The 72,089-nt window shown below is 44.2% G+C and overlaps 1 protein-coding gene across 1 annotated transcript; it reads right to left on the reverse strand.

The window, feature by feature from the left end:
* Window positions 1-25,840: 25,840 nt before the first annotated feature.
* On the reverse strand, window positions 25,841-49,565 carry TFB2M (transcription factor B2, mitochondrial). The gene is made up of 9 exons (XM_073672801.1): window positions 49,408-49,565; window positions 45,740-46,131; window positions 36,406-36,494; window positions 34,107-34,260; window positions 31,497-31,645; window positions 31,062-31,151; window positions 30,663-30,725; window positions 26,967-27,118; window positions 25,841-26,142 (listed from the first exon to the last, which is right to left on the reverse strand). Exons 2-9 carry the CDS (start codon window positions 46,083-46,085, stop codon window positions 25,956-25,958), a joined length of 1,230 nt encoding a protein of 409 aa, XP_073528902.1. The 5' UTR covers window positions 46,086-46,131; window positions 49,408-49,565; the 3' UTR covers window positions 25,841-25,955.
* Window positions 49,566-72,089: the final 22,524 nt, after the last annotated feature.

Here is a 72,089-nt window from a genome sequence, read left to right on the forward strand (position 1 = left end):
TACATTTTCTGCCAAAATGGGAAAGAAAAAGGATGTGTCGGCTGCTGAGAAGCAACAAATTGTGGAGTGTTTAGGTCAAGGCATGACTACAATCAACATTGTGCGATGATCAGGATGAAGTGTCTTGGCAATCAAGAAGTATGTAGCTGATTCACAGTACACACGTGTGCGTGCTGATAAGGGCAAATTGAGGACTCTTTCCTACAGGCAATTACGTCAGGTTGAAAGAGCAGCGGCAAAAAAGCCTTGTCATAGCAGCAGACAAGTTTTTGAAGCTGCTTGTGCCTCCAACGTCCCCTGAACAACAAGATGCAGGGTCCTTCAGAGGTTTGCAGCTGTGCATACGCCATCCTGTCGACCTCCTCTATCCACTTCACACAAGCAGAAACGGCTCCAGTGGGCCAAACATTACATGAAGACTGATTTCAAAACTGTTTTGTTCACGGATGAGTGCCGTGCAGCGCTCGATGGTCCAGATGGATGGAGTGGAGGATGGCTGGTTGATGGACACCCCACGCAAACACGGCTACAGCGCCAACAAGGAGGAGGTGGAGTAATGTTTTGGGCTGGAATCATGGGGAGAGAGATTGTCGGCCCCTTTAGGATCCCTGAAGGCGCTAAAGATGAACTCCATAATGTATGTGGATTTTCTCAAACAGCACTTCCTGCCATGGTTCAAGAAGAAGAACCGTGTATTTCACAGCAAGATCATTTTTCTGCATGATAATGCACCATCTCATGCTGCACATAAAACATCTGCATCTCTGGCTGATATGGGCATAAAAGGGGACAAACTTATGGTGTGACCCCCATGCTCCCCTGACCTCTACCCCATTCAGAACCTTTGGAGCATCATTAAAAGGAGTGTCTATGATGGCGGGAGGCAGTTCACATCTAAGCAACAGCTCTGGGAGGGTATTCTGTCCTCATGCAAAACAATTGAAGCAGAAACCATCCAAAACCTGACAAATTCAATGGACGAGAGAGTTCAGAAGCTCCTTTCGAACAAGGGGTCCTATGTGAAAATGTAACATCACCTAGAATAAAGTTTTGAGTTGAAAACTGTTTGATTTCAGTTTCTAACAACCTGCTAATGCTTATAATTTCAAAAATGACCATTTTTTTGGTCTTTATTAAAATGAAAAGGTTGATCGAAAAGTTTGGGGGATCTAAGAGTGTGGCAACCCAGTAGTCATGATTACTTCGAATTCTGACAATATGAGGGTCATGCTGCAGGTAGTGCAGCAAGAAGGCACTTATGTGTCTTGCGCATCTCGGAGCCCCAAAATTATTTTCCGGGCTAGATGCAGCTAAAAATTATTATTAATTTTAAATCTGGTGAAGCTTTAGTATAGATGGCCTAATAGGATCAGTGCTGCACACTGCTACAAAGCCCAAATTATTTTCCAGTCAAGATACAGATAAACATGATTAGTAATTTTAAATCTGGTGGAGCTTATTATAGATGGCCTAATAGAATCAGTGCTGCACACTGCTACAAAGCCCAAATTATTTTCCAGCCAAGATACAGATAAACATGATTAGTAATTTGAAAGCTTAAAACGGTTGGTAGGGTGATTTTAACCAATCATCAAGCTTTTACTCTCCCCAGGATGACACAGGGGTAGAAAAGTCGTTTCGGATCCATGATTTGTTCATCTTTATGAACGTGAGTCTGTCTACATTATCAGTGGAGAGCCGCGTGCGCTTATCTGTCAGCACACCACCAGCAGCGCTGAACACACGTTCAGACAGAACGCTGGCTGCGGGGCATGACAAGATCTCCAAGGCGTAAGTGGCTAGCTCCGGCCATTTATCCAGATTGGAAGCCCAAAAAGAGCAAGGGTCCAGTGACACAGTCGTGGCTTCAATGTTTACTTGGAGATACTCCTGTACCATCGTCTCTAGGCGTTGACTATGTGTCAGACTTCTTGTCTCCTGTGGCCTTGCAAAGGATGGGCTAAAAAAGTGGTGAAATGATTCCACAAAATTGATGTTACCAGCAGATACTGTGGTTCTGTTACGGTTTGAGTGCTGAACACTTGACGGTCCCACGGTTGGCAAGTTGGAACTGTGAGATTCACTACGTGCACCACTGGTATTTTGTGGAAAAGCACATGTAAGATTCTGCAACAGTCTCTGCTGATACTCCTGCATGCGTGCATCCCTTTCTATGGCAGGAATAATTTCTGCAAATTTACTTTTGTACCGGGGATCTAACAGTGTGGCAACCCAGTAGTCAGGATTATTTCTAATTCTCTCAATTCGAGGGTCATGTTGCAGGTAGTGCAGCAAGAAGGCACTCATGTGTGTTGTGCATCCAGGAGCACCAAGTCCCTGTTGTGTTGGTGGCGAGGTAACAATCATGCTTCCTTCCTCTGTCCTCTCCCCCCAACCTCGCACAACAGAAATGTGATCAAGGTCTCCCTCATCTGATGAGTCTTCCATCAGTTCGTCCTCCACTTCTTCCTGGGCTCCTGCACCTTCCTCACTAGTTTGGCTGCTACCATGCGCCCTGGTAAAACCATCTCCCCCACCCTCACATGCCTGCCGCCTTGGTGCTGCCGACCGTCTGGACCTTGCAGATGTTAGCCCTTCCGCATACAACTCCTCCTCCTCTACTTCCTCCACCTCCTCTTGTGCCACCACCTGACTCCGAATTCTGTTTAACATGTGCTCCAGCATGTAAATCACCGGAATAGTCATGCTGATAATGGCATCGTCAGCACTAAACATCTTCGTCGCCATTTCAAAACTGTGCAGAAGGGTGCATAGGTCCCTGATCTGAGACCACTCCTCCAGCGTGATTTGCCCCACCTCTGGATCTCGTTGGCCCAGGCTATACGTCAGAACGTATTGCACCAGGGCTTGTCGGTGCTGCCACAGTCGCTGCAACATGTGCAGAGCTGAATTCCACCGGGTAGGCACATCGCATTTTAGCCGGTGAAGTGGCAGGCCCAACGACTTCTGTAGAGATGTAAGTCGCTGAGCTGCGGGATGCGAACGGTGAAAGTGAGCACACAGCGACCGTGCCCTCTGCAGAAGGCCATCTAGTCTGGGATAGTGGGCTAAAAATTGCTGGACAACCAGGTTCAACACGTGAGCCATACAAGGCACGTGTGTGACATTGCCCCGGCGAAGGGCCGCACCCAGGTTTGCAGCATTGTCGCACACGGCCTTCCCTGGTTTCAGGTCCAGTGGAGACAACCATTCATGAAATTGGTTCTCCAGAGCTGACCACAACTCCTCAGCTGTGTGACTCACATTTCCCAGACATTTCAATGTAAAAACCGCCTGATGACGTTGAGCCCTACTGTCAGCATAGTAAGGAGGTGTGCAGGATCCCTTCTGCGCAGTTAGAAAGCTTGTGGCATGACCAGACAGGCTTTGGGTGCAGGTGGAAGACCGAGAGGAGGTTGAGGAGGCAGAAGCATTGGAGGAACTTTGACATAAAGAGGATTGACGCACAACTCGTGGGGACGGCAAGACTTGGACAGCAGCCCCTTGTCCTGCTGTCACCATAGTTACCCAGTGCCCAGTCAGCGACATGTAACGCCCCTGTCCATGCCTACTCGTCCAAGTGTCTGTGGTGAAATGCACCCTGTCACACACAGAGTTTCTCAAAGAAGCGGTGATGTTGTGTACGACATGCTGGTGGAGCGCAGGCACACCTTTCTTTGAGAAGTAGTGCCGACTGGGCATCTGGTACTGGGGCACTGCGACGGACATAAGGTCTCGAAAATCCTCTGTGTCCACCAGGCGGAAAGGCAGCATTTCTGTAGCCAAGAACTTGCAGATGGTGAAATTCAACCTCTTAGCTTTCTCATGGCTAGGAGGAAATGGTCTTTTACTTCTCCACATCTGAGAGACCGAGGGCTGGCTATTGTGCTTAGACGGGGTTGATAAGGGTGTCCCCGGCAAACTGCCGGTCTGTGAGGAAGATGCAGGCGGACATGTTAGGTTGCCTTGATCCAAAGGTGGTGCTATCGATGTCGGACAGCGCTCAACACCAGCTGGTGTTACCACCTCCAAAGAAAATGATGACCTGCCAATCACGCTGGCTGTTGCGGGTAAAGAGGTGGCAGGTCTGCGCCCCAAAACAGGTGTGACTGCTGTCCGCCCAGTCACAGAGGATGAAGAGGCCGCGGATGCACAAGATATGGCAGACGGTGGTTGGCCCGGCCGGCTAGGCCGCATTGTAGCACACTGAGCTTCCCACTGCAACTTATGCTTCATGTCCATGTGCCGGTTCATGCATGAAGTACTCAAACTATGTATTTTTTGGCCTCTACTTAGCTTTTGCTGACAAATGTTACAGATAACACGAGTTGGGTCATCTTTATCGATCTGAAAAAATGCCCAGGCTATGCAAGGCTTAGCACCCATGCGACCTGAAGAGCCACCACGACTTGTGGTGAGAGGCAGAGTTGTGTTTGAGGATGCAGTTGTTGACGTGCTTCCAGTACTACGTCTCTGTCCAGGAAGGCGCAACCTGACCTCGTCGTCACTAGCATCTTCCTCCACCTCCTCTGCTGACCTCATCTCTTGGCTGACTGTGGGTTGACAGTAAGTGGGATCTCCAACCTCATCATCATCACCCTGTGCGTTATCACACCCGTCGTCCTCAGAGCCAACCTGTTCCTGCCCTGACAAAAAACTAAAGTTGTCGCTCCAATCAGGTATTTGAGTCTTATCATCGTCTTCCTCATTGTCTCCACCAACAGGAGTTACAGTTTGGGAATGAGGGTCTACATTATGGTCAGAACCTTCTGCGTCTGGTCCTGGATCCGACTCATAAAGATTCTGGGCATCAGTGCAGATCATTTCCTCGTCTGGATTCACAGAAGCGCTGGAGTCGACCTCTGATTCCCAGGCTATAGTATGAGTAAACAGCTCTGCAGACTCAACCATCTGTTCTACCTCATACTCAGACGGGCAGCTGGAGATTTGGGAGCTGTGAGGAAGCAAGTGCGATTGGGGTGACACCTTTGAGGACTGGAGTATTTGTGATGTTGAAGTTGATGTGGAGGAGAGCCCACTTAAAGGAGCACTTGATATCCGTTGAAGCACCTGCTGTTTTTGTGCCTCATCTGGAATTTGTAGCGATTGGCGTGGCCGTAAGAAAGGGATCTTATCACATTGTCCGCTAAAAGAAGTAGACATTTTAGTTTGGCTGGAAGATCGTCTTTCTTCTGCAGATGTTACTGTTGCTTTAACACCTACCCCACGGACACAACCTTTTTTCCCCTTCCCAACACGCCTATTCCCCTTTCCACCAGCAGCAGGCCTTTTTCCACTCATTTTGGTGGTTAACTAATTAACAACTCTGGAGTTGTTTGCACAAAAAAACAATGGATGGGAACCGAGCAGAGCTGAGTGGCCAAACTGTGGTATTAGGCCAAAACTATTGGCTGGGTTAGATGCAGAAAAAATTATATTCAATTTGCAACCTGATGGAGGTCAGTATAGATGGACTAATAGAGAAAGTCCCACACACTGCTAGAAGGCCAAATATTTTTTCAGAGCTAGATGCAGAAAAAAATATATTCAGTTTGAAACCTGATGGAGGTCTGTATAGATGGATTAATAGAACAAGTCCCACACACAGCTAGAAGCCCAATATTTTTTCAGAGGTAGATGCAGAAAAAAATATATTCAGTTTGCAACCTGATGGAGGTCAGTATAGATGGACTAATACAACAAGTCCCACACACAGCTAGAAGCCCAATATTTTTTCAGAGGTAGATGCAGAAAAAAATATATTCAGTTTGCAACCTGATGGAGGTCAGTATAGATGGACTAATACAACAAGTCCCACACACAGCTAGAAGCCCAATATTTTTTCAGAGGTAGATGCAGAAAAAAATATATTCAGTTTGCAACCTGATGGAGGTCAGTATAGATGGACTAATACAACAAGTCCCACACACAGCTAGAAGCCCAATATTTTTTCAGAGGTAGATGCAGAAAAAAATATATTCAGTTTGCAACCTGATGGAGGTCTGTATAGATGGATTAATAGAACAAGTCCCACACACAGCTAGAAGCCCAATATTTTTTCAGAGGTAGATGCAGAAAAAAATATATTTAGTTTGCAACCTGATGGAGGTCAGTATAGATGGACTAATACAACAAGTCCCACACACAGCTAGAAGCCCAATATTTTTTCAGAGGTAGATGAAGAAAAAAATATATTCAGTTTGCAACCTGATGGAGGTCTGTATAGATGGACTAATACAACAAGTCCCACACACAGCTAGAAGCCCAATATTTTTTGAGAGGTAGATGCAGAAAAAAATATATTCAGTTTGCAACCTGATGGAGGTCAGTATAGATGGACTAATACAACAAGTCCCACACACAGCTAGAAGCCCAATATTTTTTCAGAGGTAGATGCAGAAAAAAATATATTCAGTTTGCAACCTGATGGAGGTCTGTATAGATGGATTAATAGAACAAGTCCCACACACAGCTAGAAGCCCAATATTTTTTCAGAGGTAGATGAAGAAAAAAATATATGCAGTTTGCAACCTGATGGATGTCAGTATAGATGGACTAATACAACAAGTCCCACACACAGCTAGAAGCCCAATATTTTTTCAGAGCTAGATGCAGAAAAAAATTATATTCAATTTGCAACCTGATGGAGGTCAGTATAGATGGACTAATAGAATGATGCTATGCCCAAAAGATTTTACTTCACTAGGTGCAGTAAAAAAATTGGTATTCTATACACAGGTGGTATATCTTGCAACACAGATAGGCTACTCAACTGACTAACACACTCTGCAATAGGCCAAAAAGGATTAGCTTTGCTAGATTCAGCCAAATGCTGTGAAAAAAACTTGCACAGCACTGGCACAGACCTGCCTGGCAAAAACTGATAGGAACTGATGTAACCTAGTCCTGAAAAGGACTCCAATTACAATTAGTCTTTACTCCCACAATCTATCTATTTAAGAGCACAGACCTGCCTGATAAAAGTCGTAGGAAATGCTGTAACCTAGTCCTTAAAAGGACTGCAATCACAACTATTCCCTACTCCCAAGCTATCTGTAGATTTGTGCGAAAATTGGCTTGAAATTAACAAGGTATAGCGCACACAGCAACAGCGGTGCCGTCTAACACGCAGCTGCAGCAGTGAGAAAATGGTGGCGACGGGGAAAATGGCTTGGTCTTATAGGGCAAGGACATGTGACATACACTGCCAATGACACATGCCCTTGCTTGTGTGAAAAAAAGCACTTCGCTCCGTGTGTGCGCTGCTGATAGGCTGACAGATTGCACCTCCCCACTGTAAATGCGGGAAAGAGAAAAAAAAAATGGAGATCTTCATTGTTCCTGCAGAGATCCATCCCCTGCCCCTCCCCCCACCCCGCTGTACACTCAAACTGCGTATTAACATTAATTTTCATCATTACTGAGAAAAAATCCAGTTATGATTTTGGTGCACGAACAGTTATCGAACATAACCTCGAACAGCCGAATTTTTCTCAAATTGTTCGTGTTCGCCGAACGGCTCGAACACCGCCCAAAACAGCTCGAATTTGAGATTGGCGAACAGTTCGAGTAGAACAACGCTCATCTCTAGAGAGGACCATGTGGACACTATTTAGCATAAGAGGGACAATATGAGCATAATTTTTTGTGCAGGGAGCACAGTGAGGGGCAATTATTTATTTCAAGGCTCAGTGTAGGGCTTATTTAGGGCACAGCCTTGGTGTTTATATTTATTCAGGAGTATTATAATGATACTGTTATTTTTAATGGCACTATGTGGTGGTGTGTTGCAGAAAAGCAGAGAAGAGGGAAGTCTGCAGACACTAGTTGTTTATGGGAAAAGTTATCCTGGCATCAGGAGCAGATGAAGACGAAAAGAATGAGAAGAAATCCAATCAGAGAAGATGTCACTTATAAGGTACCTAGATGTAAGGGTGCATTTTCACAGGCGAAGTTCCGTCTTGAAACAACCGCCGATCAACTATATGAAGCCGATCGACAGTTGTTTATTATACGTTTCATGTGCGCAGAATGATCGGTAACATGATCATCCTGTGCTCATCAGAAGAATAGTATTGTCTTCTGCTTCACATGTTTATACAGGCTGATGTCCTGCACAGAATGATGATATTTAAGCAAAGGTAAAAATGATTTCACCCCAAACAGATGTTTTGCTCGTTCATCGAGCGCTTGACAGCCTGTTTAGAAAGGCCATTATTCAGTTTCCGATTATCAGCCACATGGTAATTGCACCTTTAAAGAGCAACTAAACTTTTGGGAGATTTTTTGTTTTAGGCCTATTTATTTTGAGCAGATCGGTGGGGGATGCAGTCCTGAGACCCCACCAATCGCTCCACAGACCAATTTGAAATGCGCATCTCAGAAGAGAGAAGAGCATACACAACACAGAGCTCATTTAGTAGAAAGTCAAAGTCCTGTCTCCTGACCTACACACTTCTAAGAGGTCTGTCATAAACTTGGTGGGGGACCCAACCTCCCCCCCCCCACACACACAATTAATAGGCCTAAAATTTATAAGATATCTCCAAAAATGTAAATTTCTTTTTAAATGCTTAATAGCGCTGCTGCCTGCCTCTAATCAGTACTGTAGTTCCTGTATGGTCCGCAGTGTGATGATGGCTGGTAACCACTCCCAGTATCTTCTTACCATTGTTAAGGAGATACTAGGAGTTGCAGGTTCATGCTATACAATTGTATATAATGGGGACTGTCCTGACATCATAGTTGATTGCTGTACTAAGCTTGGTACTGAATTTGTGCACTGATGGTGATTCTGGTGATGTATTCATGTTCTGATGGTGCTTCAGGTAATGTATTGGTGTACAGATGGTGGTTCTTATATTGAATTCAAATACCAAAATCAAAAGAGGACTAACAATAGCCCGGAGGGAGGTACACTCAATTATTAACCAAATGGGGAAAACCCCATATAATATCCCTCATTATAAGGCTATAAAATTAAACTTTTATTTAATTATTCCATTAAAATGCAGAAAGGGTATTAAAAGGTTGTCCCTAATCTACCAAAATGTTTTGTATATATGATCATTTATATACTTGTTCTGGTGTCATCATTTGTGGTAGATCAGGACAATAGTTATAGTAGCACACGTCCCCCCAACATGTTTCACCGATTTAGAAGCGTCATCAGGGAATGGGATACTGGCCTGAATGGCTACATGTCAGACACACCATTTATATATAACCTCTGTATGTATCTATTAGCCAATAGGAATGCGTATTTCAAAATGCAGGATATGACCACATATATCTCAGCACCAATACGCATCGCCAAGAGATCAGCCCAATCTTAGTATAGGAAAGTTTAATATAAGAAGCATTGTGATACGCTGTCATGATATACATTTTACCTTTTTGCAGCAATAGCAATGATTGTCCAATTGTAGTCTCGTTCACAACAATTCTCCAAACACATTCACACATGTCATTAATGATGTCACATAGACGTAGTGTAATTCTATTGTTCCCTTTGTCAGCCAATTGCAGCAAAGCCAATGGGATGTCCTCAGTATATCACAAGAGCATCTGTCCAATATTGGTGGTCGTTTCTAATAGCCAATCGGAGGTGGCTGCATCATCATGGTCATCACATCGTCGTAGCCAGAGCTGACTGGCTATACTTACAGCGGCATCACAGTGAGAGCTGCTCACTGATTGGACGCAACTATCCTGCGTCTGTGCTATTTTCCAATCAAACATAGCAGCATTACCGCACCCCTCCCTACTGTGTGACAATATTCAAATAACTAGAAACGCAATCATAACACAATAACAAATTTAATTAACAGTAAGCAAATCTCTCTGGGCTGATTTTGTATTAGTGCTTATCAATTGATCACAAGCACTCTCAATTTTCCATACTAAGGCTATAGCTACTATGCTCAGTGCTAAAAATTTAAATTAAAAACCATTAAAGCCAAATACCCACTATATGCAATGAATCTTTCTTCCTATATAGAAACTCCCTACTTTTAGGCTATGAATGAATTACAACGATAACCTATAATATTTATCAATGTCCCATCTACAAAAAAGCACTATATGAAAATCCCTCATTCAGACCGTCTGGACTCACGGTTGTTAAGCGATATATACACCTAGCTTCCTCTTTTAGTAAAAGTTGATCGAGATTACCCTTCCTTTGTTTAAGGGCATATTTCTGAATACCCCAAAATTGTATGGCAAGAGGGTCTGAACTATGATGGAATCTCATATGTCGTGATACAGGGGTATATTAGCAATTTCTTAGGTTGCAAAAACACGTCTCCTAAATTGTTGGATTGTTTTTCCTACATATAGTAGTGAACAAGGACATGTTGCTGCATATATGATACCCGAAGTAGTGCAATTTATGAAGTATCTAATAGTGAAGGTTTTTCCTGGTTGTTTAGGACTTGCAAATTCTTTGATTTTAGAAACATACTTGCAAGCCTCATAATGACCACATTTAAAGCATCCTGAGATTTTGTTAGTTAATCAGTTATCCTTAGGTTCTACCAGAGATGAAAAATGACTGGGAACCAGCAAATTTCTCAAATTTGGACCCCTACAATATGTGATATTAGGATATTCGGTAATTTTATCCTTTAGGTCCTTGTCCTCTCTTATGATATGCCAGTGTTTAGCCATTATCCTTCTAACTTCAACTGCACTTTGGTCAAACGTGCCAATACATCTTATCTTCTGTTCATCATTATTTTCTAGATAGGGTTTCTTAGTCTGTAAAAGCTGGTCTCTCTCGGTATGACTCACACATTGAAACACTTTTTTAAGGGGTTTAGTAGGATAACCCCTCTCTTTAAGATGTTTATAAAGATTGGAACATTCCTCCAAAAATACCTCATCTCTCTCTTGAGCAATTTAGCCTTGCTCTCAGATATTACCCGATTGGGATACCCCTTTTCAAGGGGGGCGGATGAAAGCTATCCCAATGGAGCAAACTATTAGTTTCTTTCCTATAAGTTTTAGTTTGGATATCTCCAGCCGCATCAATCCATACAGTGAGATCCAAGAAGTTGATAGATCTTGCATTTATCTCACTAGTAAATCTCAAACCTAATTAGTTGTTGTTCAGTATGTGGATATACTTTCTGCATTTTAATGGAATAATTAACTAAAAGTTAAATTTTATAGCCTCATAGTGATGGATATTATATGGGGTTTTCCCCATTTGGTTAATAATATATTGAAATCATGCACTGATGGTGGTTCTGAAGCGGTATTCATTTACTGCTGCTGGTTCTGGTGCTGTATTCATGTACTGATGGTGGTTCTAGTGCTGTATTCCTTTGCTGATGGTGGTTCTTGTCATGTACTGATGTTGGTTCTGGTAATTTAGCAATGAACTTTTGTGGTTCTGGTGATATAGTCATGTACTGACGGTGTTTCTGGGGATGTGGCCATGTAGATGTAGTGATCTTTAATTACTACATCTACATGTAACAGAGTGAAAATACAGTCATCTGAATGAAGCGATATATATCAGCCAATCAAGTGTTTGACTAAAGCTCCATATATTTTAGACAGCTGTCCGATCTCACCTGATTCTCCCATATACAGGTGCTGAGCGATCTTATGTTCTCTATGAGAGAGCTTTTGCCAGACATCGCTGGTGGCAGCATATCTGTTAGAGAACAAAAGGATCAACAATACAAAATCGGACACACAAGATTCTTACCTCCCTTGATAATCATTAGTCAAAGGTATTCATACACATTACTGTCAGTTGAACCCGTTGATTTCAAATGGTTTGGCCAATTTTAAAGGGGCGGCCCAGACCTTTTTTCAATCCCAGCTCTGTTACTGTTACTGTTACATGGCCGTCCAGTGGGTGTGGATGAGTAGAGGGTGTGGCCTCACTCCATACAAGTGTAAGGAGCGAGGCCGCGCCGGCTGTGGCCGGGAGTTTGCATAACGCATTCATAACCTTCGGTCCCGGCTCAGAAACCAGCGAATACCCTCAGCGCACAGTGCATGCGCTGGGGGGATTCATAAGTCTGCAGTCACACATAGTGACTGCAGACTTATTGATTTGGACTGGACAACCCCTTTAAAGAGAGAAGTTCAAAAGAATGAATGTGTGCACAGCAAGTTGTTTTTACACTGTATGACATATATTCATTCTTTTTAGCTCTTTTTTTGGCATTTTTCACAAACGATTTACAGAGAATAATCACCACAAAAAGATCATGTGCGCATATCCTTAGTCTGACTTACCAGGGGACGTAACCACTTAAAGTGCATAGGGCAGCATGAATGCCAAATATGGCCCTGTGTAAAGGGAGCATGTGGGGACATTATACTGAGTAGGGGGACTTTGTGGGGACATCATACTATGTAGTGGAGCTGTATGTCATACTGTGCGGGGTGACTGTGTGGAGATGTCATACTATGTAGGTGGCTTTGTGGGGACATCATACTGTGGGGACTCTGTGGTGACATACTGTGTGGGGGGCTTTTGGGGTAACAATACTGTGTGGTGGCTTTGTGGGGACATCATACTGTGTGAGGGTATTTCTGGGGTCATCTCTGTGTGTGGAGCTGTTGATCAAGGTACTACAGCTGAATAACAGGTGCGGTGTGATTTCTAAACTTTATAAAAAGCAGTAAATTAAATGGTTTTGATTAGCTGGTAAAACATTACAATAAGCCCTATTGTAACATATATTAACTAATTACTTAACAATATCCTCAAATATAAGCAATGTGGCACTTCCTACCAATATAACACAGCACGCTTAGACTAAATCAAAGCCAGAGTATAGAAGAGTTCCATGAAATAAAATACACTGCTCAAAAAAAAATAAAGGGAACACTCAAATAACACATCCTAGATCTGAATGAATGAAATATTCTCATTGAATACTTGGTTCTGTACAAAGTTGAATGTGCTGACAACAAAATCGCACAAAAATCATCAATGGAAATCAAATTTATTAACCAATGGAGGCCTGGATTTGGAGTCACCCCCAAAATTAAAGTGGAAAAACACACTATAGGCTGATCCTACTTTGATGTAATGTCCTTAAAACAAGTCAAAATGAGGTTCAGTATTGTGTGTGTGGCCTCCACGTGCCTGTATGACCTCCCTACAACGCCTGGGCATGCTCCTGATGAGGTTGCGGATGGTGTCCTGTGGGATCTCCTCCCAGACCTGGGCTAAAGCATCCGCCAACTCCTGGACAGTCTGTGGTGCAACGTGACGTTGGTGGATGGAGCGAGACATGATGTCCCAGATGTGCTCAATCGGATTCAGGTCTGGGGAACAGGCGGGCCAGTCCATAGCTTCAATACCTTCATCTTGCAGGAACTGCTGACACACTCCAGCCACATGAGGTCTGGCATTGTCCTGCATTAGGAGGAACCCAGGGCCAACCGCAACAGCATATGGTCTCACAAGGGGCCTGAGGATCTCATCTCGGTACCTAATGGCAGTCAGGCTACCTCTGGCGAGCACATGGAGGGCTGTGCAGCCCTCCAAAGAAATGCCACCCCACACCATTACTGACCCACTGCCAAACCAGTCATGCTGAAGGATGTTGCAGGCAGCAGATCGCTCTCCACGGCGTCTCCAGACTCTGTCATGTCTGTCACATGTGCTCAGTGTGAACCTGCTTTCATCTTTGATGAGCACAGGGAGCCAGTGGCGACTTTGCCAATCCTGGTGTTCTGTGGCAAATGCCAAGCATCCTGCACGGTGTTGGGCTGTGAGCACAACCCCCATCTGTGGACGTTGGGCCCTCATACCACCCTCATGGAGTCGGTGTCTAACCATTTGTGCAGACACATGCACATTTGTGGCCTGCTAGAGGTCATTTTGCAGGGTTCTGGCAGTGCTCCTCCTGTTCCTCCTTGCACAAAGGCGGAGTAGCTGTCCTGCTGCTGGGTTGTTGCCCTCCTACCGCCCCTTCCACGTCTCCTGGTGTACTGGCCTGTCTCCTGGTAGCGCCTCCAGCCTCTGGACACTACGCTGACAGACACAGCAAACCTTTTTGCCACAGCTCGCATTGATGTGCCATCCTGGATGAACTGCACTACCTGAGCAACTTCTGTGGGTTGTAGAGTCCGTCTCATGCTACCACGAGTGTGAAAGCACAACCAACATTCAAAAGTGACCAAAACATCAGCCAGAAAGCATTGGTACTGAGATGTGAGATGTGGTCTGTGGTCCCCACCTGCAGAACCACTCCTTTATTGAGTGTGTCAATAATTTCCATCTATTGTCTATTCCATTTGCACAACAGCATGTGAAATTGATTGTTAATCAGTGTTGCTTCCTAAGGCTGCGTGCCCACGATGCGTTTTTCATGCGTTTCCGCTGTGGAATTTCCGCAGCGGAAACGCATCAAAAACACTTGGTAATCCGCACCCCATGGTCCCCAATGGCATTCCGCAATGTCAATGCACATGCTGCGGATTTTTCCGCAGCGTGTCTGCAGCGCTCATAAATCCGCAGCATGTTCATTAATTTTGCGGAAGCACAGCGGAATTGCCGCCATTGACTTGCATTGAGACGCATATAATCTGTGTCTGTACATTTGTACACGCGGATTATATGCGTTTCAATGTGCGTATGGTACCCAGTTCTGGAGGTGAGAAGACTCTCCTCCAGACCTGGGTACCATTTTACCTGTAAAAAAAAAAGAATAAAATAATAAATAAAGTTTATATTCACCTGTCCGGCGGCCCCTGCAGCGCTTCTCCTTCCAGGACCTGAGATGACGTCGCGGTCATGTGACCGCAGGCTGTCTCGCGATAGCCCGGCAACCAGGAAGAAGCCAGGACGAGCGAGACAGCACACGCGGCGGGGCATCGGAGGTAAGTATAGCTTTATTTTTTTATTTTTATGGTCACACTATATAAATCCATGCCGGTTGCATGGATTTATATAGTGTGACCTAGTTGTCAAGCACTTTCCAAGTGATGCTAATCGCCTGGAAAGCGCTTGTCAATCTGCATGCGGAAACGCATGTGAATCCGCATGTATTCTGCAGGAAAAACAATCCGCATGCGTTTTTTCTGCCAGTGAGATGCAGAAATGCTGCAGAAATTTTCTGCTTCATTTCTGCATCGTGGGCACATAGCCTAAGTTGACAGTTTGATTTCACATAAGTTTAATTTACTTGGAGTTATATTCTGTTGTTTAAGTGTTCCCTTTATTTTCTTGAGCAGTGTATAATGTTTATTGAGATCAATTAAAATACATGATTAAAAATGCATAATGTCCAACAAGGGACGCCGGTGTGGCCAAAAAATTGTATTCCTAAGGCTATGTGCCCACGTTGCAGAAATGAAGCTGCTTCATTTCTGCAAGTCCTCTCCCGGGAAAACGCATGCGGAATTCCGCACGCGATTATTGCGCGTTTTTCGTGCGTTTATCGCGCTTTTTTCGTGCGTTTATCGCGCGTTTTCCATATGCGGAATTGCCTTGCGTTTTTTTAATGCATTGCACAAGGCAATTCCGCTTGCGGAAATGCAAAATTAATGGACATGCTGCGGATTTTTGAGCGCAGCATAAACGCTGCGGAAAAATCCGCAGCATGTGCATAGAACTTGCGGAATCCCCTTGGGAACCATGGGGAGCGGATTACCTAGCGTTTCACATGCGTTTACGCTGCGGAAATTCCGCAGCATATACGCATGAAAAACGCTACGTGGTCACGCAGCCTAAGAATTACAAGCACATTATATGCAACAACTCTACCCGAAGATATAGGTCAATATAATGGGATAAATACAGTACTATGTTTTTTTCTAGTCAGAAAATAGAATATGTATATGATGCACCTGAAGAATATGTGATATGACACGCCCCCGGAAGGTGCTGGCGGCGAAACGTGCGTCGGGGGGATGGGATGTAGTGTGTGACTGCATTCATCTCCCAGGAAGTGTACTTCTTATAGATATACAGGTACTATCATTCATTGAGACTCTATATGGTACTGGCACATTACTTAATATAACATAAATTAGAAATAATGATGTATATGCCTTGCTATTTTTATATACTGCTTGATAGACTGGTCAATTAGAGTTATTATTACTTGCTTGCTGCCTTGGTGTCATATTCGACACTAAACTTTCCTTTATTCCCTATATCCGATCACTCACTCGCTCTTGTCACCAGCATCTTAAAAATATCTCCAGAATCCGACCTTTTCTCACCTTTGAAACTGCTAAAATTCTTACTGTCGCTCTTACTCACTCTCGTCTGGACTACTGCACCTCTCTTCTGATTGGTCTCCCTCTTACCAAACTTTCTCCTCTCCAATCCGTCCTGAATGCGGCAGCCAGGGTCGTATTTCTGTCCAGCCACTTCACCGATGACTCTATCTTGTGCCAGTCATTACACTGGTTACCCATTCGCTACAGGGTCCAATATAAACTCATCGCTCTCACCCACAAAACTCTCCACATTTCTGCACCGCCTTTTATCTCCTCTTTCATCTCTGTCTATCGAACTACACGTGCCCTCTGTTCTACAAATGACCTAAGACTAACATCCCCCATAATCCGAACCTCGAACCTCCGTCTCCAAGACTTCTCTCGTGTTGCACCAATTCTCTGGAATGCACTGCCCCAGATGATCTAACTGATGCCTAGCTACCACGTTTTCAAGCGTGCTTTAAAAACCCATCTCTTTAAACAAGCCGATCACCTCAACTATTCAGTAAACTAACTTTCCCCTGTTCCCTCCATCTAAATATTATTCAGAATCTGCTCCCTACAATCAGTAAGTTCTGAACACAGATGTATGTTACACCACATGTCTCCTCAGAGTGGGAAATTCCTCACTGCTCATTTATAGAATTCAAGCAATGGGAGGTCTGCAGTATATACATCACATAAAAGATGCTGGGGCTGGAGCATATACACTACCGTTCAAAAGTTTGGGGTCACCCAGACAATTTTGTGTTTTCCATGAAAACTCATACTTTTATTTATCAAATGAGTTGCAAAATGAATAGAAAATATAGTCCAGACATTGACAAGGTTAGAAATAATGATTTTTATTTGAAAGAATAATTTTCTCCTTCAAACTTTGCTTTCGTCAAAGAATGCTCCCTTTGCAGCAATTCCAGCATTGCAGACCTTTGGCATTCTAGCTGTTAATTTGCTGAGGTAATCTTGAGAAATTTCACCCCATGCTTCCTGCATCAAGCCAATCCACAAGTTGGATTGGCTTGATGGGCACTTTTTGCGTACCATACAGTCAAGCTGCTCCCACAACAGCTCAATGGGGTTGAGATCTGGTGATTGCGCTGGCTACTCCATTACAGATAGAATACCAGCTGCCTGCTTCTTCCCTAAATAGTTCATGCATAATTTGGAGGTGTGCTTTGGGTCATTGTCCTGTTGTAGGATGAAATTGCCTCCAATCAAGTGCTGTCCACAAGGTATGGCATGGCATTGCAAAATGGAGTGATAGCCTTCCTTATTCAAAATCCCATTTACCTTGTACAAATCTCCCACTTCACCAGCACCAAAGCAACCCCAGACCATCATATTACCTCCACCATGCTTGACAGATGGCGTCAGGCACTCTTCCAGCATCTTTTCAGTTGTTCTACATCTCACAAATGTTCTTCTGTGTGATCCAAACACCTCAAACTTTGATTCGTCTGTCCATAAAACTTTTTTCCAATCTTCCTCTGTTCAATGTCTGTATTCTTTTGCCCATATTAATCTTTTCCTTTTATTAGCCAGTCTCAAATATGGCTTTTTCTTTGCCACTTTGCCCTGAAGGCCAGCATCCCGGAGTCGCCTCTTCACTGTAGATGTTGACACTGGCGTTTTGCGTGTACTATTTAATGAAGCTGCCAGTTGAGGAGCTGTGAGGCGTAGATTTCTCAAACTAGAAACTCTAATGTACTGGTCTTGTTTCTCAGTTGTGCAGCGGGGCCTCCCACTTCCCTTTCCACTCTGGTTAGAGCCTGTTTGTGCTCTCCTCTGAAGGGAGTAGAACACACAGTTGTAGGAAATCTTCAGTTTCTTGGCAATTTCTCGCATGGAATAGCCTTTATTTCTAAGAACAAGAATAGACTGTCGAGTTTTACATGAAAGTTCTCTTTTTCTGGCCATTTTGAGAGTTTCATAGAACAAACAAATGTAATGCTCCAGATTCTCAACTAGCTCAAAGGAAGGTCAATTTTATTGCTTCTCAAATCAGCCAAACCATTTTCAACTGAGCTAACATACTTGTGCAAGGGTTTTCTAAACATCCATTAGCCTTCTTACACAGTTAGCAAACACAATGTACCATTAAAACACTGGAGTGGTGGTTGTTAGAAATGGGCCTCTATACACCTATGTGTAGATATTGCAGTAAAAACAAGATGTTTGCAGCTAGAATAGTCATTTACCACATTAACAATGTATAGAGTGTATTTCTGATTCATTTAATGTTAGCTGCATTGAAAAAAAAATGTGCTTTTCTTTCAAAGTTTTGAACAGTAGTGTACATCACAGGAGACACTGGGGGCATACGAATCAGAGGAAAGGCTGTGGTGTCGGAAGCAACTAGGGGGCCAGCCACCAGCATTCTCCCTGCCACCCACCCAAGCATTTCAGTCCCCGAATATCCCGCAGGCCGGAGGTTCCCCACCCTGGTATACAGTGGTGTGAAAAAGTGTTTGCCCCCTTCCTGATTTCTTATTCTTTTGCATGTTTCAAAAAATATCACAGTAAAAGATAATGCCTTACCAACACCAGGTCAAATTACCAATGCACTGCAGGATGCAGCAAGCCTCCATGATAAAGTGCTCCCCCAGCCTTTATCTTGGAGGCTTGCTGCATCTTGCTGGTGCATTGGTAATCTGACCTGGTGTTGGTAAGGTATTATCTTTTACTGTGATGTTTTTTGAAATTATGTCCAATGTTCACCATTTTTAATGTTTAGTGGCTCGCAAGTATGAGGACCCTTGACGTTTGGGTTGCAAGCTTGCGTATTTTGGCCAAAATATCGACCAATAACTCATGTGGTGTATTTATCTTATACACTTTTTCATCTTTTTTGCACATTTTTTTGCAGGATGCGGCCGGGCCTCTTTAGTGTTGGCTGGGTGAATTTGGGGGCGTCTGTCCTGTGGGGGTGTATGTATATAGTGCTGGGCAACCCGCTTGATCTAATAGTATGGGTGTCATCAATAGGCTGCAAGCCAGACACTGTGCATCACACATATCAATGTGACAGGCGCCCTATGCAAACTCCATCGGTGTGCATGTGTAATACTACACAGCCACCCCCTCCATGAATTGGTAGGTTAGTGAGTGGCTGTCTGTATCAGTATTTTGCACACGTGCTCCCCTCGCCTTTATCATGGAGACTTGTTGCATCCTGCAGTGCATTGGTAATCTGACCTGGTGTTATCGTTTACTGTGATGTTTTTTGAAATTATGTCCAATGTTTACCATTTTTAATCTTTTGCATGTTTGTCACACTTAAATGCTTCAGATCACAATAAAAATTCGCCTTGGTGAACTACCACCACCACTGTCCTCGCTCATGAGTTTCAGTGGTGTGAAAAAGTGTTTGCCCCCTTCCTGATTTCTTATTCTTTTGCATGTTTGTCACACTTAAATGTTTAAGATCACAATAAAAATTTAAATATTAGGCAAAGATAACACAAGTAAACACAAAATGCAGTTTTTAAATAAAGGTCTTTATTATTAAGGGAAAAAGAAATCCAAACCAACAGATCCCTGTGTGAAAGTGAGATTGCCCCCTAAATCTAATAACTGGTTGGGCCACCCTTAGCAGCAACAACTGCAATCAAGCATTTGCAATAACTGGCAATGAGTCTTCTACAACGCTCATGAGGCATTTTGGCCCACTTATCTTTGCAAAAATTGTTGTAATTCAGGCACATTGGAGGGTTTCCGAGCATGAACCGCCTTTTTAAGGTCATGCCACAGCATCTCAATTGGATTAAAATCAGGACTTTGACTAGGCCACTCCAAATCCCTAATTTTGTTTTTCTTAAGCCATTTAGAGGTGGACTTGCTGGTGTCTTTGGATCATTGTCCTGCTGCATAACCCAAGTGCGCTTCAGCTTAAGGTCATGAACAGATGGCCGGACATTCTCCTTCAGGATTTTTTGTTAGACAGCAGAATTTATGGTTCCATTTACCACAGCAAGTCTTCCAGATCCTGAAACAGCAAAACAGCCCCAGACCATCACACTACCACTACCACCACATTTTACAGTTGGCATAATGTTCCTTTTCTGAAATGATATGTTACTTCTACACCAGATGGAATGGGATTTTTGAAACCTTCCAAAAACTTCAACTTTTGTCTCGTCAGTCCGCAGAGTGTTCTCCCAAGTCTTGGCGATCATCAAGATGTTTTCTGGCAAAACTGAGATGGACCTTTTTGTTCTTTTTCTTCAGCAGTTTTTGTCTTGAAACTTTGCCATTTTTGCCCAGTCTCTTTCTCATAGAGGAGTCATAAACACTGACCTTAACTGAGGCAAGGGACGCCTGAAGTTCTTTGGATGTTGTTGTGCGGTCCTTTGTGACCTCTTAGATGAGTTGTCGCTACATGTTTTCGTCATTTGTGGATAATGGCTCTCACTGTGGTTTGCTGGAGTCCCAAAGCTTTAGAAATGGCTTTATAACCTTTTCCAGACTGACAGATCTCAATTATTTTGTTTCTCATTTGTTACTGAATTTCTTTGGATTGCAGCATGATGTCTAGCTTTTGAGGATCTTTTGGTCTACTTTACTTTGTCAGGCAGGTCCTATTTAAGTGATTTATTGATCGAGAACAGGTGTGGCAGTAATCAGGTAGGTGTGTGTGTGGCTAGGGAACTTGAACTCAGCTTCCCAAAAACGTGATAAACCACAGTTCATTTATGTTTTAAGGGGGGTGGCGCAATTACTTTTTCACACAGGACCATGTAGGTTTGAATTTCTTTTTCCCTTAATAAAGACCTTCATTTAAAAACTGCAAGTTAAAATAAAATTTTAATTTTATTTTGTGATCTGAAGCATGGAAGTGGGCAAATACTTTTTCACACTAATGTACACCTTTGATATTTTTAATCATTGTGTTATGTTTGCTTTATAATATAGTTTCATTTTTTTGGATGTGCAGTCTTCGTGTTGCATGTACCTTTTGTTTTCCACAGGTTTTATACCAAGGACGTTTTTTCGGGTACCTATGTAATAAGAGGATGCCTGCCTGTATTGTAAGAGTATTTTCAGCATATAACATGGATTTGCAGTAAAATCCACGTCTAAATCATTGTAAAAAAAAAACACAAAAACCTGTGAATAGGCCTTAAAGAAGAGGTCATGAATGTACATGGTTCTTTAGAACTGATCATGTTTTTTTTCTTACTGCCTAATGTTTAATAACTCCCATACACAGTGGAGTGAGCCACAGACACTGAAGACCACCTGGCTAATTCACATACTGCTTTCTGGAGTGCCTAATGGGTTAAGAGACCCCATTCTGATACGGTGCACTGTGTAGACATCTCTGGATACCTCATAAGTGCTTGCCAGTCCCTGCTCCTCAGCTTCCACTGCTCTTCTGAGTGTGGCTGCCCACATATAGTTAACCTGTCCGTCAAGCATTTTTCTGTCCATATGGTTGGGGGCTGCACAGAATGGCATCGTGGGCCACATCTAGCCCCCAGGTCGCAGGTTGTGCACCCCTGCCCTAGAGAGTTTATGGGAGTGACAGAATGAGCTATGGCTGATCCTTACATTTATATGATAAAAGATTTCTCCTTTATATTCTGAAAAAAACACTTATACGTAATAAAAACTAGAGGAAATTTGAAGTTTAACGGTATAAAAAGTACATTTATTTATGACAAATAGGTAGACATTAGAAGAGTTACATAAAAGACAGGTAACAACTGTAACTTAATTATATAAATATCCACAAATACAATATATAAAAATATCCTCGGGTATATATGAAGTCTCTCAGGGAGGACACAATGGTCATAATTCCCAATAACATCCATTATTAACTGTCAGTACCTAAAAATGCAGAGACATTCTTACCCATAGAGTAATGAGCCTTTGTTGTTACCACATGAGGCCACCAGAGCCTTTGTTATGTATACCTTTTATACCGCTAAACTCCAGTTTTTATCATGTCATTTTGGAGTGGTTCCTTATTATTTTGGGGATTGCTTAGACTGCAAATTGTGGCATAATCCACATACAATTAATTACTCCAGTACATAATGTGTCTATTATACAAAATAGTAGTGGCATTTATCACTAGAGAATCCTTTTCCCCATCTAAACATTACTTCATAAGAGTCTGCAGGGGGGAATTTCTCATCCTATACACTTCAGCTGGATAAAATAAGATGGCCATAAAGGGTTTTTTTTGTAGGGAAGGTATTTGAAAATGTAACTGTCCATCCAATATCAAGTCATATAACATTAAATATCGTACAATATAAAGGGGGCATGAATATGGCTTTTCCCACAGCATTTAAGAGGTTGTTCACTTCCGTAACTCAGTTGGTAGTTTTACCGTAAATGCTAATTATAATGTCCTTAAAGATCCCCATATACTTTTTCTTCCAAGTTTCATGTTTTATGCTTGGATCCTGGCACCAGCTCTGCTGTCTGAGCCATCACTTCTTCAGATTCCTCTGCTCCCTTCTGGCTACATTTCCCATCATTCCTTTTTCTGGCCTGCAAGCCAGCAGTGAGCACAGACCTGTAACTCTGCCTAAACCCCTCCCACACAGCATCAGCATGAGCTCCTGTGCAGGACACCGATTGGCAGTCAGAGAGGGGCAGTAGGGGATAATCAGACAGAATGGACATCTGCAAGGAGTTTGTATGTTCTTCCCGTGATTGCATGGGTTTCCTCTGGGTTCTCTGGTTTCCTCCCACACTCCAAAGACATACTGATAGGGAATGTAGATTGTGAGCCCCAATGGGGACAGTGCCCATAATGTCTGTAAAGCGCTGTGGAATTAATGGCGCTATATAAGTGAGCAAAATAAATAAATAATGGGGAAAGATAAATTTATGTATCCATATAAAGAGTATACAGAAGAATGTACATACATTACACAGGGTATACAGCAGTCTGTCTACATGTATATACACCCTCCTGCATACAGATACAAGAGAAGCTAGGTCTGCAGGTACAGGCATGTATGCAGCAGCAGCATGGACAGGACCAACTGCTCACCCTCACAAGTCCAGCCCATCCATACGATGAGCCGCACCCAACCATTAGTTTTCAGAGCCCAGAACTCAGGGAGATTCTCAGCCAGAGACCATGTGACCAGAAGGGCAGCTCAGGTTACAGAAAGATATTAAAAGCAAGGGATTTAGTAATGTGCTCATCTATGGCAGTTAGTTTACATGAAAGGGGCTTGTAAAGTAGTGCTCATCCCCTTTGATATAAAAAAAACGTCACCAGGTTTTTGCTACCTCATCCAAGAGGAGCATGATGTACAGTGGTGGCCAAAAGTATTGGCACCCCTGCAATTCTGTCAGATAATACTCAGTTTCTTCCTGAAAATGATTGCAATCACAAATTCTTTGGTATTATTATCTTCATTTAATTTGTCTTCAATGAAAAAAACACAAAAAGAATTGTCCTAAAGCCAAATTGGATACAATTCCACACCAAACCTAAAAAAGGGGGTGGACAAAAGTATTGGCACCCTTTGAAAAATCATGTGATTCTTCTCTAAGTCGTGTAATTAACAGCACCTGTAACTTACCTGTGGCACCTAACAGGTGTTGGCAATAACTAAATCACACTTGCAGCCAGTTAACATGGATTAAAGTTGTCTCAACCTCTGTCCTGTGTCCTTGTGTGTACCACATTGAGCATGGAGAAAAGAAAGAAGACCAAAGAACTGTCTGAGGACTTGAGAAACCAAATTGTGAGGAAGCATGAGCAATCTCAAGGCTACAAGTCCATCTCCAAAGACCTGAATGTTCCTGTGTCTTCCGTGCGCAGTGTCATCAAGAAGTTTAAAGCCCATGGCACTGTGGCTAACCTCCCTAGATGTGGACGGAAAAGAAAAATTGACGAGAGATTTCAACACAAGATTGTGCGGATGGTGGATAAAGAACCTCGACTAACATCCAAACAAGTTCAAGCTGCCCTGCAGTCCGAGAGTACAACAGTGTCAACCCGTACTATCCGTCGGCGTCTGAATGAAAAGGGACTGTATGGTAGGATACCCAGGAAGACCCCACTTCTTACCCAAGAGACATAAAAAAGCCAGGCTGGAGTTTGCCAAAACTTACCTGAGAAAGCCTAAAACGTTTTGGAAGAATGTTCTCTGGTCAGATGAGACAAAAGTAGAGCTTTTTGGGAAAAAGCATCAACAGAGTGTACAGGAAAAAAAAGAGGCATTCAAAGAAAAGAACATGGTCCCTACAGTCAATCATGGCGGAGGTTCCCTGATGTTTTGGGGTTGCTTTGCAGCCTCTGGCACTGGACTGCTTGACCGTGTGCATGGCATTATGAAGTCTGAAGACTACCAACAAATTTTGCAGCATAATGTAGGGCCCAGTGTGAGAAAGCTGGGTCTCCCTCAGAGGTCATGGGTCTTCCAGCAGGACAATGACCCAAAACACACTTCCAAAAGCACTATAAAATGGTTTGAGAGAAAGCACTGGAGACTTCTAAGGTGGCCAGCAATGAGTCCAGACCTGAATCCCATAGAACACCTGTGGAGAGATCTCAAAATGGCAGTTTGGAGAAGGCACCCTTCAAATATCAGGGACCTGGAACAGTTTGCCAAAGAAGAATGGTCTACAATTCCAGCAGAGCATTGTAAGAAACTCATTGATGGTTACCGGAAGCGGTTGTTCGCAGTTATTTTGGCTAAAGGTTGTGCAACCAAGTATTAGGCTGAGGGTGCCAATACTTTTGTCTGGCCCTTTTTTGGAGTTTTGTGTGAAATGATCAATGATTTGATTTTTGCTTCATTCTCTTGTGTGTTTTTCCTTGCAAGCAAATTAAATGAAGAGAATAATACCAAAGAATTTGTGATTGCAATCATTTTCAGGAAGAAACTGAGTATTATCTGATCGAATTGCAGGGGTGCCAATACTTTTGGCCACCACTGTAGGAGCATAGAGCATGATTCCAGCGATGTATCACTTACTGGGCTACTTGCTGAAATTTTGATTAAAACTGTTTTTCTCTGCTGCAGATTTACCAGTTCTCTGAATGCTGAGCTGTGTAATCCCACCCAAACCACTGATTGACAGCTTTCTGAGTAGTGCGCATAGGTAGAAAGTGGTGCCGATGAGTGGTGGAGGTGAAGATATACAGAGTTCGTGAATATGGAGGATTACTTGGCTTCAGGTTTACTAGTCCTCCTGTGATAAAATCATTGTATTTTCAATAGGAGGTTATCAAAACTACAGCCAACTGCGCAGTAAGTGACCCATCGCTAGAATCAGGGTCTGACTCTCTTTTCATTATGCTGCTCTCAGATTAGGTAGCAAAAACCTGGTGACAGATTCCCTTCAATAGACCTTCTCTTAGAGAAAACTCAAAAGAGAGAATAGGCTGGAGTCATTAGCCTGAAAATGAAAACAGAACCAAGACTATGTGCTGTGGGGAATATAATGATCTGCAGTGTCTGCTCCATAACACAGATTGTTCCAGGAGACACTCCTTACTAGAATGCTCAAAAACGTGCTTGTGCCCCAGTAATCAATAGTCACAATCTGCGCTGTTCACACCCAATGCCTTAAAAAACTTTAAAAGGTTTGTAATACAATGGTCAACTTTTTCCCCAATTATCTAAAAATAAGCACTGCAAATAAATGCTGCACATTTGAAATAAACAGATTTTAATGCCCCTACAGCATGTCAATCCACAATCCATTCATGAGCCTGAATTCATATAAAAGATGTTGGCAAAATCTTGATATGGGACGCGTGAAACAATTCAGTAGCTTGAGGCTTCTATGTCTTCACAGATTTCATCTAAGACAAAACTCCGATTGAACTCTTCTGAGCGGGACATGATCTCAAACAGTAGTTTGTATTCTTCTGGGTAGATGCAGCCAGTAACAATGTCCACAGGCAATGCTAAACTTTGTAACATATCTTTCCCGTTACCTGGGGATAGGTTACTGGAAGAAAGCAAAAAAAGAAATTACAGACTGACAACAAAAAGAAGGTCAGAGTCTAAAGTTTTAATATTTTAAACTCATTTGTCTAACTCGAGTGAATGCTGGTGGCTTCCGTCTGAACCCCTGATGAAAGGTATTCAAATGTCAGTCAAAGTAGCCAGTGTGCTGTGCGAGGACACAGGCTTGGTCTGAACGCTGCCTTAAGCTGGTTTCACACGTCCGTAGATTTCCGGTACCGGAGATATGCGTCCCGTGTGTGCCGCATCAGGGGATTTTACGTTTTTGTATTTTCGTTTTTTTGCTCCCCTTCTTCCCAGAGCCATCATTTTTTTATTTTTCTGTCAATATGGTCGTGTGAGGAACAAATTGTACTTTTGAACGTCTCTATTGATGTTACCATATAGGGTACTGGAAAACGGGATCAAATTTTGTTTGAATGCAGATTGCACATTTTCTGTTAGTACAATAAACCTCATTTCAAGGCAGAAACATTACTGTGTCCAACAGTTATTACATATATCAAACTGAAATAGCTGTTGCAAAAACACCAATTTTTATAAAACATTAAGCTTAAGATTAATAGGGGTGCCCAAACTTTTTCATATAACTGTATATATATATATATTTTTTTTACACACACTACACAAAAGCACACTAAATCAAACCGCAGTTATGGAAACCACCACCGATTACTAACAAACGATTACTGTGTACTGGTATTTTTTCCATTGAATTTCAAATATCGAATTGGTTCTTAATATACTTTTAAAAACCTTAAATATAGACTAAAAATAAAATGATGACTCTTGGATACAAACACTTACTCAAGTTTTTCTATCAGTTTTGACTTGCGTCTTGTCAGAAACTGCTTTATCATGTAAACAAATATACCGCCATCTGTAGGTGTAAAATTCTCAGAAAATAGGTTTCTTTTTGGTGTTATTTGAACTAAACATAAGTTTTCACATGGGGCATCCTATAAACAAAAAGAGAAGAAAGAAATGCAATATGGTTCTTCACTTAATATCTTCTATCTCAAGTGCACATGTACAATTAGGGTACAGAGGTTATTCATTTTCAAAATGCTTAATTATGCTTTTACAATTTATAGATAAAGTCCATGTACAAAAATGAGTGTTGCCTCACTCCAATTAAAGGGAATCTGTCACCAGGTTGTTGGTACCTCATCTGAGAGAAGCATGATGCAGAGACAGATACCCTGATTCCAGTGATGTCACTTCCCGAGCTGCTTGCTGTCGTTTTGATATCACTTGTCTGCTGCAGATCTAGCAGTTCTCTGAATGCTGAGCTGTATAACCCTGCCCACATCACTGATTGGCAGCTTTCTGCCCATCTACAATGCATACAGAGAGCTGCCAATCAGTGGTGGGGGCGGGGTAACAGATCAGAGTGAATATGCCTGACTGCCTGGCAGCAGGTTTACTAGTCCTCTATTGATAATCTCCTGCTGATAAATCAGTGATTTTGATTTTTTATCAAAACTACACTAAGCAGTCCAGTAAGTGAGATCACTGGAATCAGGATCTCTGCCCCTACATCATGCTGCTCTCAGATCAGGGGACAAAAACCTGGTGACAGATTTCCTTTAACGTCCGAATATGGTAGTACTGTATAGAAAGATTTATCTTTTTGTCAATTCTAAAAGGTTAGTCATATATTAGCCCACTTATTAAAGCATTGGGGGCGGTTTAAATCAATTTGCTAAAGTAGGCAAGGCCAGAGTCAGCCCAAAAAATTATTTTTATAGACTATGTACTCCATTTTGCAGATTTTTTTTTTCAATTTGCTTCCTAAATACAAAGTTAAGCAGCTTAGTCTTAATTACAACAAATGATTCCCCATTTCACAGCGGCAGAGTGTCTGTAAGCCTTTCACCTAGCTGAGTGCCCTACAAAAAAGATACAAACCTGTCAGGGTTCTGCTCCTGTTCTCGACAGCCCATGCTGTTCTACCTTCCCTTATCTCAGCATTTGGCTTCGTTGCAACGCCTAATTTTTCAAGTATGCAAAAAAAAAAAAAAAAACAGTCCAAGTTGCTTCAGTGTTTCATCGGCGTTTGACGAGTGTCAGTTTTTACTAACAAAGTTTGGTCAGTGTTTACTCAATTTTTCTCAGATGAGAAAATTACTTAATGGAGGCCTGGTAAAGCATCTCCTGTAAAACAGACCGTGAAACGCCGACAACACACTGATGGCAACTGGTGCTGGAGTTTTACAAAAGGATTCATCTAGTTAGGGGTATGTCTAAATGTCTCACCAAAAATTACCCTTAAAACTCAATCTTTATTAAATAATAAAAAATAACCAATCACGGCACACGTGAATTCATTACAATTAGATATGACGATATCCTAAAAACAATGGGGGAGGATAGGGTCTTCCAGGCTGAGTGAAAGTGAGTCTACGTTCAGCGGGGGCGCCAAAGCCAACCTCTGCGGCAAGGTAGGGAAGGATTATAGTGCAATAACAGGGAGAGTATCCCCCACCCCCTTTTTAGGATATCATATCTAATTTTAATTAATTCAGGTGTGCAGTGGTTGGTTGTTTTTCTTTTTATTTATTTAATAATGATTGAGTTTTAAGGGTAATTTTTGGTGAGACAACTGGTGATGTGCTGTATTTTTTTCTCAAGGACCTATAGGCTGCGTGTTTGAGCCGACAATCAGATCAAAATCGGACAAGGAAACATGAACAGCTCCATAGACTAATAGGTACGAGTTCTGTCCAAGAAAAATACTGATAAAACTCCTACGAGAAAAACGGATGTCTGAATGAACACTTCTATATACCAGCAGAGAGGAGGAGAAGTGTTACAAAGAGCGCCACAGTGTGGAGAGGGAGGAAAAGCATGCAGCCTCAGGAAGGGCAGAGAAAATATGCTTTATATAAGGAGGACAGCACATGAAGAAGATACAAGTGCAGGATAAAAGCCATTCTGATACATGAAAGCAAGTGAAGTCTGCAGCACCCTGGATACACACAACTCACATCCAGCTCATATTAAAGGGACTTTGTCAGTAGGATCAACCCTTCTAAAACCATCTACATGGACATGCAGGTCACAGAAAGTTTAATAAAAGGAGACATTGAAATATGCAATCTGATGTTTTATTCCAGATAAAATCCACTTTTTCTTAATGTGGAAATCAGTAGTTAATATTTATTGGCCGGACACAGATCTCCCTGAGAATCTGCTGCCAAAGCTTATTTTAAATGAAAAGGGGAGTGTCGTATAGAAAGTGTAAAATCCATAAATACATCTCCAGAGAGGGGACCCACCACCACCCTCACATTGAACATCTAAATACTCTACTGTTCTGTAGTGTGCATGCGCTAGCTTTAACCTATGGGTCATCAGCACTCTTTGGCCTTTCCCAGCATATGCACACTACAGTGCGGAGAAGTACGCCTGCGCAGGAGCGCGTGTGGATAATGTAGGAGGCAAGGAGGACGGCGATCGTAAGAGAGGAGGCGCCGGATCAAGACCAGATACACTCATCTGACCGGACGGCACTGCCTGTATAATATGCGCTCTTTTTAACGCCTTGCAGAGTGGATTGGGGACATATATACAGCATTCTAGAATGCTTTAAACACAGGGCTTACAGGTGCTGGCCATACTTTATATGGGGAAAACCTGGTGACAGGTTCCCTTTAAATAGTGTGTGCCTCTTAATTAATTTGGGGTATCTTACACAAGTCTTGATGAAAAGTCAGTTTAAGAAATTAAAGACTTAATGAGTTAGATTTCCTGTAAAACTTAAATGGGTTATAAATAGGACCCACCCTGCTAAGCTGTCTATATGTGCATGTAGGTCATAGATGGTTGGATAAAATGATACCTCCATATCTGCGAGCCACTGTCTTATTCCAGAGATAGCCACGTTTTTCTTAATGTGTAAATGAGCTGTTAAGATCTATGAGCCGGACATAGATCTCGTGGAGAATCTGCCTCCAGAGCTAGTTTCAGATTAAAAGAGGGCATAGCTAGTGTGAGACTGCAGTGAGATCAAAACAAATTAAGAAACACATGGATTTCTCTGAAATAAGACAAAAGATTGAAGATATCAAGGCATCATTTTAGTCTACTTTCTTTGGCCGTCATGTCCATATAGACGGCTTGGAGGGTTGATCCTACTGACAGATTCCTTTTAAAATGACTTATACCTGTAAGGGAGACTAAGGCTTTACAAGTAAAGTAACTTCTACATTCTACAATATTTTTGACAAAATTAGTGCAAGTGAATGCTGATTAAGCAACCACAGTAAAATATACGCTAGTCTACAGCATCTTTTATCTGTTCCAAAGTTCTGCGGCAGATTTCCAGCTTTGCAATGTAATGCTTTCCGCAGCATACCTTTATTCCTGTATGAATCTAGTCTTACTTCTCTTTTGCTCTCCCATCAAATTTCACATTGTGCCTGAGAAACATAGAAAACCCCACAATCTTGCACTTGGTTTATTTATACGTATAGCATTACTAAGCTTTTTAACACTTACCCCTGACTTGGACATCTGAAGACTTCGAAATTTGGAAGGGGTCAAAAATGTGGATGTAGGTTCCTAGTGAGGAAATAGGAAAAGAAAAAAAAAACACATTATCTAGAGACTAGTGACACACTTGTATGAAAGTCAAACTAAAATGGTAGACTTCCAGTAGCTGTTGTCATCAGGGGGAAACCTTCTCTCCCTACTCCTACAATTTGGAAAGGTTGTGCAATATCCATTGCTATTCTCAGGTGGGCCTGAGAATCATCAGCTTATCTATGGCAGTAAGTTCACATGAGCGGGGCCAAGCCCTTTGAATCTATGACCATACTTTAGTGACAACATACTTGGCAGCACTTTCCACTGTGCACGGCAGTGTCAGATAAGTGGTTGACCAGTGGGGTTACTCACCTTGTGCAGTAGCTCTACATCACAGGCAGCTTGAAACAGCACGCTCAATGCCTGATACCTCACAAAGTCCCCAGGTCTAGAAATCAGTTTCTAGAAAAAAAAACTGGAGTAGTGAATATTCAGAGCTCCTCATAATAACTTAAAAAGAGGACGACAACAACATCTGGGGAGATTTTAGTGCACACACTTAACCCATCCGGTTTACAGCTCTTACCAGACACAATCTTCTTGCCCTTTGATCTAAAAATGTAAGTGTCAAATTATGATTTTTTTGGTTTCCACAGGCAACATTTTAGTTGGTGTTTTTGCAGTCTTGTAGGAAGTGTGATGGGCCATGTTTGTAGCACATTTATGTATACTACTCTACCCCTGGAAATTCTTCAGTACCCCATAGGAAGTGTCAAAGATATAGCAAATACTCATGTAATGACATACCCAGTATTGCTTTTCCGTCATAAACACATTTAATTCTATTCTTCCGTATCTATAAACTGAAAGTCGCTGATAGAGAGAGTAAATTTGCCGCCAAAGTAAAATTCGTTCTTTTTTATGACCAAGCATCAAGAAAACTTTTAAAGGAACATCTGGAGAGAAAAAAAAACATTAATAAATAATTTCAAAACAGCCATGCATGATAGATAGAGACGATTGGTATTGGAGCACTGCAACCCTCTTTTTTTGTGTGTCAAATAATTGGGATTTCAAGAATACTTTTGCTGGATTTTTCCATGAAAAAAACAATATACAGGTGCATCTCACTAAATTAGAATATCATCAAAAAATTAATTAATTTCAGTTCTTCAATACAAAAAGTGAAACTCATATATTATATAGAGTCATTACAAACAGAGTGATCTATTTGAAGTGTTTATTTCTGTTAATGTTGATGATTATGGCTTACAGGCAATGAAAACACAAAAGTCATTATCTCAGTAAATTAGAATATTTTATAAAAACAGCTTGAAAAATGTTTTCAAAATCCGAAATGTTGGCCTACTGAAATGTATGTTCAGTAAATGCACTCAATACTTGGTCGGGGCTCCTTTTGCATCAATTACTGCATCAATGCAGCGTGGCATGGAGGCGATCAGCCTGTGGCACTGCTGAGGTGTTATGGAAGCCCAGGTTGCTTTGATAGCAGCCTTCAGCTCGTCTGCATTGTTGGGTCTGGTGTCTCTCATCTTCCTCTTGACAATACCCCATAGATTCTCTATGGGGTTAAGGTCAGGTGAGTTTGCTGCCAATCAAGCACAGTGATACTGTTGTTTGTAAACCAGGTATTGGTACTTTTGGCAGTGTGGACAGGTGCCAGGTCCTGCTGGAGAATGAAATTTCCATCTCCAAAAAGCTTGTCAGCAGAGGGAAGCATGAAGTGCTCTAAAATTTCCTGGTAGACAGCTGCGCTGACTTTGGTCTTGATAAAACACAGTGGAGCTACACCAGCAGATGACATGGCTCCCCAAACCATCACTGATTGTGGAAACTTCACACTAGACCTCAAGCAGCTTGGATTGTGTGCCTCTCCACTCTTCCTCCAGACTCTGGGACCTTGATTTCCAAATGAAAATTGGAACTCTGGGACCTTGTGGAGTGTCAATGACTCCCTTCTGGACATCTGTCAAGTCAGCAGTCTTCCCCATGATTGTGGAGCCTATTGAAACAGACTAAGGGACCTTTATAAACGCTTAGAAGGCCTTTGCAGGTGCTTTTTTATTAATTATTTTAATTTACTGAGAAAATGACTTATGTTTTCATTGGCTGTCAGCCACAATCATCAGCATTAACAGAAATAAACACTTGAAATAGATCACTCTGTTTGTAATGACTCTATATAATATACGAGTTTCACTGAGATAAATTAACTTTTTGATGATATTCTAATTTAGTGAGATGCACCTGTAGCACAATCCAATATCTTTCACATCATGGAGATTTTCTCCTCAAGTATATATTTTTAGAGCACCATTGATTCCATAGTGTTGTACATGTGAAAAAGGGAACAATGACAGATTGGTACTGGATGGCGAGGTCCCTGCCCTTGTGGGCTTACAGTCTACAGGGTGATGGGGAAGGAGACAGTAGGTTGGGGGTTGCAGCAGCTCTGGTGGTGGTGACGTGGGAGAGGGATCATTGAAGGCTTGAAAAATTTCTGAAGGGATGAGTTTTCATGTTTTGTCTGAAGGTTCTAATATAGTGGACAATCGGACGAGTTAGGGCACAGAATTCCAGTGGATGGGGGTGATCATGAGTAGCCTTTGAGGCGATTGAGTGAGGAACATACAAAATCAGAGGAGAGAAGGTGGTCTTGTGAGGGCCGGAGATTACGTGTTTGAAGATATCAGGAGATTAGTTAGGAGATGTACGGAGGAGACAAATCATGGATGGCTTTGTAGATCAGTGATAGTAGTTTAAACTGGATTCCCTGGTGAATTGGAAGCCAATGAAGGGATTTGCAGAGGGCAAAGGTAGATTAATCGGGTGAGTATTTGGATTCTTTTAGCATATTGAAGCTACTGTCAGCTTTCCAGGATCCCATGGAGGCGACTTGTGTGGGCATGGCGGTCCATTCATTTAAATTGCCACAATATGATTCTACATTTCCACTTGAGAAAAAGCTGCAGGGAAAATCTAGAAATGGATTCGATCAGTTGTTAAAAATGTAAATTAGAGAAGTAAAAGCTGTGCAATCGGTTAAGCACATCACTGGCTTCCAGTTATATGCCACCCCACACACAGTTAAGCCTTCTATCCAAACTTGTATTTATATACAGGGGCATAGGGTAAGGTCCTATTATTGTTAGTGAGCATTCTGGAGATTGTAATTAATACATGGTAATCCTCATTTTAAAGAATATGTACTCAAGTAATGCAGTGCTATATCGTCCTTCAGGATTCAAATCTCATAAGGAATGCTTAAGAAAAATAAAAAAGAGGAAACCTGTAGCTTATAGTGCCCTTTACAGATCGTCTATCTTGGAAAATTCTAGATAAGAATATTGTGATGTGAAAAACTGCTTAGTTCAGAAAAAGCAGACTGTATCTGACCTGAAGCCCATGGAACCTCGGTGATGTTCAAGGTTTTCATGAGAGTACTGGAATACATAGAAGGAGGCTGAACAAGTCCTTCAGACCAGGGGTCGATCCTGAAGAAGTCACAGTGAACCACTTTTAGTTGTCCATTTGCATTGCTCTGCATTCTCTAAAAGTACAAGAAAAAGAAAAAAGGACTAATTTGATGACAGATCATATAAATATATTCTCAAATAAATTGAGAATTTACATAGAGGATTCATTTTTGCAGTATATTTTTGTTTTATTTTATGCTGCATGCTATAAATATCATGAAGAATGTAATAAGTCAACTAATAAAAATAGCTCACGAATATACAAATATACTAGTGATATATTGTGGATTGAAACGAATCCTGTAATGTGAAAAAAAGCTAATCTTGTCATGGAGTTAATCTGTTGGTTAACAGCGTTCTGAAGCTGTGCGTCCGCGGCACTGAAAGCCAGAGAATTTTAATCCTCCTAGCAGCCTCCAGCTGTGTCATAGTGGCGCGGTTTCAGTCACTGCTCAGTACATAGTGAGTGGCGGCTGTAACCACACCCTGGCACTGACTGACAGCAGCCTCAGTACTGATGCACTGCTGAGCCGGCTGTCAGTCAATGCCGGGGCATGGTTACAGTCGCCGCTCACTATGTACTGAGAGGTGACTGAAGCCGCTTCTATGACTGAAAGCCGAAGGCTGCTGGGAGGCATAGTTTATTTCCTTTCTGTAGTTGTGCTTTCAGTGCGGCGGACGCACAGCTTTACAAGACTATTATAGGGACTATCAGCACAGAATGACTGTTCAAACCTAGTACAGGTACTCGGTGCATCATGGAGAGCTTAACCCCTTAAGGACCCTGGGATTTTCCGTTTTTTTTGCATTTTTGTTTTTTGCTCCCCTTGTTCCCAGAGCCATAGCGCTTTTACTTTTTGGTCAATATGGCCGTGTGAGGGCTTATTTTTTGCGGGACGAGTTGTACTTTTGAACGACATTACTGGTTTTACCATATCGTGTACGGGAAAAGAATTCCAAGTGCGGTGAAATTGCAAAAAAAGTGCAATACCACAGTTTTTTTTTTTTTTTTTCTTTACCACGTTCACTGAATGCTAAAACTGACCTGCCATTCTTATTCTCCACGTCATTATGAGTTCGTAGACACCAAACATGTATAGGTTATTTTTTATTTAAGTGGTGAAAAAAAATTCCAAAGTTAGCTAAAAAAAAAAAAAAATGGCGCCATTTTCCGAGACCCATAGCGTCTCCATTTTTGGGATCTGGGGCTGGGTGAGGGCTTATTTGTGGAGTGCCAAGCTGACGTTTTTATTGATACCATTTTGGGGTAGATCTGATGTTTTGATCGCCCATTATTGCATTTTATTGCAATGTTGCGGTGACCAAAAAACGTAATTCTGGCGTTTAGAATTTTTTTCTTTTTAAACTATTTACCGTTCGGATTAATTCTTTTTTTTATATTGATAGATCGGGTGATTCTGAACGCGGCGATACCAAATATGTGTATGTGGTTTTTTTTATTATTATTTTATTTTGAATGGGGCAAAAGGGGGTGATTTAAACTTTTATATATTTTTTTATTTTTTTTAAAAAACATTTTTTTTTTTCACTCTTTGCTTGCTTCTATAGTCTCCGTAGAAGACTAGAAGCAGCAACTGTCCGATTGCCTCGGCTACATACAGGGGATCAGCAGATCACCTTTATGTAGCAGAAATGCTCCTGTGCTATGAGCGCCGACCTCTAGGTGGCGCTCATAGCGATCATTACATGACAATCACTGGGGTCTGCTGCAGACCCAGGGTTGTCATGCCCACACATCAGTGACCCGCGATCACATGACGGGGTCACCGATGGGCGGGGTAAGTGACGCGCTTCCGGCGTTTAACTGGTTAACAGCCGCGGGTGGATCGCGATTCTGCCCACGGCTGTTGCGGGCACATGTCAGCTGTAATAATCACTGAACCAGGGGTGATGGCCTGGGGCGTACTAATATGCCCCAGGCTTTAAAGGGGTTAATCATTTATATCCACCTTCCTACCGGCTTGTTTTCCCTTAACCCCCCTCCACCCTCTTTGATTGACAGCTCCGGCTTCATACAGAAAGAGAAGGTCGGAGATAGGTGGAAAATAAGCAGGTGGGAAGGTGTGAATTCAGCGGGTTAAATTCGACCCGCCACGTCCATTGTATGAGGCCTAAGAGGTCAGTACACAGAATGACCGGCTCTCCACTTTCCCCGTACAGTTGACTTGTGTTTTTTAATACAAGATTTTTTTTAATACCTCTAAAGATGGGAGAAAATCTGAGTTAGTTTCCAAGGCAACCACTTTGTGGCCAGCATCCAACAAGGCCTGAGTGAGAAATCCAGGACCTAAAAATAATAATAAAAAAACTATGCATAAATCTTTCTCAAAACTTCTTGCACAATATTTCTGGCAACTCTCTAGTGCCCATTTCTAGTTAGACGCATAAGGCCATTCTCAAGATCGAATTGGGTGCAAAGAACAGCCGGGCACCATTATTTATTTCTGATATTACAACTCACTAGTAAAGAAGAACCCTCATTGGGGCAAAAGTGAGCAGTTGTTGCTCTTATTTCATTCCTGCTGTTACCTGAGAAATCTGTTTTGTTTTTTTTTATATTGCCAAACAAATCCAGAAATATGAAACTAATATAAAATCTTCATATTCATTGGATTCAGATGCACTTAAACCCAGATAAGGACTAAAGTAATGAGATTGGTCACAAAGAATGTGAGAATAAAAAAGAAAAAAGGGGAAATATATAGGCCCAGATTCATCAGACGTTTGATAGCAAAAAATCTTTGAAAAGTTGCAACATTTTTGCGCAAAAAATATTGCGACTTTTAGCGCTTTTACACAATTTTCACCCAGATCTGACAAAGTAGTCTGGAGAAGGAGAGGGGGGGGGTGATGACCTCCTGCTGGTCAAATTCACGTTCCTAATGCCACAAATCTTACACTAATGTGAGTGGAGTGAGATTTGTAGAGAGGCACACACAGTCGCATGCCAGTTCGCCCCTTGTCAGATTCATTAAAAGGCACCTCATAATGAATCGGGTGCTTTGCACTTCCCACCGCTGTGAAAAACACTGATTTTGATAAATTGGAGCATTAGATTATGGTCTGATGCAAGTACTGAAAGCTAAGGCACACATTAAACATAAGAAACTTTAGAATAGGTTGTTCCATTCCTAAAGCACAAATAATAATGTTTCACCAAGCAAACAAGTCCAAAGGTTCCAAAAAGAACCAGCGAAAAAAAAAAGTCCAAACCCCTGAGATGTGCTCACAAGCCATCTGCAGCAACCAAATACCCACATTCAACAGTATCCATTTATTATGTGCACTTTCTTCACTATCATATTATCATTACATGTATTATTTGGGTGGATCTTTTGTGATTTTGTGTCATTAGTTAATCCTATTGTGCAATAAGGGTGCGAGTATGTCTCCTTCCATCTGTATTTAATTTTATTCATTTAAAATTATTTTTATCCCTCATATTTATTTTTCTTATTTTTATTAGTACCGGTACATTTTTTCCTTCCTTTGCTAAGGATATCCTCTGTTTGTGTGACCAACTGTTGCGTAATTAATGTACAGATTGGTTTATGTACACATTATCATTAGTGATGAGCGCAAGTGCTCGTTACTTTGCCTAAGGTGATCAGGTATGCACAGAGTATCGCAGGTCGGTTGAGTCTCGAGCAAGTGACATGTCTGAGTCCCCGAGGCTTTGCCCGTGTTTGTCAGGCAATTCTCGCATGTTTTGGCCTTGTCACGTGGTTTAAATGCGTCATGGTTATCACCACGCAACGTCACCTTTTCCGCCGATGTCCGTGTTGTAATTTACAGTGGCATGTAAAAGTTTGGGCACTCCTGGTCAAAATTACTGTTATCGTGAACAGTTAAGCAAGTTGAAGATGAAATGATCTCTAAAAGGCCCAAACTTTTACATGCCACTGTATATGGCGGGTATCGCTGTTTAAATGGCGACGTGTATTTAGCTGCAGGCATTAAGCCGAGGGGTGTAGCCTCACACAGATGTGGGGTAAGTAATATAGTCACCTTATTGGATCCCTTTTCTGTTAAATATGCTGTATTTCAACATCCAACCACCCCTGGAGTAAGCATTTCCTGCAAAACGCGCATCGGGTGCAGTAGGACCTGGTTCCTTGCCCTTGCTCATTGGCAGGGCTGGCATTAGAGCAGGGCATACTAGACATCTGCCTAGGGCAGAAAGATGAGTGTGCAGTGAAGGACAGGAGTTCCGGCCACTGAACCTCCCCCATCAGAGGGATAGAAGCACTCATTGGTTGGTGCTCCTGTCCTCCTGCACGGAGCCTGAGGGCAGGGCTGTGGAGTCGATAAGCCAAACCTCCGATTCCTCAATTTCCACGACTCCGACTCCCTCATACATGGCTCATGTTTAAGTGATCAATTTACTGTAGCACAGATTAATCTCCATAAGATTTTCTACAGCAGAAAAAAAAATGGACTTAATTTATTAAATATATAAAACAAAAGTAATAACATTCAAAGTAGAAAGATAAAAAAAGAAGGGGTGACACCTAGTAACTGATAAATAAAACCAAAGTGGAAGCCTTGCTCAGTACATAATATATATGGCATGAGTAAAAAAACATAATTATATGCAAAATATAAGCATGCGCAGCAAATATGTAATTATCCCAAATGGAAGAAAAAGTCACCAAGCTAGGAAGAGAGGCACGACAAGTAACACTTGTCTAAGTAAGCCACCTAGAAGGACACCCATAGGTCTATATGTGACAGCACAATATGGCATAGAAAAATAGACAATGAATGAATACCCACAATGACCATATCCTAAGACCAGGGCCGGTTTTAGGCAAAAGTTTAATGTGTGGCCCTAAATGCTGACATATTACACCATCACACAGAAACATTGCGGTTGCAGTTACATGCGCTGATCTCAGGCCATTAAATGAGTTTGATTGACAATAGTGAAGTTCTTCGGCGCTTGTTTCCCGGCCCCTTTACACTGGCTGAGGAAGAATGAGGTGCTTCCTGATTGACAGACTGGCTTAATGGCAGCATCGTGTATGGCAGGGGTCGACAAAGTTGTTCAGAATCTAGGAGCCAGCCAAAAAATTTAGGAGCCAGAATTTTTTGTTGACAAACTGTACATATAGACCCCCTCACACACGGCGTCTCCCCGGGGAGCACAGCCTTTGTATGTACTTACACAGGTAGCGGGAAATGAGAACAGGCCCCCGGCCACAGCGATCCTTCCCCCCCAGGGCCGGCTCCAGGTTTTTCTGGGCCCCGGGCGAAAGAGTCTCAGTGGGCCCTTTTAACACATACACGATTCATGATGCACAGATACGGCGGAGAAATAAATAAATTATTATATATATATATATATATATATATATATATATATATATATATATATATATATATATATATATAATATTTATTTATTTATTACACATGGCCCAGCCTGCCCCCTCATCCTTCACATACGCAGACATATGCGCGCGCACACACGGTACGCAGACATATGCGCGCGCACACACGGTACGCAGACATATGCGCGCGCACACACGGTACGCAGACATATGCGTGCGCACACACGGTACGCAGACATATGCGTGCGCACACACGGTACGCAGACATATGCGTGCGCACACACGGTACGCAGACATATGTACACATACGGACATACACATAGATAAAACAGACAAATATATATACACAGTCATATACACTGACATTCACATACATGCACTCACACAGACCCATTACTAATATTTTTAATATGGGGATTGGGGAAGCCTCACTCACCTGTCCCCGGTCCAGTGTCCTGTCCAGCAGCTCCTCGGGTATGGGGCAGTGCAGGGCCCCCGGCGTGTCACAGACTTCATGGCCCTGGAACATCAGAGGGGCCCACTTGCGGTCGGGTTCGGGCCCCTCCTGCCCATCTGTGCAGGACCTCCGCTCCGACGGTGTTTGATTGCCGGCACTCCCCCAGACATGGCCGCGCGCTGTGCGGCTGTGTCTGCTAGTAATGACGCGGCAGGAGCGACACACAAGCACAATTAAAGGTGCAGTGCCGTCGACCCTGCCGTGTCATTACTAGCAGACACAGCCGGACAGCGTGCGGCCATGTCTGGGGGAAGTGCCGGCAATCAAGCAGCGCCTGCGTCCCTGAACAGGTGCCGAGGAAGCGGCCAGGGCCCCGACAGTGAGTGGGCGGGTGGGTGTGTGGGCCCGGCCCCGACAGTGAGTGGGCGGGTGGGTGTGTGGGCCCGGCCCCGACAGTGAGTGGGCGGGTGGGTGTGTGGGCCCGGGCCCCGACAGTGAGTGGGCGGCTGGGCCCCTCTGATTTTCCAGGGCCCCGGCACTTGCCCGGGTACGCCGGGTGCTGACGCCGGCCCTGCTTCCCCCGTAACCCAACTCTCCCTGTCCAGTCCCAGAGCATAAGGGGGGCGGAGCAAGGTGGAGAAGGCAGCCTGAGCGATACTGTCCCTGCTTCCTCCGATTGGATGACTCCGTGCAGGAGGTGGGATTGGATTGAGAGTATTTTTTTTTCTTCTCAACTCCTCAAGCACCAGGCAACATTTTCTAGGCGCCAGACAACATTTTCTAGGCGCCACTGGCGACCAGGCGCCTGGGTTTGTCGAGCCCTGGTGTATGGTGTCATCTTTCTGACACTCCGGGATGTGGGGCCTGCCATCAGGCTTTTGTCTTATACGGACATCCTTTCTCGGCTTGCAGCCAAAGGACTGGATTGACCTGTGTGTCTCGGCATGCGTTCAAACCCAGATCTGTATGATGCTGAAAACCAGCGCTTTGATTAACTACCCGGCTCACCAATAGTTCCGGATGTGACGTTATTATCATCACGCCCTGACATGTGACGCATGCGTTCCACATTGGTATCCAACCCTGGGATGGAATCATGGGACCGGATATGACGTATGCGTCTCAGACGAGCGCTCCAGCTCAGGCGGGAATGACAGCGTCCTTGCCTACTTTGACCCCCGCCTCTTGGGGTGACGTGCGCCTTCATTATGGGCGTGCTGAACTGGACACACACCGTTTGTCCACATGGCTATTTTTCCCAGTCATGAACCAAGATGGTGGTTTCTTAATCTACATTTACACCTGGGGCAATTTAGATAGGACCAAACACAATTTTGAGTCACCAGATTGTGATTTCCCTTGAATTACCCTGATATATATATATATCCCCTCTATTGACTCCTTCCAGCACTCCCTTGTAGCTTGTAGTGGAGTACACATTGACTCCTAATATAGCAGAATAGCAAAGCATCCAGCTTTGTCATGTACGTATGTCCCCTGATGATTCCCGAGAAGGATGAAACACGTTGGGACGCATGAGAGGCATATTGAGGGCAAGTGCAGGGTCTGTGTATTGTATTGGAAGCTGCTCACTGTCCTTATCAGGGCGTGAGCCTTTGGGAACAGGGCAGAGCAGTATTCCCCTTTAGGGCTAAATAGGGGCAGAACCATATGCCTTCACTGATATGCTGCTGCGTTTCCTTATGGATGATGGCTCCCTCCACTGAGACAGCCCCAGGACTGACTACCACGGAAATTACTACAATGGGTGAGGATGTTGCGTTTTATATTTAATTTTTGTCTTATTCACCATTGGGGTGATTTATATGGAGTGTATTGTCTTGCCTAACGGTAATGGGATGCACACCATAGACCTATTCTGTCTAGTGACTGATATGCACATGGTTAGATACACTGAACATTGGGGTCATTAAACACACTCCTTGTATCGTTTTTTCCATATATAGATAGATGCATATTGATGTCTTTTCCACTGTTTAATGGTTTGAGAATGGTTCATATGAGTATTCATTATTGGGACAAGGAGTCAGCTCCATAGGATAATTTGCTCTTCACCTTGGAGTCTCACTCTCAGTCCTTTTTGGTACGACAGTGTCACTGTATTTTTGAGTATTATCATATAACTTTTGTCTTGGACATTGTTATACTTCTATATTGACCTTGGATTAGGTCCTACTTTGGTTTTACTAAGTGTTGTATATTCTTAAATCTAATTAATTAAAGGTTATTTTTTAAATTACTCTTGCTGCCCTACATCTAAATAACGGGTGTTGAGATACTTTGGGGTTATATACCCTCTTGCTGCAATTGAAGAATAAGGGGGACAGAACCAGAGCAGTGGAGTCGGAGCTCATTTTAGTGGAGTCGGTATAAAATGGACCAACTCCGACTCCTAAAATATATAATAAATTGGGTACAGTAGTTCAATGCAGTTTGTGGGGAATATTGTTTCATAAGAATTCGGGAAAGTTATGAAATGTCTTATAAATGTATGTCCTATTCCTGATCTAAGGGTCTAGACTTTTAGCTGAGATGAATCTGTGCTACAGTAAATTTATCACTTTAACATGAGCCATGTATGGTGGAGTCGGAGTTGGAGTCGGTGTCGTGGAAATTGAGGAGTTTGAGTCGGAGGTTTGGCTTACCGACTCCACAGCCCTGCACAGAACGATCACTAATAGATCAATCTGTCCCCATACAGTATCATGTTATCAGCAGCACAACTGCAGTTTACACCGGGTGATGTGCTGCTGAGAACAATGATGTTTATTCTGACATAAACAATCCAGTTAACCAAAGAATGATCAGCATTTTGCTAGTTTGTTGAATGATTGCCGATATGTTTCCACCTATGAGCTCTAATCTGTGCTGCCGGGTTTTATAAATATGGAAAACACACACACACAGCCACTGTGCGTCTATACCCGACCATCTACATATACTATTACATTACTACATATATACAAGTTAGAATACATTATATATATATATATATATATATATATATATATATATATATATATATATATATACACATACATACATATATACATACACAGTACAGACCAAAAGTTTGGACACACCTTCTCATTTAAAGATTTGTCTGTATTTTCATGACTATGAAAATTGTACATTCACACTGAAGGCATCAAAACTATGAATTAACACATGTGGAATTATATACTTAACAAAAAAGTGTGAAACAACTGAAAATATGTCTTATATTCTAGGTTCTTCAAAGTAGCCACCTTTTGCTTTGATGACTGCTTTGCACACTCTTGGCATTCTCTTGATGAGCTTCAAGAGGTAGTCACTGGAAATGGTCTTCACTTCACAGGTGTGCCCTGTCAGGTTTAATAAGTGGGATTTCTTGCCTTATAAATGGGGTTGGGACCATCAGTTGTGTTGTGCAGAAGTCAGGTAGATACACAGCTGATAGTCCTACTGAATAGACTGTTAGAATTTGTATTATGGCAAGAAAAAAGCAGCTAAGTAAAGAAAAACGAGTGGCCATCATTACTTTAAGAAATGAAGATCAGTCAGTCCAAAAAATTGGGCAAACTTTGAAACTGTCCCCAAGTGCAGTTGCAAGACCCATCAAGTGCTACAAAGAAACTGGCTCACATGAGGACCGCCCCAGGAAAGGAAGACCAAGAGTCACCTCTGCTTCGGAGGATAAGTTTATCCAAGTCACCAGCCTCAGAAATCGCAGGTTAACAGCAGCTCAGATTAGAGACCAGGTCAATGCCACACAGAGTTCTAGCAGCAGACACATCTCTTCAACAACTGTTAAGAGGAGACTTTGTGCAGCAGGCCTTCATGGTAAAATAGCAGCTAGGAAACCACTGCTAAGGACAGGCAACAAGCAGAAGAGACTTGTTTGGGCTAAAGAACACAAGGAATGGACATTAGACCAGTGGAAATCTGTGCTTTGGTCTGACGAGTCCAAATTTGAGATCTTTTGTTCCAACCACCGTGTCTTTGTGCGACGCAGAAAAGGTGAACGGATGGACTCTACATGCCTGGTTCCCACCATGAAGCATGGAGGAGGAGGTGTGATGGTGTGGGGGTGCTTTGCTGGTGACACTGTTGGGGATTTATTCAAAATTGAAGGCATACTGAACCAGCATGGCTACCACAGCATCTTGCAGTGGCATGCTATTCCATCCGGTTTGCGTTTAGTTGGACCATCATTTATTTTTCAACATGGCCAATGACCCCAAACACACCCCCAGGCTGTATAAGGGCTATTTGACCAAGGAGGAGAGTTATGGGGTGCTACGTCAGATGACCTGGCCTCCACAGTCACCAGACCTGAACCCAATCGAGATGGTTTGGGGTGAGCTGGACCGCAGAGTGAAGGCAAAAGGGCCAACAAGTGCTAAGCATCTCTGGGAACTCCTTCAAGATTGTTGGAAGACCATTTCCGGTGACTACCTCTTGAAGCTCATCAAGAGAATGCCAAGAGTGTGCAAAGCAGTCATCAAAGCAAAAGGTGGCTACTTTGAAGAACCTAGAATATAAGACATATTTTCAGTTGTTTCACACTTTTTTGTTAAGTATATAATTCCACATGTGTTAATTCATAGTTTTGATGCCTTCAGTGTGAATGTTCAATTTTCATAGTCATGAAAATACAGAAAAATCTTTAAATGAGAAGGTGTGTCCAAACTTTTGGTCTGTACTGTATATATTACACACACATGCTGCAGAACAAATGCTCCGTAGATACACACATTACACACAGCACGTGTATGCAGCAGGGCTGTGGAGTCGGTAAGCCAAACCTCCAACTCTGACTCAATTTCCATGACTCCACGACTCCCTCATACATGTCTCATGTTTAAGTGATAAATTTTCTGCAGCACAGATTCATCTCAGCGAAAAGTCTTAGACCCTTAGATCAGGAATAGGGCAGACATTTCTAGGACATTTCATAACTTTCCCAAATTCTTATGAAAAAATATTCCCCACAAGCTGCATTGAACTACTGTACCCTGCTGACGTCGGCGGTCAAGTGACCGGTCACATGACGAAATGATGTCACGGCAGGTCCTTTTTAGACCACCGCGAGCTGACGGCAAGCCAAGACGCATCAGATAAGGACACCGGGGGCCATCAGAAGGCAATTATAATGTATATTTTTTATTTTATTTTTTATTTTTACAGGTACTATGGTACCCGGGTCCGGAGGAGTCTCCTCTTCTCCAAACCCGGGTACCATTCTTTTACGGTCACACTATATAAATCCATGCCGGCTGCATGGATTTATATAGTGTGACCAAGTTGACAAGCACTTTCCAAATGATGCTAAAAATCGCTTGGAAAGCGCTTGTCAACCGCATGCGGAAATGCATGTGAAGAACGCTTCACATCCGCATGTCCCTGGCAGGAAAAACGCATGTACAATCCGCATGTACAATCCGCATGTACAATCCACATGTACAATCCACATGTGTTTTTTCTGCCTGGAAGATGCAGAAACGCTAAGTAAAAATCCAGAGCATTTCTGCATCGTGGGCACATAGCCTGACACAGGTTCCTAAGTGACACTGCGCTCACCTTGGCTGCATACAATAAAAATTAAAGCAACATGACAATGAGTGAGTACATGAAAATGAAGGCTCAGAGATAAGGAAATACACTCATACAACATGGATGGCAATTACAGAGCACAAATTCAAGCCACTAATATGGAAACCTTAGCAGCAGAGACGATACCTGGGTTACACTCCATAATGACTGGTGCCATTCTGCTCGATCCACAAGGTGCAAAGCCTTCCAGAATGGAGCTGATAAGTCCGGGGTCTGTTATGAATCGTCTAAAGTGTCTACATGATTCCGCGAGCGTCAGTGCTTCGCTGTGGTCAGTCTTTGACTCTTGCAGCTTAGTTTTTTTTGGTGCAGCAGCCGACATCCCGGGGGAAGGACACTGGTGTAAGGGGCCATTATAACTGGCCACCGAATCAGAGCGAGTCTGTCTTGGGCATAAAAGCACAGATGTCCCAGCTTGAGGCGCACAGCGGACAACAGATAACCCCATCCGAGATGCCCACATGGAATACATGATTTCGACTTGTATGTGGTCTCACAAGCAAACTGATGTTCACTGCCTGCAGAGAGAAAATGGCATTTATCCCCATTTTTAACTTCAAGAATACACTAAATGCATAAAATGAAGTGCATATGTGCTATGGTTGTGATGCCAATATTTAGTGCTCCTTTACCATTATCTTCATTATTCCAGTGCTATATATGAGGGGTCTCCCAACAAGTGATGGGAGGCAGAATTGTGTAAAAAAGCAGCTTTCCCTCCACATACTTTTATCACATAGCAACACGGATATGCGATCTTTGGGGTCTGGCTGCAGGGACAATAGCCAATAGTTAACAGCTTGCTTGTCATTTCTAGGGCTCTGTTCACACTTATTTACTTACACATACCTCCAGTTTGTCTTATAAGATTTTAGGAAGAGACAAGTGGAATTAATGTGCAAAACTCATCCATGCATAACTGATGCAAATAGAAGGGATGGAATCCTATTGATTATTATGGGGTCTGTCTGGGTTATGTTGTGTGTCAGGTTTTGGAAAAGATGATGAGAGTTCTGCATGTGATTTTTTTCCTTTTAAAAAGCAGACTGTAATGAAGCCCAGACAAAGCCCATCATAGACAATGGAACTCTCCTGCGTCCATCTGTATCTGTTATAAAACTGATCCATTTATCACATTACTAGGAATCTATCACCAGGTTTTGGCACCTAATCTGAAAGCAGCATCATGCTGCAACAGAGACCCTGATTCCAGGGATGTGTCACTCACTGGGCTGCAGCTGTACTTGTGATAATCTGCTGATAAAACTGATTTTTATCACTAGAGGACAAATAAACCTGCTACCATGTAGTCCTCCATATTTATGATTTTGGTACAACCCCTGCCCCACCACTTAGCAGATTTCTGCCTACATGGAAAACTGTCAATCAGTGGTGTGAGCAGGGATATACACAGCTCAGCAATCAGAGAGCTGGTAGACCTGAAACAGATAAAACAGCGATTTGATCAAAACTGCAATAAGCAGCCCAGTAAGTTACACATGGCTGAAATCAGGGTCTCTGCCAGTAAATTATTCTGTTCTCAGATGGCGTAGACAAAACCTGTAAACAGATTTCCTTTAAGGCTAGGGCTATACAGTGAGGGCTCACTCCCGCTTGCGATGCAATCGGACGAGTGCAATCCGATAAAAAAAAGCGGACAGCACTCGCCCCAATGTTACCCTATGGTAACATGTGATTATTTTCTCATGCAGATTCGGCATGCAAATACAATAGCAGCATGCTGCAATTGTACCAGAGAATTGGATGGCATGCACCCATATAAACCTATGGGTGCGTGTGAAACATCGCACTGCACTTGGATATCACCCGAGTGCAGTGCGATTCCCGCCGATGACGGCAACAGAGGAGATGGAGAAATTACTTTCTCCGTCTCCTTTTCTGCTGTGTTGTGATCCTCTCATGTGAGAGAACAGGAGCACTGACATTCGGCTCCCGCTCCCAGCAGAGCACGAGCCGACTGTCATTAGCATATCGCATCGGATGCCATACGCTGGTGGGACCCCGGCCTGGCACTGAAATCCCAGCAACACATATAAGGATATAATGATTACCTATGGTGGTGCACTGCAACCTGCGAGTCGCAAATGTTTCCAAATGTGTTGGATCTTCACTCCACACGCTTGTCACAAACTTAAAATGACAGTAAGGCTATGTGCCCACGATGCAGAAATGCTCCGGATTTTTCCTGAGCGTTTCTGCATCTCCCTGGCAGAAAAAACGCATGAGGATTGTACATGCGGATTGTACATGCGTTTTTTCAGCCAGGGACAAGCGGATGTGAAGCGTTTTGATCATGAAATTTCGCATGCAGGTCGACAAGCGCTTTCGAGGCGATTTTAGCATCACTTGGAAAGTGCTTGGCAACTTGGTCACACTATATAAATCCATATAACCGGCATGGATTTATATAGTGTGACCAAGTTAGTTTAAAAAAAAAGAATAAAAATGGTAAAAAATAAAAAAAAAACATTATACTCACCTTCTGATGGCCTGCGGTCTCCCGCGGTGGTGTAAAAGGACCTTCCATGACGTCATTTAGTCATGTGACAGGTCACGTGACTGCCGAAGTCAGCGGTTGCGTGACCTGTCACATGACTGGATGACGTCATGGAAGGTCCTTTTACTCCATTGCGAGCCAAGATGTACGGGATAGAAGACCGGGGGCCATCAGAAGGTGAGTATAATGGTTTTTTTTACAGGTTCTATGGTACCTGGGTTTGGATGAGAGTCTCCTCTTCTCCAGACCCGGGTACCATCCGCACACTGAATCGCTTAATATACGAATGTGCACATGTAGTCATGCGGATATTAAGCGTTTCAATGCAAATCAATGGGGGTGAAAAAAACGCAATTCCGCAAAATAATTGGTAGAGCTGCATTTTTTTCCGCAATGATGATCCACAGTGGAAATTTCCGCAGCATGTGCACAGCACATGCGGATTATCATTGGGGAACATGGCAGACCTTCTACCAAGCATTTTTTAAGCGTTTCTGTAGTGGAATTGCAGCTGCGGAAACACTTAAAAAACGCATAGTGGGCACACAGCCTGACACACGACATGTGACTTGTCAGCAACTGGACTATTTTATCTACAGCAAAATCAAGATCTAAAATAGTCACACGACAGTCACAGAGAAGTTACACAGATGTTTTTGTCGTGCGGCTTTTCTCAGAAACGTCACGTCGCTGTGTAACCCAGCAGATCAATTTGTGTGTTAAAAAAAAAAAAAAAAGCACAGTGGGCAGGAGGTTTCCATAAATCCCACTCACTGTGCTGGAACTGGAAGGATACGTTTTTTCCACAACAAAAATATATAGCTTTAAAACCTCAGCAAATACTCATGGTGTGAATTCAGCCTAACAGCACAGCAGACATGAGCTTTAATGACATCACATCCACTTTGCTTTAACTGTTAGGCCATGTTCAGACTGAATTTCTGCAGCGTGTCATCATAGTCTATGACCCCATAAGAGGGATTCAGGCAGAACCCCCACCCCCCTAAACCCATTGCAGAAATCCAGTGTGAACAGAGCCTTAAATCCAGCTGATTTTCTGCACAAAAACCACTGAAGTAGAAAAAAGCAGCGTTAGAGCACGTGGGAACACGATGGCTGCCGGCAGTGATCGGCGATGACACCACCCTGTGCACCAGCCGCACTCCTCCATGGTGCCGTCAGCTCCGCTACATCTGCTGTAGGCATACACAGCCAGAAGCGGGTCCTGGAAGAGGTCCGGCCACCTAGCACGACACGACCCCGCAGCCCCTCTTACCTGGCTGCCATGGGAGCGCGCAGTATCCGGGGGCCGCTCAGCGACCACATGCCGGTGACCTTGTCCCGGGAGCGGCGGACACCAGCATGGTACCAAGAGCTGCCAAGCCGGGGCCGCCCCTTCCGGGGAAGACGCTGCTGTGTAAACAGGGCGCTGCACACGGCCCGGAAGTCTCGTGTTCATGAGCTACACACTGCAGCAATCTGACAGACAATGGCGCACAGTCTCAGGGTCGGGCGACGTATTGTAAACCTTTGCAGCAGTCATCTGTCCCAGTAGGGCGATGGCTGACAAGTCTCCTCTCCAGTTCCTGCTTCTCGGCTGTTCTTCATCACTATGTACAGAATCGGCTCCATACCAGAAACAGTGTCAGAAAACAATGAAAATAGGAATAATAAGTGAAAATGAGGCCACATTCACACCTGCGTTATTACAGCCACAGAGAATTCACGTCCAAAACATCTGTCGTCCCATAAGTGATCCAAGTGGGCGTCATTGATTATTCTGGGATCCGTTAAGTGTCCGGCGCTGGGACGAAAGAAAAAGCGCATTATGCAGAACTTTTTCTTCCCTTTTAAAAACAGTCACAAACGGACCCCAGAATAATCCATGGGGCCTCAGATCCCATTTTCACCAGGTACCCAGAGGATCCATTAAAGGGGTTGTCCACCACTAGGACAACCCCTTCTTGAGCTAAATGTTTGGCCCCAATGAAATAAAAAATCTTATCCTCACCTCCCGTGCCGCCCCGTTCCTGAGGTGTCGACGCTCGTGGTCCTGTAACTCTCGTGCGGTTGTTGTGACACGTGAGCCCGCCACCCAATTAGAGATGACATCACTGTCTCCACTTTTTGTCGAATTGAACATGTAGAGGACGCCAGGTCTGCCAACGATCTCTGATTTTCTGATGTTCAATTTGTCCAAAGGCAGGGACAGTGACTGGGTGCCGGGCATCACGTGTCATAGGAACCACACAAGAGCCCTGGGACCGCCAGTGCCGCCACAGGAGGTGAGTATAAGCTTTTTTATTTTATCGGGGCCAAGCCTGGGGTATGACAAGAAGTTGTCCAAGTACTGGACAACTTCTTTAATTCCATTACTGTTCCTAAAGTTAGAATACCCGAACACAAGTGCGGATGTAGCCGAACGGTAGAAGCAGCTTTCCAAAGATATGACCTCCCATCGGGATGCAGAAGTTACATAGGAATAAAGAGCCCACCTTATACCGGTGTAGGAAAAGAAGGTGGCATCATGGCACCTTTTGGGAAGCTCCCCACCCCATCTGTCTGTATTGTCAGGTCATTCAGACGTCAGGTTTTTTGACATACAAGGAAAACAAACCAAGTTTCATCAGTGATTTTCATCAGAGTTTAGTTATGATGTGGAAACCTGTATGGAAAGGTTTAGGAGAAACTCAAAAGGTTTCACATGATTGCCAGTTTTGATCAAATCAGAGAGTCGATCAATCGAAGGCAAGGGCACACAACCAGTGTCAGTATACGGGCTTGTCTGATCTCAGATGGGCAGTCACAAGTTTTTGTTACAACTACAAAGATATGAAAAGGGGCATGGCTTTACATTACCTAAGGAAGAAGATATTTTAATTGGGGAAAGAAAGTACTTTAATTGGGCATAACAGTCGTAAATTATGGAGACTGGTGAATTGGCTGGGTCCAGTTTACTATACTCTTAGAAACAAAGAAAACACAAAGACACCTCTATATCCGATACAAGGCCCTGTGTTATTGCTTTTATGAATAACGCTTATAAATCTAATACTAAAATACAAAATTATCAAAGATATATACAGTTTGTAGCATCGGCGTCTCTGCCCCTTGCTAGGCAGAGACGCCGTCCCTCTAACCTCCCCGCTCCTGGCACGGTGTCCTCTAGCGCTTCTCTCCCCGCTGCTTCTGGCACGCGCCCCTTCCCCGGCTGTGTGCTTAGGGCGCGCGCGCGCTCCCCCTCTCTTAAAGGGTCCGCGCGCGCCTTCCTAAGGAGTCCCCGGCCAATTGCCGGAGGACCTCCCATATATAAGGCACCTCCTCCAAAATGAAGGTGCCCGAGCAAAGTTGTTTGCACTGTGTCTCACCTGTGCTTCAGCCCTCAGGTTCCGCTGCTAGCCTGACTTCTCATCCTGCCTGCCAGCCTGTTACTTACCTTGTCTGTTTGACCGCTCACCTGGGAGCGTCCACCAGTTGCCTGCCTGTTACCTGCTTCGTCTGTCAGACCGCTCACCTGGGAGCATCCACCAGTTACCTGCCTGTTACCTGCCGCGTCTGTCTGACCGCTCACCTGGGAGCGTCCACCAGTTTCCTGCCTGTTACCTGCCTCGCCTGTCTGCCCGCTCACCTGGGAGCACCCGCCTGTTACCTGCTGTATCCGTCAGCCCGCTCACCTGGGAGCGCCCACCAGTTACCTGCCAGTTACCCGCCTCGTCTGTCTGCCCGCTCACCTGGGAGCACCCGCCTGTTTCCTGCCAGCCTGCCTGGAGACCCTGCCGTCACTTGTTGTGACCATCTTCCTGGTAAAACCTATAGACTGCTACCTGCCCTGCTTTCTCGAACTGTGTCCACCTGCCAGCTACCAGAGACTTCCGCCTGCTTGCCGAGTCCATCCGCCATACTGGTCAGTCCCAGCCATCTGACCCGTGGGAGCCACCTGCTCTCTTACAAGGTCGTCCCCAGAGTAGCACCTGGTCCCTCAGCCCGGATCCTCCCTGGTCACGGTGTCGTTAGCTGCCGTACGACCAGGGTCGGTTCGGGTGGATACTTAGTCACGCCCCTCTGGGTCCCTCCTTGCACCTCGGCACAGAGGTTCCACCACCCGGACCCGTAACAGTTTGCTCGGGCCATGGAACCCGGTGGCACCCAAGCTCCCTCGCTCTCTGTCCTATACCAGGAAGTCTCCCGTCAGAGATCCCAGCAGGAGTCCATCCTGAACCACCTGCGGAATGTCAACTCCCGCCTGAACACACTGACTGCTCCACCTGCAACCACCGCAAGTCGCATGACACACACCCCGGCAGCGCCGCTGCCCACCAATACCATGCCATCCTGCCCCGGACCCCGGCTTTCTGCACCTCCGCGTTTTGGAGGCGACCCCGCTCAAGCTCGGGGCTTCATAAACCAGTGCACCCTGCACTTTGAACTCTTGGCTCACCAGTTTATCTCCGACCGGGCCAAAGTGGCATTCATCATATCCCATCTCACTGGGGAGGCACTGGCATGGCTTAACCCCCTGTGGGAGAGAGGGGACCCCCTGGTGTCCGACCTGTCGTCTTTCCTCACTGCTTTCCGGAGGGTCTTCGATGAACCGGGACGAAAGACCTCATCTGCCTCCTCTCTGCTATGTCTCCGCCAAGGGAGTCTCACCGTGGGCCAATATGCCATACGGTTCCGCACCCTCGCTTCTGAGCTTGACTGGGATAACGAGGCCCTGGTGTCCGTCTTCTGGGAGGGTCTTTCCGGTCGGATTAAAGATGAGCTCGCCGGTCGGGACATTCCTACCACCCTGGATGACCTGATGTCGCTGGCTACCCGGATTAACATCCGGTTTCAAGAACGCACCAAAGAGACCACCCGTGAGAGAAGGTTTCCCCGCCTAGCTCCTACTTTCCAGAGACCTGTCTCCTCTTCTGTCACTCCCCGGGTGCACTCACCCGAGCCCATGCAGATCGACCAGACCAAGATGGTCAAATCTCGCCAAGACTCACGCCGAGCCGAGGGGAGCTGTTTCTATTGTGGCAGAAAGGAGCACCTGATCCGTTCCTGCCCAGAGAGGCCGGGAAACTCCAGTGTCTAGGACCGCTCGGAGAGGTCGCCCTAGACAAAAGTAAGTCCTCTCCAACCCTGACTTTGTCTGTATCTATCTCCTGGGGAGAGAACCGTCACTTTGAACTCGCCCACCTGGATTCTGGATCCGCTGGAAACCTCATCTCCCAATCCCTGGCTGAGAAATACCGTATTCCCACCAAGTCTCTGGCTGAACCTTTGTCAGTCGCCTCCGTGGATGGAAGACTCCTTCCGGTGACCATCCTGTTCGTCACGGAACCCATAACCCTGCAGGTGGGAATGCTGCACTCTGAGGTAATCTCCTTCCATGTGTTGCCCGGACTCTCCCACTCCCTATTGCTAGGTCTACCTTGGCTCCAGACACATGAACCCGTGTTGAACTGGCATTCCGGTGAAGTACTCCGGTGGGGGCCGCTCTGCCATAAAACCTGCCTGGTTCCGGTTCGTCCGGTTCGTCCTCCACCTACCCCAGCTAATTTACCCGGTCTTCCGGCTCCTTACTGGCCCTATGCTGACGTCTTCGGTAAAAAGGAAGCAGAGACATTGCCACCTCATAGGCCATATGATTGCCTGATCGACCTGGTACCTGGCGCCACTCCACCCTGTGGGCGTATTTGTCCGTTGTCTGCGGCTGAAACCCGGGCCATGTCTGAGTACATAGAGGAGAATCTGGCCAGGGGATTCATCCGGAAGTCTACTTCCCCGGCTGGAGCCGGATTCTTCTTTGTCAAGAAAAAGGATGGCTCGCTACGCCCCTGTATTGACTATAGAGGACTCAATCAGATCACGGTTAAAAATAAATACCCCCTTCCGCTCATCTCTGAGTTATTTGATCGCCTTAAAGGCGCCAGGATCTTTTCCAAGCTGGATCTACGTGGAGCGTATAACCTGGTCCGTATCCGTCAAGGAGACGAGTGGAAAACGGCATTTAATACCCGGGACGGACACTATGAGTACCGTGTGATGCCCTTCGGCCTCTGCAATGCTCCCGCCGTCTTCCAAGAACTGGTCAACGACATCTTCCGTAGACCTTCTTTACTCCTGCGTGGTGGTATACCTGGACGACATCTTGGTCTTCTCTCCGGATCTTCCCACACACCGGAGGGATGTTCGTCCGGTCCTGCTTAGGCTCAGGCAGAACCACCTCTATGCTAAATACGAGAAGTGCCTTTTTGAGCAGACCTCTCTTCCATTTCTAGGCTATGTTATCTCCCAAAAAACCAAGCAATGTGAACTGAGGTCTAAGATGGTAGACATACAAGAAATAGGAGCATGTTCACACTAGCAAAAAGAAGCAAAACCTACAAAAGACAAAAATATATCTCATACCCTACCATCATTATATATAAATGTAAAGCAAAGTTGCATAATAAATATAGGGTACTTAGTGAACTATTTTTGATCAAAAAAAGTATCTTAGACCTCAGTTCACATTGCTTGGTTTTTTGTCTTGTTTGCATTCTGTGCAATTTAAGGGTGTGGCATCCCCTTTGTTGAGCTGATTGGTATATATGTAGCTTACCACGGGCCTGGGTGGTCTGGAGTTGGGACCCGGTCCTATTTGTCTACCCTTTTATATGCATTACTTCAACTTTGATATACAGTAAGGTTTTTAATATAGGCAGTATAGGTACCGTCCCAATTTAGGGTCACCTTGCCGCTGGTGGGACGGCTTGTATACTTTTTTTGATCAAAAATAGTTCACTGAGTACCCTATATTTATTATGCAACTTTGCTTTACATTTATATATAATGATGGTAGGGTATGAGATATATTTTTGTCTTTTGTAGGTTTTGCTTCTTTTTGCTAGTGTGAACATGCTCCTATTTCTTGTATGTCTACCATCTTAGACCTCAGTTCACATTGCTTGGTTTTTTGTCTTGTTTGCATTCTGTGCAATTTAAGGGTGTGGCATCCCCTTTGTTGAGCTGATTGGTATATATGTAGCTTACCACGGGCCTGGGTGGTCTGGAGTTGGGACCCGGTCCTATTTGTCTACCCTTTTATATGCATTACTTCAACTTTGATATACAGTAAGGTTTTTAATATAGGCAGTATAGGTACCGTCCCAATTTAGGGTCACCTTGCCGCTGGTGGGACGGCTTGTATACTTTTTTTGATCAAAAATAGTTCACTAAGTACCCTATATTTATTATGCAACTTTGCTTTACATTTATATATAATGATGGTAGGGTATGAGATATATTTTTGTCTTTTGTAGGTTTTGCTTCTTTTTGCTAGTGTGAACATGCTCCTATTTCTTGTATGTCTACCATCTTAGACCTCAGTTCACATTGCTTGTTTTTTGGTCTTGTTTGCATTCTGTGCAATTTAAGGGTGTGGCATCCCCTTTGTTGAGCTGATTGGTATATATGTAGCTCCCATTCTCCCAGACAGGCTTGCGAATGGATCCCGAGAAGCTCTCTGCTGTCCTAAAGTGGCCCCGTCCGGAGGGCTTGAAGGCGATACAGCGATTCCTGGGCTCGCTAATTACTATCGCCTCTTCATTCCTCACTTCTCGTCTCGGACTGCTCCCATATCTGCGCTCACCCGTAAGGGAGAGAATCCCAAGGTATGGCCACCCGAAGCTGAGGAGGCCTTCCTGTCCCTGAAGCAAGCCTTCTCCTCTGCCCCTGTGCTGCACCGTCCGGACTGCAACAAACAGTTCTACCTGGAGGTTGATGCTTCCTCCCCCGGAGCTGGAGCGGTGCTCACCCAAAAGTCTTCATCCGGGAGAATGGTAACCTGCGGCTTTTTCTCCAAAATCTTCTCCTTCTCTGAGCGCAATTACTCCATAGGAGACCGAGAACTGCTGGCCGTCAAATTGGCGCTGGAAGAGTGGCGCTATCTGCTTGAAGGGGCTCTATACCCGGTGATCATCTACACGGATCACAAAAACCTGGCATATCTCCAAAATGCCCAGAGACTTAATCCACGTCAGGCCCGGTGGTCTTTGTTTTTTGCCCGCTTCGATTTCATCCTTCATTTCCGCCCGGCGGACAAGAATGTCAAAGCTGATGCCTTGTCCCGATCCTTCCTGTCCTCCGACCAAGAGGAGGAGCCTATGCACATTATCGACCCCTCCAAGGTGATGAATGTGGCCCCCTTGGATTTGACTCGTCTACCACCCGGCAAGACATTCGTGGTGGCTCCTGACCGTGAGAAGGTTCTCCGCTGGGGTCATTCTTCTAAACTAGCTGGCCATGCCGGCCAAAAGAAGACCTTCCTACTCATTTCCCGCCATTACTGGTGGTCTACCCTGCGTAAGGATGTGGTAGACTTCGTCCCTGCCTGTTCATCTTGTGGCCGCAACAAAGTTCCCAGACACTTACCAGCTGGCCATCTCCTGCCGCTTCCCATACCTGTTGCCCCGTGGCAACACATCGCTATGGACTTCATTACCTATCTCCCTGTTTCTGCCGGGTGTACTGTCATTTGGGTGGTCGCGGACCGCTTTTCTTAAATGGCCCACTTCATTCCCCTGCCTGGTCTCCCGTCTGCACCTGAGCTGGCTAAGGACTTTATCCGCCATATCTTCCGTCTCCATGGCCTACCCCTCCACATCTTGTCGGATCGAGGGGTTCAGTTCACCTCACGCTTCTGGAGAACCACATGTAAACTGCTGAACGTCACCCTGGATTTCTCCTCTGCTTACCACCCTCAGTCCAATGGTCAAGTGGAGCAGATCAATCAGATCCTTACCAGCTATCTCCGGCACTTTGTTAATGCCCACCATTCTGATTGCGTGGACCTCCTTCCTTGGGCTGAATTCTCTTATAATAACCACGAGAGCGAATCCTCTTCCAAGTCCCCGTTCTTTATTGTCTATGGCCAGCACCCCCGGATTCCGTTTCCCGTCTCCGCCTCTGTGGACAACCCTGCCGCGCAGTCTCTTGTCACCGAGTTTTCTACTATTTGGGAGAGCACTAGGTCCGCACTTCTTCTGTCCTCCGAGCGGATGAAGAGATATGCTGATAAGAGACGTCTGGATCCGCCTCAATTCCGTCCGGGAGACAAGGTTTGGCTCTCCTCCAAACATGTACGGCTCAAGATACCCTCCTACAAGTTAGGTCCTCGCTTCATCGGCCCTTTCGAAATCCTCAGGCAAATTAATTCAATGGCCTACAAATTAAAAGTCCCGGCCACCTTACGGATTCCCAACTCCTTCCACGTTTCTCTCCTCAAACCCGTTGTCTTTAACTCTTTTTCCAACAATTCAGGTACTCCCCCCTGCTCCGGTTTCCGCTGAAGACGTCTTTGAGGTAGAGAGTATTCTGGCCACCAAGAGGGTAAGAGGAAAGACCTTTTTTCTGGTAGATTGGAAGGGGTTTGGTCCTGAGGAGAGAACTTGGGAACCCAGGGAGAACATCAACGCCCCGCTTCTCCTTGAAAAATTTCTTTCTGGCCTAAAGAAGAGGGGGCCTAAAGGGGGGAGTACTGTAGCATCGGCGTCTCTGCCCCTTGCTAGGCAGAGACGCCGTCCCTCTAACCTCCCCGCTTCTGGCGCGGCGTCCTCTAGTGCTTCTCTCCCCGCTGCTTCCGGCACGCGCTCCTTCCCCGGCTGTGTGCTTAGGGCGCGCGCCCGCTCCCCCTCTCTTGAAGGGACCGCGCGCGTCGTCCTAAGGAGTCCCCGGCCAATTGCCGGAGGACCTCCCATATATAAGGCACCTCCTCCAAAATGGAGGTGCCCGAGCAAAGTTGTTTGCACTGTGTCTCACCTGTGCTTCAGCCCTCAGGTTCTGCTGCTAGCCTGACTGCTCGTCCTGCCTGCCAGCCTGTTACCTGCCGCGTCTGTCTGACCGCTCACCTGGGAGCGTCCACCAGTTTCCTGCCTGTTACCTGCCTCGCCTGTCTGCCCGCTCACCTGGGAGCACCCGCCTGTTACCTGCTGTGTCCGTCAGCCCGCTCACCTGGGAGCGCCCACCAGTTACCTGCCAGTTACCCACCTCGTCTGTCTGCCCGCTCACCTGGGAGCACCCGCCTGTTTCCTGCCAGCCTGCCTGGAGACCCTGCCGTCACTTGTTGTGACCATCTTCCTGGTAAAACCTATAGACTGCTACTTGCCCTGCTTTCTCGAACTGTGTCCACCTGCCAGCTACCAGAGACTTCCGCCTGCTTGCCGAGTCCATCCGCCATACCGGTCAGTCCCAGCCATCTGACCCGTGGGAGCCACCTGCTCTCTTGCAAGGTCGTCCCCAGAGTAGCACCTGGTCCCTCAGCCCGGATCCTCCTTGGTCACGGTGTCGTTAGCTGCCGTACGACCAGGGTCGGTTCGGGTGGATACTTAGTCACACCCCTCTGGGTCCCTCCTTGCACCTCGGCACAGAGGTTCCACCACCCGGACCCGTAACACAGTTATATGAAAAAGTTTGGGCACCCCTATTAATCTTAAGCTTAATGTTTTATAAAAATTGGTGTTTTTGCAACAGCTATTTCAGTTTGATATATGTAATAACTGTTGGACACAGTAATGTTTCTGCCTTGAAATGAGGTTTATTGTCCTAACAGAAAATGTGCAATCTGCATTCAAACAAAATTTGACAGGTGCATAAGTATGGGCACCCTTATCATTTTCTTGTTTTAAATACTCCTACCTACTTTTTACTGACTTACTAAAGCACTTTTTTTGGTTTTGTAACCTCATTGAGCTTTGAACTTCATAGCCACGTGTATGCAATCATGAGAAAAGCTACTTAAAGTGGCCACTTGCAAGTTGTTCTCCTGTTTGAATCTCCTCTGAAGAGTGGCATCATGGGCTCCTCAAAACAACTGTCAAATGATCTGAAAACAAAGATTATTCAACATAGTTGTTCAGGGGAAGGATACAGAAAGCTGTCTCAGAGATTTAACCTGTCAGTTTCCACTGTGAGGAACATAGTAAGGAAATGGAAGAACACAGGGACAGTTCTTGTTAAGGCCAGAAGTGGCAGGCAAAGAAAAACATCAGAAAGGCAGAGAAGAAGAATGGTGAGATCAGTCAAGGACAATCCTCAGACCACCTCCAGAGAGCTGCAGCATCAACTTGCTGCAGATGGTGTCACTGTGCATCGGTCAACTATACAACGCACTTTGCACAAGGAGAAGCTGTATGGGAGAGTGATGCGAAATAAGCCGTTTCTGCAAGCACGCCACAAACAGAGTCGGCTGAGGTATGCAAAAGCACATTTGGAGAAGCCAATTTCTTTTTGGAATAAGGTCCTGTGGACTGATGAAACCAAGATTGAGTTGTTTGGTCATACAAAAAGGCGTTATGTATGGCGGCAAAAAAACACAGCATTCCAAGAAAAACACTTGCTACCCACAGTAAAATTTTGTGGAGGTTCCATCATGCTTTGGGGCTGTGTGGCCAATGCTGGCACCGGGAATCTTGTTAAAGTTGAGGGACGCATGGATTCCACTCAGTATCAGCAGATTCTTGACAATAATGTTCAAGAATCAGTGACAAAGTTGAAGTTACGCAGGGGATGGATCTTTCAGCAAGACAATGATCCAAAACACCGCTCCAAATCTACTCAGGCATTCATGCAGAGGAACAATTACAATGTTCTGGAATGGCCATCCCAGTCCCCAGACCTGAATATCATTGAACATCTGTGGGATCATTTGAAGAGGGCTGTCAATGCTCGGCGACCATCAAACTTAACTGAACTGGAATTGTTTTGTAAAGAGGAATGGTCAAAAATACCTTCATCCAGGATCCAGGAAATCATTAAAAGCTACAGGAAGCGACTAGAGGCTGTTATTTTTGCAAAAGGAGGATCTACTAAATATCAATGTCACTTTTCTGGTGAGGTGCCCATACTTATGCACCTGTCAAATTTTGTTTGAATGCAGATTGCACATTTTCTGTTAGTACAATAAACCTCATTTCAAGGCAGAAACATTACTGTGTCCAACAGTTATTACATATATCAAACTGAAATAGCTGTTGCAAAAACACCAATTTTTATAAAACATTAAGCTTAAGATTAATAGGGGTGCCCAAACTTTTTCATATAACTGTAGGTTGATTTAGTTGTCTAAATAATAATCAAAGTATAAACATTTACTATAACAATTCCTTTTTATTATTTACAGACAATTTATCCATCAGCTACTTCCCCATGCTATAAGAGCCTGGAGGAGACGAGTCCCGTTCTCTGACGGACATCTTGTTTGTAAATCTCGTCATATATGTTTACTGGAGGAGCACTGTGATATTTTGCACATGTGATAACTGACGGTCTATGAGGTCTGATCTTACGCATCTCTTTACATAATGTTGTGATAACAAATATACCAGTTCTAGCAGTTACATACACTAGTAGTACCAACATTTATGTAATGAAAGGGTAAATGAATATACTCTTATTCTCTATCCCCATTTCCACTATATGAGGTCTACCATTTGGTCTGGGGCGATTGTCTGCTGCTCGTTTATACAGGGAATGTTTGGGGATAGTATTTATATCTAGGTCACCATGCGGAAGTCTGAAGGTAGCAGGTGTAAGGCGTGCTAAGGTGCAGGTTCCTCCTGCACCCGAGAGAAGCCATTTATAGGTCTGGTGACCACTGTTATAGCAGAAGATGGAGTCCCTTAAGTTTAAAGACCCCATCTATGCTATAAAAGTCTGACAGTTATTTTAGGTGAAAATAACAGCAAGCTGAAATGTTCCTTTCTTGTATCAATAGCGTGTCCTTGCTAAGAAGATAACGTGTCCTCCCTGGCCAGATGTTTCTTCTTGTAGCAATAATGTGTTCTTGCAAGAAGATAATGTGGCCTTGCTAGCCAGATACGTCTAATTAAATATTTTAAAGCATACAGAAACTAGCTTTTTCGCTTGTTCAGCTAAACTGTATAATCGAACCATATATGGTAAATCCGTTTCCTGCCTTCAGGGTGTATATCAACCCTGTGTTTTGTAATAAAGTTTAGAGCATGTTTAGACACAAACATCCTGTCCTGTGTCTCATTCTCTCCGATATCGTAATCCAAAGGATAGAATACCCAGAATGCAGTGACGACACCACATACTACAGTAGATATAAATCCTTAGGCAGTATGCAGGATATGATGTCAGTGAGTCTCCCAAGACAAAATATATGTTAAAAGTCCTTGCATCAAAAGTTTGGCACACCAAGTTCGGTTGTTTTGGTATCTGACCTCATTCCTTCGGCATGTCTTAGACTCAAAAGGGTAATTAAATGGGTCAAGTCGTTCACAAGTCTGGGCAGTATCTGGAAACTACAGCTCGCTATTGTCCAAATTTCCATGGTTATTTTTCTGAAAACATCTATCATCACAAATTATAGAAGTGCTCTCCTCACACCTTTCCTAGTACTCTGAGTGTGGACCTCGCAGACTTAACTTAACCCCTTTACAACCCAAGGTGGTTTGCACCTTAATGACCAGGCCAATTTTTACAATTCTGACCACTGTCACTTTATGAGGTAATTACTCTGGAACTCTTCAACGGACCCCCTGATTCTGAGATTGTTTTTTCGTGACATATTGTACTTCATGATTGTGGTAAAATTTCTTCGATATGACTTGCGTTTATTTGTGAAAAAAATGGAAATTTGGCAAAAATTTAGCAATTTTCAAAATTTGAATTTTTATGCCCTTAAATCAGAGAGATATGTCACACAAAATAGTTAATAAATAACATTTCCCACATGTCTACTTTATATCAGCACATTTTTGGAACCAATTTTTTTTTATTATGGAGCTATAAGGGTTAAAAGTTGACCAGCGATTTCTCATTTTTCCAACAAAATTTACAAAACCATTTTTTTAGGGACCACATCCCATTTGAAGTCACTTTGAGGGGTCTTTATGACAGAAAATACCCAAAAGTGACACTATTCTAAAAACTGCACCCCTCAAGGTGCTCAAAACCACATTCAAGAAGTTTATTAACCCTTCAGGTGCTTCACAGGAATTTTTGGAATGTGTAAGAAAAAAATTAACATTTAACTTTTTTCACAAAAATGTTACTTTAGACCCAATTTTTTTTTTTTTCCGCAGAGGTAACAGGAAAAAATGGATCCCAAAATTTGTTGTGTAATTTTCCCTGAGCACGCAGATACCCCATATGTGGGGAAAAAACACTGTTTGGGCGCACGGCAGGGATCGGAAGGTAAAGAGCGCCATTTGACTTTTTGAATGTAAAATTTGCTTGAATAATTAGCGGACGCCATGTTGCGTTTGGGGAGCCCTTGATGTGCCTAAACAGTGGTAACCCCCCACAAGTGACACCATTTTGGAAACTAGACCCCTCAGGGAACTTATCTAGATGTGTGGTGAGCACCTTGAACCCCCAGGTGCTTCACAAAAGTTTATAACATTGAGCCTTAAAAATAAAATTTTCACATTTTTCCCACAAAAATGTTTTTCAGCCCCCAATTTTGCATTTTCATAAGGATAACAGGAGAAATTGCACCATGCAGTTTGTTGTGCAATTTCTCCCGAGTAAGCAGATACCCCATATGTGGGGGAAAAACACTGTTTGGGCGCACGGCAGGGTTCGGAAGGGATGGAGTGCCATTTGACTTTTTGATTGTAAAATTTGCTTGGATAATTAGCGGACGCCATGTGGCGTTTGGAGAGCCCCTGATGTGCCTAAACAGTGGAAACCCCACACAAGTGACACCATTTTGGAAACTAGACCCCTCAGGGAACTTATCTAGATTTGTGATGAGCACCTTGAACCCCCAGGTGCTTCACAGAAGTTTATGACATTGAGCCAGAAAAAAAAAAAAATTCACATTTTTCCCACAAAAATGTTTTTCAGCCCCCAATTTTGCATTTTCATAAGGGTAACAGGAGAAATTGCACCATGCAGTTTGTTGTGCAATTTCTGCTGAGTAAGCAGATACCCCATATGTGGGGAAAAACCGCTTCTTGGGCATACGGCAGGGTTCGGAAAAGAAGGAGTGCCATTTGACTATTTGAAAGTAAAATTTGCTTGAATAATTAACGGATGTGCCCCTGATGTGCCTAAACAGTGGAAACCCCCCACAAGTGACACCATTTTGGAGACTATACCCCTCAGGGAACTTATCTAGATGTGTGGTGAGCACCCTGAACCCCCAAGTGCTTTACAGAAGTTTATAACATGGAGCCGTGAAAATAAAAAATTCAAACCTTTTCCACAAAAATGATTTTTTAGCCCCAATTTTTTTATTTTCACAAGGGTAAGAGGAAAAATGGACCCCAAAATCTTTTGTGCAATTTCTCCTGAGTAAGCCAATACCGCATATGTGGGGAAAATACAGTGTTTGGGCACACGGCAGTGTTCAGAAGGGAAGAAGTACTCTGTGACTTTTTGAACGCAAAATTGGCTGGAATTGAGAGCGGACGCAATGTCGCGTTTGGAGAGCCCCTGATGTGCTTAAATAGTGGAAACCCCCCACAAGTGTCCCCATTTTGGAAACTACACCCCTCAAGGATTTTATCAAGGGGTATAGTGAACATTTTGAACCCAGAGGTACAACACAGAATTTGATAACATTAGGTCATATTGAATAAGTTGTCATTAGTCTTGAGCGCAAGTGCTCGCTACTTGAGCTTGCATCAGGTACTCAGGTATGCACGCGCGTGCTTGAGTGACATGCTCGAGTCCCCGCCCGCATGTTTCACAGTTATTAGAGACCCAAAAAAAACATGCGGGGATGGCTCGTGCATGGCAGGAAATCCCGCAAGGTTTTTTTGGCCACTAAGCATATGGGGCAGAGACTTGAGCATGTCACTCGAGCACCTGCGATACTCAGTGCATACCCGAGCACCCGATACAAACTCAAGTAGCGAGCACTTGCGCTCAATACTAGTCGCCATATCGTCATCTTTTTTTTTTACTTTTGAAAAAAATCCCAACCCTAATACAACCCCAACCCTAGCCCAACCCTAACCCTAGCACAACCTTAACCCCAACCCTAACCCTAGCACAACACTAACCTCAACCCTAGCACAACCCTAACCCTAGAGTTTATTTTTTACGCCGTTCCTCATGCGGTATAAGTGATTAGATGACTTTATTCTTCGGGTCGGTGCAATTACAGCGATACCAGAATCATAAGGGTTTTTTATGATTCACTGCTGTCACACACTAAAAGACGCATATTTTGCAAAATCTAGTTTTTGCATTGCCATATTTTAAGAGCTATTATTTTTTCCATATTTTGGCCGACAGAGTCATGTGACGGCTTATTTTTTGCAGGATGTGTTGACGTTTTTATTTGTACCATTTTCCATGTTTTACTTCAAAGAAAGAATCAGCTGCGATCCCCTGCTGAAATGTCTGTGTACACTTTTGCTTCCTCCCCTACCCAGGAGCTGTGGTATGGTCAGACCATGTTCCTGTATGGTTAGGCACAGCCATTACACAGTACACAGCAGGGGCACATACAGTTATATGAAAAAGTTTTGGCACCCCTATTAATCTTAAGCTTAATGTTTTATAAAAATTGGTGTTTTTGCAACAGCTATTTCAGTTTGATATATGTAATAACTGTTGGACACAGTAATGTTTCTGCCTTGAAATGAGGTTTATTGTACTAACAGAAAATGTGCAATCTGCATTCAAACAAAATTTGACAGGTGCATAAGTATGGGCACCCTTATCATTTTCTTGTTTTAAATACTCCTACCTACTTTTTACTGACTTACTAAAGTACTTTTTTTGGTTTTGTAACCTCATTGAGCTTTGAACTTCATAGCCAGGTGTATGCAATCATGAGAAAAGCTACTTAAAGTGGCCACTTGCAAGTTGTTCTCCTGTTTGAATCTCCTCTGAAGAGTGGCATCATGGGCTCCTCAAAACAACTGTCAAATGATCTGAAAACAAAGATTATTCAACATAGTTGTTCAGGGTAAGGATACAAAAAGCTGTCTCAGAGATTTAACCTGTCAGTTTCCACTGTGAGGAACATAGTAAGGAAATGGAAGAACACAGGGACAGTTCTTGTTAAGGCCAGAAGTGGCAGGCCAAGAAAAACATCAGAAAGGCAGAGAAGAAGAATGGTGAGATCAGTCAAGGACAATCCTCAGACCACCTCCAGAGAGCTGCAGCATCAACTTGCTGCAGATGGTGTCACTGTGCATCGGTCAACTATGCAACGCACTTTGCACAAGGAGAAGCTGTATGGGAGAGTGATTTGAAAGAAGCCGTTTCTGCAAGCATGCCAAAAACAGAGTCGGCTGAGGTATGCAAAAGCACATTTGGAGAAGCCAATTTCTATTTGGAAGAAGGTCTTGTGGACTGATGAAACCAAGATTGAGTTGTTTGGTCATACAAAAAGGCGTTATGCATGGCGGCAAAAAAACACAGCATTCCAAGAAAAACACTTGCTACCCACAGTAAAATTTGGTGGAGGTTCCATCATGCTTTGGGGCTGTGTGGCCAATGCCAGCACCGGGAATCTTGTTAAAGTTGAGGGACTCATGGATTCCACTCAGTATCAGCAGATTCTTGACAATAATGTTCAAGAATCAGTGATAAAGTTGAAGTTACGCAGGGGATGGATCTCTCAGCAAGACAATGATCCAAAACACTGCTCCAAATCTGCTCAGGCATTCATGCAGAGGAACAATTACAATGTTCTGGAATGGCCATCCCAGTCCCCAGACCTGAATATCATTGAACATCTGTGGGATCATTTGAAGAGGGCTGTCCATGCTCGGCGACCATCAAACCTAACTGAACGGGAATTGTTTTGTAAAGAGGAATGGTCAAAAATACCTTCATCCAGGATCCAGGAACTCATTAAAAGCTACAGGAAGCAACTAGAGGCTGTTATTTTTGCAAAAGGAGGATCTACTGAATATTAATGTCACTTTTCTGGTGAGGTGCCCATACTTATGCACCTGTCAAATTTTGTTTGAATGGAGATTGCACATTTTCTGTTAGTACAATAAACCTCATTTCAAGGCAGAAACATTACTGTGTCCAACAGTTATTACATATATCAAACTGAAATAGCTGTTGCAAAAACACCAATTTTTATAAAACAATAAGCTTAAGATTAATAGGGGTGCCCAAACTTTTTCATATAACTGTATATAAGATTATCTCAGCACAGGAGCATTTTATTTAAACACATCCAATTGTGAAAGTTATTGTTATTCCAAGATTTATTGGTTAAAATCAACTTTTGTTCGTGGGAAAACCCCTTTAATTTCTTTTGCTGGAATCTCACCTATTGGAAACTTCTTAGCCCTGTGTGTTATGAATTTACCACGTACTAGGTCCAGCTCATTTCAACATTTTAAGCTAAGATTTATCTGTAACCATGGACTCTCCACCCACCCAACAATCTGGATCGGAACCACATGGCTGCTGGTGAGGTTTCCTCCGTCAAAACGGGCAGTATGAAAAGTCTCTTCGTTGAAACAACTCTAGTTGAAAGCCTAATATGGGGTTAGGGGCACTGCGAGATATGGCATAGTATCAGAAGTTATTGTTCTATGGGTGCATATCCAGCAGTTTTTAGTAATGCCTTTAGAAACTATGTCTTGCAGCAGGACTTGCTGATGCTTATCAGTTTGTTGTCCCAGTCCTCTCCTCCTTTAGTACCTCATTGAGAGTTAGGGCAAGGGATGCAATTACTATCAGCATGGTCCAAAGGGGCAGGGTCATCATTTTTGCTGCTGCTGGGGTTCAGGACCTTTTTCAGTGGCTGGCATTTATCCAAGTATCTTTGCCTTGGAACTTGACAGAAGTGGCAGTAGTCAGTAGTACATGAAATAGCTTACTATATCTGGGATCCAGTGGTCTCCTCAAATGTCTCTTGACCAGGACCCAATCTCCTTGTACCAATGTGTGTGTGCACCGCTTATACAGTTGGGAAAGAACATGATTTAGAGTAACAGTCAAATGTTTGTGCAACTCCAAGACATTGTAACATCCCTGGCGGTGTGCTTCCATGGCTTACCATCTCCCACCATGCAAGACCGCAATCTTACCTTTCAGGCCAGGCTGCACTTTGCTCCAGTATCTGCTGTTTGTATGTCTCTTGTCTGCTGGCTATGGGCATCAGCGCTGTTGCTTTCTGATTCTTAAAGCTACAGTGTGCGCAGTCCTAATGTGTCCCCAGCCTATTGCTGTGAGTCACTGGATACTTAAACCCCCTTCACCCAGTAGGAGGAGCCTGAGCAACACTTTCTTACAGTGTGTTCTGTGCAACTGTGAGTTGCCAGGTCCTGTCCTGATTCTAGTTTGTTTCCGCCACCCTGGGGGCTGAGTACCCAGGGCCGCTACCTGTATCTCTGACTTCTAGTCTGTTCCTGCCACCCTGGGGGCTGAGTACCCAGGGCCGCTACCTGTACCTGTGACTTCTAGTCAGTTTCTGCCAACCTGGGGGCTGAGTACCCAGGAATCGTTCTTGTATCTTGTTCCTGGATCAGATCCTGTCTGAACAGTGTCCTTGTCCGTTACTTGTTTGTCTCTATGTCTGTATCTTCCCTTTTTCCTGCAGTATCTGAACCTGCACCTAACTCCAACTCGTTGTCTCTGTACTTCTGTTTGTGAGTTTTGTTTCCATTCGCTACTTCATTGCTAGTACCTTGTGTGTATCTGGTTCTGCTCATTCTGTTTCCCTGCCTCTGCATCTAACTCCTGTGTTCCAGCTTTCTTCTTGTGTATTCAAGTCTGTTCCATGTGAACAGAGCCCTGTCCTGTTTACCGCATCTGCGGTTTTGCTCTGCTTTGCTTGTTCACTGCATCTGCGGTTTTGCTCTGCTCTGCTGGTTCACCGCATCTGCGGTTTTGCTCTGCTCTGCTGGTTCACCGCATCTGCGGTTTTGCTCTGCTCTGCTTGTTCACCGCATCTGCGGGTTTTGCTCTGCTCTGCTTGTTTACCGCATCTGCGGGTTTTGCTCTGCTCTGCTTGTTTACCGCACCTGCGGTTTTGCTGTGCTCTGCTTGATCACCGCATCTGCGGGTTTTGCTTTGCTCTGCTTGTTCACCGCACCTGCGACTTTGCTCTGCTCCGCTTGTCTACCGCACTTGCGGGTTTTGATTTGCTCTGCTTGTCTGCCGCACCTGCGGGTTTTGCTCCGCTCTGCTTGTCTGCCGCACCTGCGGCTCTGTTCCTGTATCCCAGTCTGTACTGGTCCCTATCCTGCCTACGTTCCTACCTGCCAGTACCCGCCTGTCAGCCGTGCCTGCCTGTGCCCACCTGTCTGCATGCCAGCTGTGCCTGCCAGTGCCAACCTGTCTGCATACCAGCGGTGCCTGTCAATATGCCAGTCTAACCTGACTGTCCCTGCATTCCCCGGTGTGGGTCAACAGCTGTGACCGGGGTCTGACCTGGAGTAGCACCTGGTCCCTCTGCTCGGTTCCTCCCTGGTTCACGGAGTCGACTGAGCCGCCGTGCGACCTTGGTCGGATCAGGTTGATACTTAGTTACGCCCCTCCAGGCACTCCTCGGTTCATGGTACAGTGGGCTCACTAATCACGCTCACGCTATTCTGCCCGGGCGTGTGCGTAATAGACATATTCAGTGAGGGAACTATAGGAGGCCTGCAGCTGCTGTGGGAAATACAACCCTGTCTTAGGGACACTACCAAACAGTTTTTCATACAGGCACAGCTTCTCTCTACCCCTTAGGGCGGTCCTCACTAAATGTAATGCAATGGACACGCAATCTACCCAGGACAAGTGTGTTTCCTCCATACCCTTCTGGATTTTTAACTTCAGAGTACTATTAAGGCGTTCCACCTTCCCACTATTTTTTGGGTGATCGGGAACATGGAAAGCCTGTTCGAACTCCACAGTGGCTATGACCTGTTTCATCAGTTTTTCAGTGAAATGAGTGCCTCTGTCACTCTCTATGGTTTTGCTACCCCATATCTGCAAGCCACCTCACTTATCAATTTTTTTCTTTTGTGTTAACTTTGGTCACAGCCCAAGCTTCAGGCAACCAAGGGAACAGATCAATGCATACCAGGACTTATTCATAAGTACCCACCATAGGTAGCTGTATGTAGTCCACCTGCAGCCTCTGAAACGGGTAATCTGGTTTTGGTTGCATTTTTGTGTTACTCGAACAGGCCTATTGGGGTTATGTTTCGCACAAACGAGACATACTTTGTAGTTGCATTCAGGAACCCAGGGGCGCACCAGTTTTGTAGCACAACTGCACACATAACACCCTTTCAGTTGTGCACCGCGGAAATGTGCTAGGGCAGCCATCATAGGGAACAGGCAGCGTGGGAGGCAAATCCTGGTGTTTACCTGCCATACCCCTGACTCGGACCATACAGCACCTGCTTTGGCCCATGCATTTTGTTTGGATGGGGGAGCCTAGGTCTGAAAAACTGCAGTAGTTCACGATCAACGGCCACTGGGGCCGGTGCAGTGACATTCTCCTCTGTCAAAAGGGGGCTTCCCGCACTTTCGGTCACTGAGTCCCCTAGCGGGGCCGTGTCTGCTATGGCCAGTATTCCAGTCAGAGATAGTCATGCTGCTTCCTTAGCCGCCTGGTCGGCCAAGGCAATCCCTACTGCAAGGGGAGTTTGTTCTCATGTGTGTGCCAATATCTTCTTTCTTGCCAGAAAATTACGGCTCCGCCAAATGGCGCCAAAGTCATGTGCGAACCTTTGAAATATATCTCAAGTCTGAAAATACATTAATCTCCTTACCTTTTCCCAGATTGCACACTGCAGCGAGTGCCTTCAGCTCAGCCTCTGGCGTAGAGCAGTTGGAGGAGAGTGGTTCTTGTATTACTGCCTTACCATTGTGGACTACTGCATACCCGGTGATGAATCATCCTCAATCACTGTACCAAGCTCCTGAACCATCTACAAAATACTCAGCAGAGGGGTTAGAGAGGTTTACATCAATGATATTTAACAAACTATGTTTCTGCCTCCATCAATGCCTGACAGTCATGTTCATGTGTCAATGTCAAACTGAGCTTCCTCATCTGCTAGTTTGAAAAACAGGGGCAAATTTTGACTCACAGTTCCTCCTTCTTCCCACCCTGATATTCTCCTCCCTTTTCTAAATCCATTGACAGTAGTGTAGCTGGTTTTAGAACATTACAGCTTTTGATAGTTATATGGGGTGATGTTAAAAGCGGAGGTTATAAGGATAATAAGACCTCCTGTCATGAGATCTTGGATGTTATCATGTATCGCCGCATTCTGGAGAGCACTTAAAGGGTACTGCTTTATTCAGGTGGTTGGAAACCTGCTTTAAGTTTACTGTCACTGGGAGAATGGTAGTTCTCCCAAATCAAGTGTGGAACATGCCCACAGCTGACTGCTTATGTTCTCGAACCAAGCAGGTAGGGAATGGGGTTCAGAGTGTTTGCTGTCCAGGGCTATAGGAATTGTCAGGGACAAGAGACTACACAGATTGTCTTCGTCTAAGAGGGTAGTCATCTTGGGGCCATTTGGAGTGAATTCTATGCAGGCTCCAATTTTCCGCAACACGTCCCTAACAAATTAACAGATACATCAGGGGAAACTAAAACCTGGGTCACAATTGAAATAGAATCATGCAAATTCAGTAGGAGGGGCTGAGTTATTTGTAATTTAGTAGTCCGTCCCTCTACCCCTAGTGGTAAGATGCCTCATGCGACCGCTTCCGGAAGTAGACTCAGGAACCGTGTTATCTCTGCAGGCTTTATTATGTGGCATAAAGCCCTGCAACTCCAGCAAGAATAAACACAGCCTTACTGGCAAAACAACAAAACAAAAGATAAATGATAGCACAGTCTACAGCAGTGTGGGTTCGCCCACACAGGTTGTAGTCCCAGCTTTCAGCTCCCCTCTGAGTTGTGGCATTCCAGTGTGGAGTCTTTGCCACTCCAAACTCAACCGAAAAAAAAAACCAGGACTGAACATTTAAACGTTGCTCAGCCACACCCTGAGATGGAGGTATGGGGAATGACTTCCCTCCCATCTCTATCTCATTCCCATAAAACCACACTCTTTAAAAGAGTTAACCACCAGCATATAACATGCTGGCAGAAAGTTTATTGGTTTCAGTTCACACAGGCTAGCAACCAGCGTGACACATACCTCCCCTCATATATCATACCAGTGACTCTGTCACACCCTTCACAAGTTACATATTTGGGGGACAGTATGTCCTCAGAAATGTGTTCTTGCATGAATGAAACAGATGGTCACTCCCCAGGGAAATGGGGACAATGAGTGCGGGTCCCTGGGGGGGGGGCGACACAGGGAGACATCTGGAATGCCAGTTTCCTATGGGGGTTTAGGATAGTAGCTGTTGATTTTTGTAAGACATTTCTCTGAAAAGTACCCGTTTTGCCCACAACACCAACATTCTACTTTGCTGCAGGCTCTATTTCTTCCTTGATGGTTACTTCCCCCTCTCCCCCACAATCTTCCCTTTCTGGGCTGCTATGATCCTAATTAACTCTTTCTTTGACATGCTTTCTACTTCAGCACCCTGGACTATTTCCTTCAGATCAACCCATTGCATATTGCGCCACTCCGGGCGACTAGTGCGTACTATGGTCTGGACTATAGGTCTAAGGCTGTTCATGAAACACTGCAGCAATAGTAAGTAAGGGGTCACTCTCTTTCTGTAAAATGACAGACTAGATGATCCCATGTGGCCCAATATGCCTCCTCAACACCCTGGTGACGCATTCTAAATGCTAGGGGGTCTGGGAGCTGGGTAGCGAGAGCAATGAGCTCACTGGTGGACCTGGGCCATAGTTATGCTATTGGCTATACTTGTGGTGGATCATGTACCAGTGGGTTATTTTTTTATCCTAGGAAGTAGAAGGTATACATAACTCGTGGTCCTCATGGGGGCAGAGGCACCTTGGGGGTCATTCATGGGGGCGTGGCGACCCACAGGACACAGTAATTAACCTCAGGGGGATTCTGTTGGCCACAATGTCTGCAGTTCCATCCCATCGTTCCT

The sequence above is a fragment of the Phyllobates terribilis genome, unplaced genomic scaffold (genome assembly GCF_046119375.1).
Source record: "Phyllobates terribilis strain yellow unplaced genomic scaffold, ASM4611937v1 Scaffold_3__8_contigs__length_932513732, whole genome shotgun sequence".
Classification (NCBI taxonomy): Eukaryota; Metazoa; Chordata; class Amphibia; order Anura; family Dendrobatidae; genus Phyllobates; species Phyllobates terribilis.

What these genes read in the sequence shown, in the direction of transcription:
- TFB2M (XM_073672801.1), bottom strand. Translation starts at nt 46,085, where the DNA reads ATGTATTCCATGTGGGCATCTCGGATGGGGTTATCTGTTGTCCGCTGT. An exon ending in CATTATGGAGTGTAACCCAG is followed by an intron (nt 36,495 to 45,739) that starts GTATCGTCTCTG and finishes TATTATTTTTAG; the next exon opens with GTCCTGGATTTCTCACTCAG. An exon ending in TTCAGATGTCCAAGTCAGGG is followed by an intron (nt 27,119 to 30,662) that starts GTAAGTGTTAAA and finishes TTTTGTTTATAG; the next exon opens with GATGCCCCATGTGAAAACTT.